At 36.7% G+C, this 72,089-nt stretch overlaps 4 protein-coding genes and 1 pseudogene across 4 annotated transcripts; 4 read left to right on the forward strand and 1 right to left on the reverse strand.

Moving 5' to 3' along the window:
* Nucleotides 1-8,665: 8,665 nt before the first annotated feature.
* On the reverse strand, nucleotides 8,666-13,808 carry LOC113352297 (annotated as a pseudogene).
* A 5,463-nt stretch (nucleotides 13,809-19,271) lies between these two features.
* On the forward strand, nucleotides 19,272-19,947 carry LOC113352299. Its single transcript, XM_026596135.1, has 2 exons — nucleotides 19,272-19,378; nucleotides 19,466-19,947. The coding sequence occupies exons 1-2, from the start codon at nucleotides 19,309-19,311 to the stop codon at nucleotides 19,945-19,947; spliced, it is 552 nt and encodes a 183-aa protein (XP_026451920.1). The 5' UTR covers nucleotides 19,272-19,308.
* A 16,864-nt stretch (nucleotides 19,948-36,811) lies between these two features.
* On the forward strand, nucleotides 36,812-38,939 carry LOC113354158 (cytochrome P450 71A1-like). Its single transcript, XM_026597582.1, has 2 exons — nucleotides 36,812-38,032; nucleotides 38,124-38,939. Exons 1-2 carry the CDS (start codon nucleotides 37,013-37,015, stop codon nucleotides 38,769-38,771), a joined length of 1,668 nt encoding a protein of 555 aa, XP_026453367.1. The 5' UTR covers nucleotides 36,812-37,012; the 3' UTR covers nucleotides 38,772-38,939.
* Nucleotides 38,940-39,532: 593 nt separating this feature from the next.
* Nucleotides 39,533-41,513, forward strand: LOC113354159 (ABC transporter G family member 6-like). The gene has a single exon (XM_026597583.1). The coding sequence runs from the start codon at nucleotides 39,561-39,563 to the stop codon at nucleotides 41,511-41,513; it is 1,953 nt and encodes a 650-aa protein (XP_026453368.1). The 5' UTR covers nucleotides 39,533-39,560.
* A 2,034-nt stretch (nucleotides 41,514-43,547) lies between these two features.
* Nucleotides 43,548-44,878, forward strand: LOC113354160 (dehydrodolichyl diphosphate synthase 2-like). Its single transcript, XM_026597584.1, has 3 exons — nucleotides 43,548-44,042; nucleotides 44,132-44,199; nucleotides 44,290-44,878. Exons 1-3 carry the CDS (start codon nucleotides 43,731-43,733, stop codon nucleotides 44,771-44,773), a joined length of 864 nt encoding a protein of 287 aa, XP_026453369.1. The 5' UTR covers nucleotides 43,548-43,730; the 3' UTR covers nucleotides 44,774-44,878.
* Nucleotides 44,879-72,089: the final 27,211 nt, after the last annotated feature.

The raw sequence follows: 72,089 nt of genomic DNA on the forward strand, positions 1-72,089 counted from the left end.
GGGTTGCAGCAACTCTTGGTTGTGGGTGAGATCATCTAAGGTAATCAAGCGCGTAGTATCCTGCTGGGATCAGAGGCGTAGGAGTACAACTGTACCTTGGATCGGTGGGATACTGATTGGGTTTCAACTATAGTCCAGTCCGAAGTTAGTTTGCAATAGGCTAGTGTCTGTAGCGGCTTAATACAGTATGTATTCAATCTGGACTAGGTCCCGGGGTTTTTCTGCATTTGCGGTTTCCTCGTTAACAAAATTTCTGGTGTCTGTGTTATTTCTTTTCCGCATTATATTTTATATAATTGAAATAATACAGGTTGTGCGTTCGTGATCATGAATTGTAAATCCAACCTTTGGTTGTTGATTGATATTGATTGATCCTTGGACATTGGTCTTTGGTACCGTCCAAGTTATTCCTTGTATTTGATAAAGACTCGCTATTATTTTAGCTTGAGTAAAAATCAAATCAAGAGAGAGATATTAACTCCTTGAGATACTTTTATCTAGATTGAGTCTGACTGTATAGTTGATTCTCTAGTAAAGTATTTAGGAGTTAGTCCATACATATTTCTAATCGAATTATTGGGTGGTGTTGTTAGACCCCCTCTTTTTTAATTGGTATCAGATCAGGCAAACACGTTAAAGACCTAATAAGTCTGTGTTTGTAGCGATCTGATTATGGACGAGTCTATCTCTAATAACGTACTAGTTCAGAAATTACCATATGATTCTAAAAGCTTGGATTCACCTGAGAGAACTGTCACATCTAAGTCAATATCTAAATATTTTCTTGATGTAAAAACTGTTGATTGGGAAACTTTTCTAGAAGAACAGTTGGATGAACTTTCTGATGAAGGTGATTCAGATATGATAGAGATGTTGATGAGGAAGTCTCAGAGTATGTTAAATTTTTGGATTCATGAAAAATGAAGAAGATTACAACTTCTCATGTCTCACCTCTTCTGATTCCTCTCTGTCGAGAAAACAAGAAATTGAGAAGATGTTACACAGGTGTTTATTTTTCGAATCGTTCTTGCGAATCGATCCTCAAGGATTCTGAGGAAAACCTACGTATGAAGTCACTTGAATGTGATAATATTTATCAAAAGTACTTTTTGTTGGAAGAGAAATTTGCAGAGTCTGAAGCAAGGTTTAAATCCCAGCAAACAAGTTTTGACGACAGAGAAAGCGCTCGAGAAAAACGCCTTGAGGCTGATTTAGATGTTGCTCTTGATAAAATCAAGATGTTGGAAGATGACTTGAAAAAGTTCAATACTAGTTCAAGAAAATTAACCACTATGCTAGGAGCAAGTAAAAATCACCGTGATACACGAGGATTGGGCTATAAGGGAATAAATGCTCTAAGTACTAGCAAAGAGGTAAAATTTGTCAAGGCTAGTGATTCTTCTCAACAAAAGGTTTCCACTGATGGAAAAAGTGAAATACCTTCTCCGGCAATTAAGGTTCAAAAGACCAAAGTATATCAACCTCCAAAACCAGCACACATGAATCCGGGTAAGAACATTCCTTATATTTGTCATTATTGTGGAAACAAAGGTCACCTGGAAAGGAGATGTCGTTTTCGTATAAGGAATGAAAAACTTCATGATATTCTTGTTTGGGTGTCAAAGGAAGTTGTTAAACCGGGATCATATGTTAAGGCTAACACTCTTGACATTACGGGTTGTAAACGTCCAACCTTTAGGCAAAGGAATCAGTGCTATGATAGACCTAGATTTGCCTGTAAAAGTCGTACGAATCCTTTTCATAATCGTAATGGTTATCAAAAGGATAATTTCGTAAAGACGGAGACAAGATCCGATGCTCCCAATTGGAGAAAGACTAACTTGCAAAAGAATAGTCAATCCAATTATCTTCCAAGAATTCTAGAAGAGAGTGATGGGAAGAAGGTTCCGACTGTTCCTAAACGCGCTCAGAAGTGGATACCGAAGAAAGACAATGATGTTTTGAGTGTGAAAAGGAATGATCTTCCAGAAAACTCCATGAATATGGAAAAGGAAGTATCCATGATGTTGGAACTTAACAAGTTTTTTGGAAAAATGGAATTGGATGTGAAAGGTTCTAAAAGTGATCTCTTTCATGATAATCCAAAGGTCACTTGTGGTGAGCAAGACTTTGTTCACCCCAACGCAACTTGATTGTGTTGGAAGTGCATCCTCACCAAGGAATGCTCTGCTTTGTATACGGTGAGGGAAGCACAAGAATTGGGGCACACAGATTATGTTCGGTAAGGCGGTAGAATTCGATTGGATTCATCTAAAAAGGTATGTCTATAAACTTGAGCAAGATTTGTACTTTTAGACTTATAATAATCTTGCTTATCATTCATTTCTACCTAACTTGATCTGTGTTTAAGGTTCTTAAATGTTTAGGTTTGAAAATAATAGTTCGGGATGTTTGGACTACATGGTACACATACCAAGTATGCATAACAGCATTCAAAATCAAAATCCAGGGGTTTAAGTTCGCAAACCCGTATGCATACTTGACGTCGATATTCGGTAAACTTGTTTTGGCTCTAACTTCTTCGTCCGAACTCGGATTTACCTCATTCTTTTTGCGTTCTCTTCCTTATTAAATTTACTTCAAAATGGAGATGATAATTGTTGGATTTGGATGAGTTAATATTGGTCTTTATCATGTCTCTTGTTTTTTAGTGTTTGCTCCGTTTCGTTGCACTTGTTCTATTCTCTTGGACTTGGGCACTGAGATTCTTGGAGAAATCCTATTCTAAGATATTTTGTGGCTGTTACAAGAGTGATGTTAGTGAATCACAAAGAAGGAAGTTCGATAATGGGTAGTAATTCACATTGCTATATATTCTTGAGTGTTCAGAATCATCTCATGTGAACTATGGTGCATAGTCGTCAATGACTTTGTATGTTCTTCTTTGTTAAGGAAATCTTTTTAGACGCTTTTGGTAACCACTCTTGGTATAAATCCGTGCGAAAAAGATTGATTCTACCTTGTAAGGGCAAAGATTGTTATTGCAATATTAATCTTTATGATTTTGTGATATTGCAATTGTTTATGGGATATGTATTGTTTGCGTCCGTGAACTTGAAGGTCCCATATGCTGTCAAAAGTAAAGTCATTCATAAATTGGTATTCGTATGGATGAAAGGACAAATGGACTTTTGACAAATACAAAAGTTATGCCTATGCAGTCATTTATTTGACGGAAAATAGGGTAAAATCTTTTGTGTGACAAGGATAAAGTCTATTGTGTCGTTATGCAAATAGTGATGGAAAAATAGAATATATCCTTGTATGTATTCCACAGTAATGATCATCACTGATCTATATCTTATGTATTACTGTGAGGCTCCGTAATGTGTCTTATGTCGAGCACGTTACAACTAAGTTGATTACTTTGTGATTAACTTTGTTGGTTGTTCCATAAGGTACTTTAAGTCGAGCATTTTTGAACTAAATTAATCATCTTGCTTGGTTATTTAGTTATTTGCTCCAAAAGTCTTCTTTTGTCGAGCAAAACAATTGACAATTAAATTGATTACTTCTGTGATTAGTTTGGTTGTGTTTTCCAATTAGATTAATTATATGTTCTCTTGTAATTATTCTAGTTGAGTTTTCATATATTCCACAAGTTCTTGTGCTGAGTATATGAACGGCTATACTAATCATGTTCTATTGGTTAATGTAGTCGTATATTTCGTAAGGTTTTCCTTATGGTGAGTATGTGAACGATTAAGTTAGTCATCTCCGTATGATTACCTTAGTCGTAGCTCTGTAAGTTTACTTATGTTGAGCACTTTCAATTAAATTGATCACTTTTGTGGTTTGATTTAGTTGCGTTTTCAATTGAATTAATCATGGGTTTACTTGTGATTAATTTGGTTGAGCTTTGGATATAGAAAAACATTCATATGGTTTTTGGTGTCCAATTAAAAAATATTTTTTTTCGAAATTAAGGTCGCTCTTGTTGTTCTTTCAGGAATGACATCTAATGGGGGAGAGTTCTTTTGAACTTGTTCTTAATGGTAATATTTTGCGGGGTGTGCGGCTGTGGAATTTTATAGGGGTTATCTTGTATCTTAAAACTCCTTGATGAATGCATTTAGCCCCGACTTTATGATTGCATCTAAATTAAGTTGGTATTTATTTTTCTTTTAGTCGATGAAATGTCTCTTGTGGAAATTTCATTATGATCCCGTTCTTGTACCTTTGCCAATTTTATTGACAAAAAGGGGGAGAAATAATGTAGTTCACACTACAAATACATATGATTTTCGGATCATTGTGTAAGGGGGAGTGGTTTCCATGATCGAGATGGAGTATTGACTAAGGGGGAGTGATACATATCACAGTAGTATTATTGTTAAAGTCGTGATACAATTGGACTTTGATATTACATAATAATACTATGACACTGTATAATAATGATCGAGAATCTCGATTTCTCTCATTGTTATAGCTACGGATCTTCAACAACGGTGATGCTAAACTTACAACCTTTGGGATCATTGGAGTACTTGGAAGGACGAAAATTTCAGGGAACGTTGAAGATTAGACTATGGAATAGGAGCCACTAAAGTTTATCTTTTTTTGTATTCCATATGTATTAATAGTTTTGTCACTAAAATTGACAAAGGGGGAGATTGTTAGAGCATAGCTCGGTCGACCTCGCATGCGTTGCTATCTCAAGCATGTTTGTCAATGTTAGTGATCAAAACTATAAGTCTTGACTTCTAGCCTACATAGCTAAGTCTCGGACTAGGATAGAAAAGTGTAGTTGAGCTCAAGGACTTCATGGCGATTCATCATACAATGACGAAGATCTATACAAGGAACCGTGGAATTCATCAACAAAAAGGTATGTGGAGACTTGAACTTATCTATCACTCAAAAGTCTATCTATTCTATCTCCTACGTCTTATGATACAAAAGTCGTATGCTATATAGACTAGATCATACACATTTGACATTTCGAGCTAAGCATTCATTGCTTATATTTTATCTCGAAATCGTGTGTTGGTAAAGCATTTCGCTTTGATCAAGTTTATCTTCACCTAGTGACGAAAGTCATGAAAAGTTTCAATCACCTTGAGAATTTCTCTGACGTGAATCGGTCTGTGAATAACGGCTACATAGTGTCCTCTGAGAATATCTCAATGATTGAAATGAGAGTTTAGATTACATAACCATGTATTCCTTGAACCGAAGTTTTCAAACTTTGTTGATCAAGAGAAATCGGGAGGATTGTGGAATTGGCTTGCCAAGTCCGTGAACCCAGTTCGCAGACTCAGTTCGCGAACTGTCGGAAGTTCTCGACCAAGAATTTCTGCTGGATTTTCCAAAACTCGTTTGTGTGCTAAGTCCGCGAACTCAGTCCACGAACTCAGTCCGCGAACCCGGTCCACGAACTGGCGGAAGTTTTCTTTTCGAGAATTTCTGCTGAGTTTGGAAAACTCAACCGATTAACTCAAGTCCGCGAACTTGTTTGTGAACTGAAGAGGTTATGATCTAAGGATGTGCACTGAACATGAAACATTAAATTACTAAGGAATGCTTTATGAAAACCGTGGCTATAATGTTCATGAGCCGATTCAATTGATTCGAATCATCTTTGTTTCAATTGTGTCTTGTGTAGTTACATAAGATCTCATAGCAATTGAACAACTCCTTAACTAGTTCGTTTGAGTCAATTGAACTAGTTATGGTGAAGAAGAACAAGGTTAATATGAAATGCTCATATGGTTAACCTTTTGGGTTACTATGTTGAACCAACATACACATACACGTTTGGGCATGGTTTTCAAAAACCCAGTAAACGTCTACCCAAGTGTGTGTGACAAGCTAAGTTTTCGATCTAAAGGTTGAGAAATATTAGCTTGAATCTAAATCAGGTTAGCGACTTAAAGACTTCATTGGGATTGTGAAGCCAGACCGTACTACTTTATCGTAGTTGTGTGATCTGATCTTGCATCTTCTATCGTACGAGTACAATCGATTGATTGGCTTGAGATCGTGAGAGTTCTTCGATAGGCAAGATAAAGAAGTCACAAACATCTTCGTCTCACTCTTTGTGATTCCTCGACAAACCGCCCGTGTAGTCAGGAAGGATTGTAGAGAGGTGATTGATTAATCTAGGTTGTTCTTCGGGAATATAAGACCGGATTATCAATTGGTTCATGTTCACTTTGATTTTATATCTTAAGACGGAATAAAACTAGAGTTTATCTGTGGGAGACAGATTTATCTTTTGATAGACTTTTCTGTGTGAGACAGATCTATTTATTATCAAGTCTGTGATTTTGTCTTGCAAAAACTCTTGGTTGTGGGTGAGATCAGCTACGGGAATCAAGTGTGTAGTATCCTGCTGGGATCAGAGGCGTAGGAGTACAACTGTACCTTGGATCGGTGGGAGATTTAGTACAACTGTACCTTGGATCAGAGCCATAGAAGACTGATTGAGGTTCAACTATAGTCCAGTCCGAAGTTAGTTTGCAGTAGGATAGTGTCTGTAGCGGCTTAATACAGTGTGTATTCAATCTGGACTAGGTCCCGAGGTTTTTCCGCATTTGCAGTTTCCTCGTTAACAAAATTTCTGGTGTCTGTGTTATTTCTTTTCCGCTATATTTTATATAATTGAAATAATACAGGTTGTGCGTTCATGATCATCAATTGGAAATCCAACCTTTGGTTGTTGATTGATCCTTGGACATTGGTCTTTGGTACTGTCCAAGTTATTCCTTGTATTTGATAAAGACTCGCTATTGTTTTTATCTTGAGTAAAAATCAAATCATGAGAGAGATATTAACTCCTTGAGATACTTTTATCTAGATTGAGTCTGACTGTCTAGTTGATTCTCTAGTAAAGTATTTCGGAGTTAGTCCATACAGATTGCTAATCGAATTATTGGGTGTTGTTGTTAGACCCCAGCTTTTTCAATTAGCATCAACTGCAACTCTCAGCATCACTATATTATAGTTCCAAACCTAGACACATTCGGCTCATACCATCTGCATCACCATTACATTATCACCAATACATTCAGTCTTATTACCATCTCCATCTCATTCCTTACAAAAACACCTACTGTACAACCCTGCCAACTTCATCATCTCACAGACAACACCAACACCTGTAACTTCCTAAACATGCATCTAAAGCTCCATATTCATACATATACAACAACTCAACTTGAGTATCAATATAAAGAATAATAGCTTCACTAAAATTACAGAGGAAAACAATTACCTCAAGACAATCCTCTTCAAGACCAATTCAACCCAGAATCATCTCCTCTGCTTCTACTCACCCAAAGTCCTCAAGAATAAACCCTAATACCTTGTGAGTTTGCTATCACATCAATTACTGCTACTGAATCTCTAGAGTAATCTTCTCTTACCCTAGAATTGGTCATCACCATGAGCTTCATCTATTGAAACTGAACTTCACTTGTAAATCCACCCCCATCCATTCAATTACTCAAAACCCATGTCTAATCGTCCTTCTAGATCATCAATTCCATCTCCCAATTATTCTCTGAATTTTGAACGAAACCCTAATTCTTCAATTCATCTCCAAAACATCTTCAGAACTTCGATTAAACATCCACCCACTCTGTTCTTCATCACCAACCACCCAAATCCTCATTTAGTTAATCAATTCCTTCATAACTAGAACTCCAATCGAAACCCTAACTTTTTGTTTCTCTTTGATCCATCATTTCTTCTTCATCTAAAGTTAAACCAACTTCAGCACCATATGATTACCAAACTCCTAAGCTTACTCGAACAAGATTCAAGATTAAATTATCTAATCTAAGATCGACAGAGAGACAGAGAGGAGAAACATAGGGAAAAGAATAAAGGAGAAGAAAGAAGAAGAAGGAAGAAGAAAATGTCTTTCTTCGGTTTGGTGGTTGAAGTTTATCCATCAAGATTTACTTAGGCACCCAATGCTCTGGCTAAGGGAAGCCCAAATCGGTCTGAAACAAAATTACTATTTTTCCCTTCATACTAATCTGATGAAATCTTCTTCGTCCGATAACCGATTGACACACTCGCATAGTCTATTGCGTGTTACTTTTCGAGACCTAACTAGTGATACTAGTTTCTTATCTATATCGTTGTCAGATTAATTTCTATTGAATAACGTTCGTGTTACTCTAATCGAGTCATTAATGGCTAAAACGTCTCTTGACTGGTCTAGTAGCGTTGACGAGCTTGAGGGTCCTTACAAACTAGTAGCGAGACTTGCCCATCCAAAAGATACCTTCTTTAGTGCGAAACAAAAACAACAGTCTCTGGATTCACTGTCGCACTTTCCGATTTTGACATTAATGCCAACACCATGTATGAAACCCATTTCAGCTTCTGTGTAGCTTTCAAGCTCCCTGTAAGCCTTAAGTCTTACAACATGTTTACACGAGAGTATTATGTGTACCCGTAAACCATGGTCAAAGAAAAAAGATTTATTTGTTGTTGATTACATACAAGAAGAAATAATAAGATCGATGGATTCAATTAATACAAGCTATAACAGCATCTATTAATCAGTTTTCATCAATCGTACTTGGTATTACATAAGATTTTTTCATTATCAATCTACTGATTCATCTCAAGAAATACTATAGGTTGCTGTAAGTCTTGAGCAGCTTAAAATGTGTAAATCTGCCTAAGCTCAAGGCATTTTTTCTTGTCCATATTGCCAAGGATTGAACTCAGTCGGTTGCACATCAACCTCATCGGGGCAAATGTTTAAGCTATTCACTCTCGATCGATGTTCATTATACTTGCCATTGTATTTGTAAAATCGTGTTTCGCCATGAGGTGTAGTTATTACTTCGTCAGTCAAGTCGAACCATTTTGGAGTAAACTTATCGCAATTGGCTTCTCTCCTCTTCCTTTCCTTTCTCTGTCTAACCTCTAGGCTGTTTTTTTCATGGCTGACTTTTGATGTATCTCCCTTCTCAAGTGCATATCTATCAGGACTTAAACGGGAATCTGATGCCAACATTTGACAAGGTGCAGTGTCGAAGCTATTTACCTTATATGTGAAGTATGTGAACTGATATTTATCCTTCACCGGAAGGTCAGAAACTCTTCAGATCTGCATATAAAAAACATCGTGAAAATAAATTCGAAAGCATCAAACAAATCCGCCATCAAACATGTGAACAAATTTGTAAATGATTAAGAAAAGTAACGTTTAATATTAAATCTGACCTCTTTTAGTTCACTTCCTGGGATCGCTTTTCCATCCTCATTGCATGGTTGATAACTCATACACTCTGTCCATTTTTAGTCATAAGTATTTTGGGTTTCTTGGCCGCGTTGTAAACATACTCATCTACTCCGAAGCCAGCACCACTACACATAAATTATTTCTTAAAAAATGTAGGAATGATAGACAATGAAAGTAAAGGAATACTCATTGAATTTGATGACAACATTTGATCTATTCTCGGCCCGAGGAGTTTAGGTTCAGAATTAGTATCAAATCCTACTTACATCATGTTTGTTTGCAACTGATTCGGATTGGATCTGAGTCAATGCCTGACTCGTCGAGTCAGATTTAATTTCAATCAGATTTGACTCGTTATCTGACTCAGACCCAACTCATGACTCGGATTCATTTGAGTCAGGTAACGAAATATCTCTGACTCATAGGACCAAGTCACTCACTCACATATTTTTGAGTCAGTTGAGTCAGATCTGCCTCAAATTACAAATGTATTGAGTCAGATTCAGATGAGTCCGGTGATTTCAGTCACACCTAGACAACTCATATCTAAAAAAGAAAAACAAACGTGTAATTTATTTCTTCTGGAAGGCCGCACTTTTATTTATAATCGAGTGAAAAATAAACCATACCTAAACCAGCCAGATGGTTAAAATTTTAGCACAACATAGTCCCCAGTGGTCAAGTTCACCATCTTTATCTCGCCGCTTAAGGAAATCCACAATCGACCACATATAAGATTGCATACTTTCGCCTGAGGAGGGGTACACTCTGGGACAACGTCATCTCTTTTAAAGGTAATACGCGTCCTAGATAACAATTGAAAGAACAATAACCTTTGTGGCAATTTTAACAACGAATTTATTTAATGTCTAATTTCTAATTCTAATGGATTATAAAACATCGTTAATATGAAAAGAAAAGAAAAGAAAAGAAAGAGAGGTAAAATTATATATCATAATTCAATTCCATCTTTGATTGTACAGAAAATGGATTCGAGGAACAATCAAGCAGATCATGTTTTACCTTGTTCCAAGATTGATGTCAAGTGAATTTCCTAACAGTTTGGTTATTAAAGTGTTTGTAGAGTCCAATATAAAATGTTCATTCTCAGCATGTACAACATCTGTTGAGGGACGGTAACTCACCTAAACAGGAGCCAAATAACAAAAAGCATTGGCCACGGATAGAGAGATTTAGAGTAATCTGACGAGAAACACAGCGAAGGGATATCATGATCATCAGAATCTCACCTGCCCTCCAATATAAGTAATGCCATCGTAATTGGCCTTTCATAAGTCTCGCCCAATATGGGATTTAATGACTTAAATGTCCGCCGCATGGCATAGAAGGAGGACATTGACCATGATGCTACAATCAATTAATGACCATGCATGAATTTTTAATACTGCGAGGTTGCAAATATAGTCATGGAGAGCTAGAACACGTATTGTTTGGGAGAGAACACAACTGAAAGAGGAGAACACGAACTTGAATAGAAGACGTTCTATTGATATAATTTGTGTGTACAATTGATCTTTACAAGATACATATATATATACTAACTCTTCCTTGAACTCCAAGATAGGATGAATTCCAAAACTAGAACAATTTCCTAAAATACAAAAGACTTCCAAACCTAGAATAGTTTCCTAAAAATACAAAAGACTTCCTTAACAAGATATAAGTGTGTTAGGAAACACACACGTATTGTATGCCTTAACACCCTCCCGCAAGCGTAACGGGTGATCTTGAACCGTTATCTTGAACCTTAATAGAGAAAACCGATCTTTAGACAAAGCTTTTGTAAAAATGTCGGCAATTTGATCCTTAGAAGATATAAACCGAACATCAAGAAGTTTCAAAGAAACCTGATGACGCAAAAAATGATAATCAATCTCAATGTGTTTCGTCCTTGCATGAAATATAGGATTAACAATAAGATATGTGGCACCAAGATTATCACACCATAGAACTGGAGGTGATTGAGTAGAAACATGAAGTTCGGATAGAAGTGATTGAATCCACATAATTTCAGCAGTAGCAATAGCAAGACCTCTATATTCTGGTTCAGTACTAAAACGTGACACGGTTTTCTGTTTACGAGCACTCCAAGATATAATATTACCACCCAAGAATACACAACAACCACTGGTTGAACGTCGATCTTCAAGAGAACCAGCCCAATCGGAATCAGTATATGCGCTAAAGGATAACTGTAGAGAAGAAGACGGCCGAGGAAGAATACCAAACGTAGATGTTTCTTTAAGATAACGAAGTATACGCTTTACTAAGCCCCATAGAAACTCAGTGGGTGCATGCATATATTGAAAAACCTTATTAACATCATATGCTAGATCCGGACGAGTAAAAGTCAAATATTGTAAAGCTCCAACAATACTACGATATTCAGTAGCATCAGTCAACAAGGTACTGTGATCAGAAGACATGTCCCCAGAAGTACTAAGTGGAGTGTGAATAGGCTTAACACCATCCATTTTCGCACGAATAAGGAGATCATGAACATACCTTTGTTGAGAGAGAAACAAACCAGAGGATGTACGAACTGCTTCAGTGCCAAGAAAGTAAGACAAGAAGCCAAGATCTTTGATTGTGAATTCTTGTTGTAGACGATCAATGATAGACTTAATACTTGTAGAGTTAGAACCTATAACAATAATATCATCCACATAGACTAGTAAATAGATAGTACCAAGAGAGCCGTTATAGAGAAATAAGGACGAGTCACACTTCGAAGTGACAAAACCAATTTGCAACAAAAAGGTACTAAGCCTGTGATACCATGCACGAGGAGCTTGTTTGAGACCATAAAGAGAACGATCCAACTTGCAGAAATGCGTAGGAAAACGAGAATCTACGTAGCCCGGTGGCTGTTTCATATACACCTCTTCTTGAAGTTCTCCATGTAAAAAGGCATTTTGCACATCAAGTTGATGAATTGGCCAATTGGAAGACAAATCCAATGTAAGAATAAGACAAATAGTATATGGTTTAACAACCGGACTAAATGTTTCAGAATAGTCAATACCCTCTTGCTGATTATAGCCTTTTGCAACTAATCGTGATTTTCGACGTGCAATGTACCATCTGGATTGCGTTTAATATGAAACACCCATTACATCCAATAACGTTCATAGAAGAATTATATGGTACTAACGACCACGTACCATTCCGAAGTAGCACATTAATCTCATCATCGGAAGACATACGCCACTGGGGATCTTTATGAGCCTGTGAAATACAAGTAGGTTCGAGAAGAGAATCACATACCAATGCATATTTGGAATTTGGTTTAAAAACACCATCTTTAGACCTTGTCACCATTGGATGAGTGTCAGAGACAGAAGACGGAGACTGCAGACGAAGAACTGGGGAAGAAAAATCAGTGGCGGCTGAATCAGACATAATAATGGGAACTGTCACCGGCTGTGACGGCTCAGAAACATTATGGCTGACAGCTGATGATTGGTTTTGTTGGCTAATTATTGGTGCTGGCGGCTGTTGCGGCTGAGGATCATCATTACTGTCGGCTAATGATTGACGATGTTGGCTAATGATTGCTGGAGGTGGATGATGATTGCTGACGGCGGAGAACTGCTGGCGATTAATGATTGCTGACGGTTGATGATTACTGATAGTTGATGATTGCTGGCGGCTAATGATTACTGACGGCTGATGATGACTGGTGGCTAATGATTGGTCTTGGGAAGAAGACGGCACGGAAGCAGTAGACAGAAGAGAAGGCAGAGAAAGATTTACGGGAGAAGAAAAGGGAGTAGAAAAAGGTACCTGTGAAGTCGTCGACGCCGGAGAAGGATATGCTCTGATACCAATCTAGAACACGTATTGTTTGGGAGAGAACACAACTATAAGAGGAGAACACGAACTTGAGTAGAAGACGTTCTATTGATATAACTTGTGTGTACAATTGATCTTTACAAGATACATATATATATATACTAACTCTTCCTTTAACTCCAAGATAGGATGAATTCCAAAATTAGAACAATTTCCTAAAATACAAAAGACTTCCAAACCTAGTATAGTTTCCTAAAAATACAAAAAACTTCCTTAACAAGATATACGTATGTTAGGCAACACACGTATTGTATGCCTTAACATGGAGAAAAGATGATCAAAAAGCAATTACAAGCGTACACCAATTGCATATAAGTATCCTCATGTCCATTTGCTTGATCCAACAAATAAGAGTACTCCATCGACTGCAAAGGAGAATTGAAAACTTTTAACTGATAGGAAATAGCATTATATATACCGGTGATCCGAATCGGCGTCACTATAGTATAATACGATGGTACCAGTAGTCTGAGTTCTAAACTCGCTAGCATTAAAATAAATTCCCAATTACAAAAAAAAAATAATTATATATATAACAATAATAATAGCTAGTTCTAATCAAAATAAATAAATAAAATAAAATAGCAATAACTAGCATTCACCTCTGCCACTATCCGAAGTTAGCTTCTTGGTTCTAGATAAGAGATTAGGAGAATCCCTAAATACATAATATCCATTCCAATGTACTTCTTCACCATATTCCATAAACGGTCTTGTTCCTGCAAAGAAAACAACAAAGAACTGAATAAGAATAAAGAATAAATAAAGAGACGAAAACATGATTAATATCCGCGAAGTAGGTGGAGTGATATTAGTTTTGATGTCTGTAATCTGATCTTTGATCATCTTGGAACCGTCCCGATTTTAAATCGACAAAATAATCGAATTTTATGAAGCAAAAAAAAAAAAAAAAAAGAGAAAGAAGATCGCCCAATTTATACCTCTGGCTACAATCTTCCTTTAGTACCTTCTACTGCTGCTTCCGTTGTGTCTCCTTCTGGACTTATAACTTCCACTCCTCCATGACTGCACAAAGAAAAAAAAAGTTGAACTATTGTAACAAGAACTAATGAAACATCCTCTCACGAACTAAGAGAAACGGTAAAAAAGCCATCGGCATTAATTCTACTTGATAGTCTTTCTTTCCTGTTAATGGATTTGTTCATTGGGAGCTTTCCAATATTCCACAAGCCAGACTTGATTGAGAAAAACAATCCACTACCATTACCTCTCTTTTGAGGTCATACTATGAAACAAGCTCTTTTGAGATTAAACAAATTCCAAAAAGATTTAGAAGATATAGTCTTGTTCGATTAAGTTGACAATTAGCAAGTACTGACTATACTTAAAAAAAAAAAAAAAAAAAATCTAGAACCATTTTCTTTAGGCAGTTTAGGAGAGTTGGACGTGCACTGCACTTTAAGGGAATATGAGCAATTGCACTTGTCTTTAGCTGGGTAGAACGAGGCTAATATTTTATTTTCTGAGATGTCATGTCATATGCGTTCCATCGAAAAAAGAACAGTTGAATATGTATTTTCCAAGTGACATGAATTTCCAGCATGGGGCATTGGGGAATTTATCTGTTCCTCTCTTCAGTCTTTTTTGGCCAGTGGTTGTGTTAAGAGAGTTGGTGTGCGGTGCCATTAATTTGGGAGATATATACGTTATCTGCTTAAGTTGTTCATCGGATTTTACAGCATGATCAAAATTCAATGTGTGTTGTGTAACTCTCGATTCAGAACTGTAAGCCCAAACTGTTTACTAGCAGAACAAATGAAAAATAGAAACGAGAAAGAGAGACGGGAGAATATGGGAGATGGACTCCCTGGTCATTAAGCTCCTGTTCTTAAAGTTGTGCACCCACGTTACATAGGGTGGTCGGCTATTTATAGCCTAACCTGTATAGGTGCTGGTCTGACCTTTTCTGGGTATTGATCCGACAGCCAGGATCTACTAAGATTTGTTTGTCCTCTATATTGATTTTGGCTGCCTATTGGCGTCAATTTCGAAACTATTGAAATCCGATGATTAGTTTTATATTGATTTTGTGTGCTCAAGGTATTGTTGGTAGGGTTGAACATGGTTTCGGTTTTTCGCTGGAATCGGAGCGAACCAGACCAATTAGGAAGAAACCAAACCGAACCATTTACTAATGGATTGGTTATGGTGTAGAAAGTGGAAAACCGATAGTGTTGGTTTTGGTTTAGTTTGACCTCTAAAACCGAACCAAAAACCATTGGAAAACCGATTAATTTTTAAACTTAGTTTCTACCTTGATTAACAAGTATTAGATTCTACCCATTGATTTAGAGGATAAATAGAAACCCTAAATCTAATATTTCAGTATGATATTCTCCCTCTTTCTCCTTCTCTCAGTCGCCTCCCTTCTCCACCCCTAAGTACAGCAGTCACTGCTGCTACTCGACTTTCTTCTTCCCTTCTTCATTCTTTTTTGTTTATCACTAACTAAATTAAGATATATTATATATCTTCTTTTGATCTCTAGATTTAGAGTAAGCTTTAACTATTCTTGATATTTATTTATTTATTTTTTTTGTCTGTAAATTTGTGTAAACCAATACTATCGGCAGCTACGATTTTTTTATCTGTAAATTTGTGTATCTATTTTTTTGTTTGAGTCGTTTGACATAACTATTGGTTAACCAAAAACCACTGGGACAAACCGAAACCGGCTGGAATCATTTAGAAACCGAACCAATGGTTAATGGATTGGTTTGGTTTAGATTTTTAGAAACCGATAGTATTGATTTCAGTTTTGGTTTGGCTAGAAACCGAACCAAAACCGACCATGAACAGCCTAAATTGTTGGTGGTTTGCTAGAGATCGAGTGTAGCGCCCCAGTATTAGACTACTAACTAATCCAAGAATGAGGCATCAAGGATCTATAACAATTAATTAAATATTCAATCTAGTTCTCTTCAATCCAATCACTGAAGTGGAATGTGTTCAGGCGCTCAAAGGGTTAGGTTAGAACAAAGCCTCGGCACAGACCATTTCCAAGTCATGGTCATTCGCAAGTGTTGGTATTTCATGCGCAACGACATCATGAAGGTGGTCAGAGATTTCAATAACCGGGGAACGTTGAATCGGAGACTTAAGACTACTTTTCTCTCTCTCATCCCCAAGAAATAAATCGTAGAAGATCCCAAGGACTTCCGCCCTATAGGCCTCATGAGCGGCGTCTACAAGATGATTTCTAAAGTGTTAGCAGAAAGATTAAAATCTGCTCTTCCATGCATCATTTCAGATTAGCAATCTTCTTTCATGAAACATAGATAAAATCTGGAATGTGCTCTTTTGGCAAACGAATGCATTGACTCTCGAATCAAGAGTGGTATATCAGGGGTGATATGCAAGATAGATTTTGAGAAGGCTTTTGACCACGTCTCTTGGGATTTCGTTGACGATTTGCTGACTAAAATGGGTTTCAGAGAATTGTGGAGAAAGTGGATCCAAGTTTGTATCTCAGATACTCCTATCTCAGTGTTAATCAACGGCTCGGCTCACACAAAGTTCACCACTGGCAAGGGATTGACACAAGGTGACCCTGTCTCACCCTTTCTTTTTATTATTGTTGCTGAAGCCTTGCATCTGTTGCTGCAAACCGGGAAAGAACTGGATCATATAGGTGGTTTTGCGATGAGTCAAAATGGGATCGTGATTACTCATCTTCAGTTTGCCGAAGACACGTTAGTTTTTCTCGACGATTCTACGGATCAAATGAACTATCTGAGATATTATCTCCTCGGTTTTGAGATGTTATCCGACGTTCATATAAAATTCGCCAAATGCAGCATCTTTGGGGTGGCAGGAGCTTCTAATCTGGACACTATGGCTTCAAGTCGGAAAATCTTCCCACTTCTTATTTGGGTCTTCCTCTTGGTGATACTTCAATGGGAGCCAAGAATTGGGATTTGATTATCGAAAGATGTAAGAATAGACTTTGTTCCTGGAAACGTTATTGCCTCAACAAAGCAGGTAAGTTAACTCTAATTAAGAGTGTCTTGTCTAGTATTCCAATTTATATGCTCTCCCTCTTTATAGCCCCTCCCAAGGTTATTAAAGCAATTGAACAAGTTATCAGGGATTTTTTATGGGATTCTTCGGATACTAAGAAAGGTTATCACTATGTGGATTGGAAGAATTGTCGTAAACCTATGAAAGATGGAGGACTGGGTATCAAATCAGTCAAGAGTATGAACAAAGCTCTTATTTCAAAGTGGTGGTGGCGCTTTAACAAAGAAAAAAATGCCTTGTGGCGGAATGGTATAGTTTCTAAATATAACTCAACTCTTTCGGATAGAGAGACTAAAAATCCAAAATCAGGAAACGAGTGTGGAGTTTGGAAGAATATCTTTGCTCATTTGAAGACATTCAAACAGTGTTCAAGGTTTCGTTTAGGAGATGGGGCTACTATCAGATTCTGGGAAGATACTTGGCTCGGCGACCAACCATTGAATTCGGCTTTTCCTCACATCTATTCTATCACCTATACTAAGAAATGGACGGTGCAAAAATGTGTCGAATCATTACTTAATGGTGGATCGTGGAACTTTGGTCTTGACAGAAGGATCTCTCAAACCCAAATACAGGAAGTTTCTGCTCTTATTGTCTTATTTGAAAACTTATCAGTCGGTTCCGAACAAGACACTCTCGTTTGGTCAGTCGACAAAAGCGTCCTGTTCACAGTGTAATTATCTTATTCCTGGTTCGAAAAAGAGCACCAAATGGACCCTACTAATGTAAGTATTTGGTCGAGAGCTTGGCCTCATAAGATAGGTTTCTTTCTCTGGTAGGTTTATCATAAAAAGCTAGCCACCATGGACGTTCTCTATCGAAAAGCTAAGCTTCTAATCAATGGTTGCCTCTTGTGCTGTCAAGAGGGAGAATCCACCTCCCATCTTCTTTTCCACTGCACTTTTGCGAGGGACATCTGGTTGCATTTTCTGTCTTTTGTGAAGCTTGAATGGGTTATGCCCAACTGTATTGACACGATTATCAAAAGTTGGCGAGTGAAGAATCTACATTCTGTAGCTAGATGGCTATGGAAAGTGCTACCTGCAGCTATTACATGGACCATTTGGAATGTCAGAAACGACATCATTTTTAATAACGAGACAACGACCTTCACTAAAACCATAGAATTGTAAAGACACAGGCTTTCTACTGGTGCAAGAACCTGGATTCCGTAAAGGGCATCGGGCTAGACTATATTATGGCTAATTGGGGTAGGCTTTTCTTAACATAGGATCTGTTTGTTTTTTGGTTTGAAGTCTGGGTTGTTTTTGCTTTTCCTGTTGTTTTGTTGTAACTTTTATCTTTCTCTTGGGCATGACTTGGTTGTGTCTGTACTACCTCCCTTCTTTGGGTCTCTTTGTTCCTCTGTTCCTTGCTTGCTTTTGTAAGCTTCTTCAATAATATTCTGATTTTTGCCGAGTAAAAAAAAAACTATGATATTTCGTAAATGAGAATCTCTCAAATAATATGAAAATATTAATGTGTTATTTTACAAATTAACAAAACAATACATATATGAAGTGGTAATATCACTTGTTAAACAGCATCACCAGTCCATCAAGACATGCTTCAAAAAAAAAAAGAAAAAAAGATCATCAAGACACAAGAATCCACCATATACAGTCAAATGAGAACACATTAACGTCAATCAATACACTCACATCATCGACCAAGAGATGTGGTAAGTTCCTTGACTTCAATTTGATTTTTTTTTCCAAACATCACAGTAGAAAACATGATGCGTATTGGGTTGCAATTGCAAAAACAGATATATATATAATGGATTTCTAAAACAGAGAGGAACTGGACTTGAATTCCTTAGATATTTCCACATTAAATTGATCTATTCTATAATTTACAAGGACCGCGGTCCAACTATTGAATGTGAACGAGTGGGTAGCATGTTAAAGACGCGTTTTGGTGACAGTAATGAAATCTTGATGTACTGGAGCATAAAATCTAATGCGGACATCATTACCACTAATACAAATTGAGATTAGTTTAATAAAATACATAAATATTGATTAATTTTATCAGATACTCAACGGGAGATTAAGAATGCTTGGCTATAAATTGAATGCTGCGTTAGTCCTTTAAAGTATACGATCAAGTCAATTAAAGATAACTCAGTTTCAAGTCGATCCTGCAAGAGTGCAAGAACCATGGCTAGTACATCAATCACTACTTTGTACACTGGTTTCTTCTTCGTTTTACTGGTGATATTCGTTACAGGTAAGCAGTCACGCAATTCCTTTAACTTTCACTTAATTTGTTTTCTTTTGGCCTTTGCTAACACGTATGTATACACACTACGTGCAGAAATGGCATTTGGCCACCAAAAGCTCGAACCTGAGTCAATCCCGCTAAACAAAGGGAAATTACAGATCAAGGGGGACGGGAAGGAGAGGTTGAAGGCAAATGAACAAGTCAATGCAGTCGACAACAACGTAAAAGAGGATAGAAAAGGGAAGATGAAGGTAAACCCAGCAAATGTTGGATTACGTGGGAGGACAACCGGGTCTAATAACATAGGTCATGGGCTTGTAAAGCAGCGTAATTCACTCCGGGGAAGTGGAAGCTTGAAGCGTACGACCGGGAGAATAAGGGGAAAGCAGGAGGTGAATGTGGGCAATGGTCTAGCAACAGCAAAAGTGAATTTGCGGCCAAGATGGAATTTAAAGAAGGGAAACTTAAAGGTAACAGGGGGAGGCTTGGTGGGGGTTGGAAGAGGGCGTGCAGGAAAGAAAGTGGGCGCCAAAAAAGGGCTGAACTTGCAAAGGAAGAAAACACATACTACATAGGGGAAGGGTGAAGCAACAACAAATCACCCACCACCCATGAATTTTTGGTTTTTAATGCGATGAAATTACATTTTTTTCTTTTATTTGCTGCCATGTAAATTTTGGATTTGCTTTTTCATTTTTTTGTGATTGCTATTGAATTTATTGAATAAAAATTTATTGTTTGCCATCATTTTGGAAATTGGTTGTGTAGAATAATAAACCTCAGGTATTCCATTAATTAACTCCAGTTTATGTTTCACATAATGGTGGACCATGATCGTTTTCGATGTCGTCGCTTTAAATCTAAAATTTATTTTTCTTCAGATGAAGAATTTTCACCTGTCATGATGCAGGAAATTAAAATGCGATCACGAGCCAAAAATCACTCAATTCCGATGTGAGATGAAGGAAATATCGAAGAAACAAAATCGAAGACCAAGCCCAAGCCCAAGTAGTGGGGAGGGATATTTGGGCGGCATCTTTAAGAGGGTCGAAAAATTCAGATTTAAAAGCTTGGCTCGCTGCCAGCTCAACTCGGCTTGGCTTGGCTCGGCTCAGACAACTCAGCTCGGGGTGGAAATATTTTAAGGAGATTCTAGTAGGGTGGAAACATCCATCGGCTTGGCTTGGGTTTATTGCACTAATTCGGCTATACCCGACGGTTTGGCTTAATCAACGTGGCTTGGATCAAGAGAGCGACTCGGCTTCTTGCATGCGGCTCGGCTTCGCTAAACGACGTGGATATTCTGTTGGACGGCTTGATCTTCCGGCTTAGGCTATCGACCAGATTTTTTTTTTTGCTTTTTAAAAAGTTTGGTTGCTGCCGGACAATGAGCCCTCTTTTGCTGATTTCTTTTTTTATATTTGAAGTTTTTTTGTCATGGTTTGTGTACAAACTCTTTCACAACGGTTTTTCTTCTTCGAACTTTTCAGCAACGATTTTCTGTCAGTGTCTTTTTTATCAAGCTTTTGCAATAGTTTCTGGGGACCGTTCTTTTTTCTCCTGGTTTTTTTCGTAACTTTGAGGCGATTGTAACTTTAGCGCGGATTTCAAGCAAGCATCAGTCCTAACAAACTTTTTGGTAGTGTTTTTTGATATATAAACTGTGAACTCGAATATGTTGCCTACGCATCATCTTGGAAGCAATTTCTTTGAATTTTGGACATGAACATGCTGCGGATTGAACATCCTGACAATAATTTAACGATCTTTGCAGTGATATAGTTTTAGCGAGCTTCGATCTGTGGTGATCTCCGCGAGTGCATCCAAGATCTTTTTTCACGAATAAAATTCCAAAATTTTGTTAACTATTCTCATATGGGAAAACACGCTTCTCTTCCTCGTTTCCCCTTAAGTCAGCGTCAATGTTTGTACCCAAAATTACTTTCAGGCACATAACACGATTGATTTGATGATGATGATGTAAAATAGGGTTAATAACACGAAATAACCATAAATAAGAGAGACACAAATTTAACGCGGTTCTGCGAGTTTTGCCTACATCCACGGATGAATCCCCGTAAGGAGAGATCTTTTATTTATGTATTTGGTACAATTGATTTGGTCCCTTTTATGGTTTGCTGATGTATTTCTATGTATTTTCATATCTCTAGCCCCCCTTTTAGGGTTGAGATGCCCCCTCTATTTATACAGTTGCAATTGTGGGTTAAACCCTAATTTCGAAACAAACTTCATATGCAATTAACCTGGCCAGAAAGACATCTGGAATGTTCCAGAACTTTCTCCTCAATGGCTTGGTCAACAAGCAATCCAGAAACCTCTAAAACTTTCCTGGAGGATTTTGGTGTTGGATCTGGAAATGGACCAAATTGTCATGGACCAGCGGATTTGACTGGTTGACTTGAGTTTGACCGGCGGGTTGATTTTGGTAGGCATGCATTGATTTCTTGATGTTGGCCGCATGTTGACTACGGTAGTCGAGCTTTGACCGACAGGACTGGCTTGACTGGTTGACAGGCATAACGGGATGGCAGACTCGTTGGAAACATGGATGGAAAACTGAATTGTAGATTGAATGACAACATGAATGACAACATGGATGGCAATCTAGATGGCGAACTTGAATGACAGTTGAATGGTGGTCCAAACAACATTCTGCCATAATATATGGTAATTTTATCATGGTACAAACACCTCCAATTCATATGGTTACCAAATCAATATTATTTTAATTTTGAGATGCGAAAAAAATGCTATTTGTACTAACTAAGATTTGCACCAAATGGTTGGTCTATCATTTTGAAGCGGAAATGGATAAACACACCAATAGCGTTTAATTAGTCCAAGAAATTTTAGAATATGCGTGTTTTTTCCTTCTTCTTAGGTTAGATTAGAATATGATGAAACTAAAAACATTCATTTCACTTAAGCAGGTTTACTGCCCATAATCACTTCACCGCACACGTCAACACTTATAATAATTGAATTCTTTTTTCATAGTATAATAAAGATAAACATATCTTTGACGAGTTCGAAAAATACCTTAAAAGAAGAGTGTCTTTAACATGGTCATAAAGAGAATTAAATTGTGTCATACGAGGTATTCTAAACTGGGTACAAATTTGTGCACCCTTCTACTAAAATCAGAGTGCACATTTTATCCCTTTTTACTGGTGGAAAATCTTTAGGAAACCACCTTTTTCTTCTACCACACTTTCCTTTTACTTATTTATTAATCTCATTTATTTTATCTCGACATATCACATCATTTATTAATCAAGTCATGTCTCAAAGGGTTATTCAAAGTAGAACCCAATTCTCAATACAGAATGCAAACACTGTCAGGACCTTGGTATGCCAAGTTAGTTGTCAAATTTAGATGACAAAACACATTCTTGATTTAGTTTACTAATTAAAGTCGGTTTCAGACTAGATTAGGTTTAAGAAGTAGAGTATTAAATCAAATCTATTCTTGAAGAATAGATATTTAAGAATATATGAAGAGATATTGGATAACTCATTAAAGGTTAGTTACAAACTCTTGATTCTCGTGTTTACTCTACCTCTCTATCTATCGAAACAAGTGCTCACCATATGGAATAATTCATATGAAGGTAAACATATTGCATATATACACTCAAGGATATTTGATCCCATGACTTTTGTAAGATTGACCTTTATCACTAGAAAGGTCCTCATGTAGTAGTAAATGAGAATACGAATGCAACGAGCAAAAAGTCAGTCAATTCTGAGTTATCACGAAGAAGTTATGAGTGATTTTTTGAAGAAACACTTATAAGTGTGGCTAAGGTTGATTTCGTGAATATGAAATTGTACACGAACTTCTGGCAACAGTTCGCGAACTTAAACCGTGAATATGTGACTAAAATCCTATTTTGGTCAAGTATTTGGGTGTTTCCTAACCTAGATAAGGTATCTTTGATTTCAAGCAATCTAGTCTTAATCATTACCTATAAATAACGGTTTCATGTAACCACACAACCTATGTGTTCGGTTGCATAAGGTTGTTCTGCATATTTTTGTTCTTCACGAACAACAGTGAGGTTTCAAAAGACTTTACTTGGGGATCGTAAAGCACATGAAAGCTATCTTATGTGATAGTTATGGAACCTGTTCCTAGGTGTTTTTCATAAATCCTAGATTTTATAGAGCAAGATAACCCTAGTCTTTTATAGGTGATCTTATAAGGAAAAATCAATTAAGGTTACGGCTCTATAACCTAATTGTTGAAGAGTATCTTCTGAGGAGAATTGGTGTTCTACCAGAAGATTTTCAAGAGTATCTTCTAAAGAGAATTGGTGTTCTTCTAGAAGATTTAATAGAAGAATTATTAAAAATAGTTGGCGTTCTGCTAGGAGTCCTACAGGTGCGCGAATACAACTGCAGCAGGTATTACATCTAGTCCGAATAGGTAGTAGGTAATTGATGTAAAAACTTATGATCCGTGTGTGTTCAATATGGACTAGGTCCCGGGGTTTTTCTACAAGATTGTATTTTTCCTCGTTAACAAAATCCCCGATGTCTGTGTTATTTCTTTTCCGCATTATATTGTTTTATCTTTATAAATGAAATATCACAGGTTGTACGTATTTAAACCTAGATAGTATTAACTTAATTGTATGGAATCTACAAGACTATTTCTTTTTGAATTCATATCTTGAAATATAGATTACAAGACTTGGTCTTGTTGGAATTAGGTTTGTGAACAAGATAACCAAACACGAACAAATCGTTAGAAAGAAACACTATGAAAATGTAGATAAAATCGCTCAAATAGCGAAGATAAAAATCGCTCTAATAGCGAAGAAATTATTTAAATCAATGGAGTAAATCCGAAATCAGAAAACAAAATATGTCTATTATTACTAAAAATAATAAATCTTTGCTCAGATCTAACTCCTAAGAGTGTCCACAATGAATGAGTAAAAGATGGACCAAAACTAAATTTGGTTGAAAAACCAATCGCAATTGAATTGAGAAAAACTAAATATGGTGGTTTTTTTTTAGGGTTCTGGAATAAATTTTGTTAGAAATCCGGAAAAAAACTATATTTGGTCGAGCGGAGATTAAAAATACGTCTGACACCAGGCGTAAGTATAATAACCGTTTGAAGATGAGGCATAAATTTAAAATCCATCTAGTACATGCGTACGTTTAATCTCCACCCACCATCAAGCGAGAGTATAACCTCCGCCCCATGTGGGGTGAACATATTATTAACGTTTGTGTGGAGGAACTAAACATATACAACAAATGACGCAAACTTTTAATCTATGTCCGTCTTACGGGAAGTCACCATAGAAGTCGTTTGATATAGGGCGTAATTATTATGTTTGTCTGGTACCAGAAGTGGGTATTATCTACGTCCTATTCAGGCTATACAATACGTTCACCTTCCAGTGAGACGGAGACTATATGTTCACTCAGTTTCAGCCGTACATTAAACCTGCGCTTGACTATAATTTGCTCCACACCCGTTGCGTTTGAACACCCCCAAACCCAATTTTTCTTAGTTTTTAATTTGGTTTTGATTTTTAGTTTTCTTGTATGATTGTGGACTCTCTAAAATACTAGATTTGGGTAAACAAATAAGAAGTCGATGGGTTTTTCGTCTTTCTAGATTTTGATAAGGGGAGAGAGAGAAATACATAATCGACATATTTCCAAACTCAGTAATAATGTGAGATGATATCCCAAAAATTTAATTCCCTTTGCCTCCTTAGTTTTTTTTTTTTTTAAGTTTGACCAAGTTGATTGATAAGAGAGAACGATTCGAAAGAAGAGCGGGAAAATTCAAACAAACAAACCTATATCATTTCATATTTTTGTACGAACCATGTCTTTCAATATAATGGATTTACTGGTTGTTTCTTTTTTTTGTGGCTCGTCTGGATCAGACATTTTTGGATCTTATTACATATAAATCTAACTCATTACATTATATCTCTCTCAAAAGCTATTAATTAATTAAATAGTAGAGTTATAGAAAACTTTTGAATCCAGTCAGATATGTGCCCAACGAATTAGGTACAAAATGATACATGATGCAAATAATTTCGAGTCAGATGTATATGAGCCGAGTCATATCTCAAGGCATCAGAAAATGAAAAAACGAACGATCTAACATATGACTTGGGCCGACTAAGATTTAGATCTATAGTAAGACCAAATAAACTGTTAGAGCATTGCTCGGTCGAACTCACAAGTGTTGCTATCTCAAGCTTGTTCTCAAACTGTATCTTTATTTCTAGTTTACATTTAGTCAAGTCTCGGATTAGGATATAAGTGAGTAGTTGAGTACCAGACATCAATGTGTTCTACGTTTGAAGGCGAAGATCATCCGAAGTTTTTGGAGAACTTCATCAACAAAAGGTAAGTCAATACTGAACCACCTATTACTCAAATTTCCACCTTTCTATCTATGAGACAATTTTGCATGACTAAATAGGAAATTAAATGCATAACAGAAATTTCGAGTCAAGTTTATATTGTTAATCATTCTCGAAATTGTTGACTAATTAAGCTTAATAACATTTGTTCATACTTGATCAATATGGTTAGTTAAGAACAATTTATTGTTTATGACCTAAATTATGATTCAAGATTTAATCATTTGAAAATAGCCTGGAACAGTGATATGTGTCATTGATGTTATTCGTGAATGTTTCAAATTGATTATTAGAAAGATATAGAACTACTGTAAATTTGGATACAAGACAATATGCATACCAGTTCACATACTGATACAACTGTTATAGTTCCGCAGCCGCAGTACATGTATTCAGTACACATACCAGCGTAGCTATAGTTCGAAAACAAATTTTGGTATGCATACCCGATATGCACACCTTAAGAAGTCTGTTGACTCATGAACCAGGATGGTACGTATTCCTAGTATGCAAACCGGAGAAGATCTGTTGACTCCTGAACCAGGATGGTACGCATACAGTACACGTACCAGGTTCATCAGAATATTCCTATGAGATAATCAACATTTGAACAACTCTCTAAAAATATTATCTAGACATATTTGATCTTGACTCAAGATTATAGTCTTAAAGTGTCATATTAAAATGATTAAGCTTACAGTTCGTCTGGATAATTTTGGATATCCTTTCATGAACAATTAATTGTACACGGTTCGGTTACGGTTCATCCTAATCAGAATGTATATTCTATTAAGTTAATCTCAAGTCACATTTTCATCTAACGTGGATATTATTTTCTTGATTCCAAAGCTACCTTAGCTTAAATCTAAATCAATCTTGATCTTGATCTTTGAATCCCTGACACTATTTAGTGACCAAAAATACTTCACCTAGGGATTCTTGAATCCAGGTCCAACTATATTTATCTTAATAGTTCGTGTATCCTGATCTCGCTACTGATTGTTGAGCCATTAGCTCAAACATGCGAGATAGATAGAAATCACAAAGTTCTTCGTCTCAGACTTTGTGATTCCGCATGTATATTCCTTTATAGCGATTCTTCGTTGACACCGGAGTAGGAATTACTAGTGGTGAATAATAATCTAGGATACTCTTAGGGAGTCGTAAGAACCGTATTTTGAGGTTTGCTAGATTTTGTCTATTGTAATCTGAAAATGCAGGGGTCTAACAACCTCACCCAATATTTCGATTAGCAATCTGGATGAACAACCTCCAATATACTTTTATGAGAATCAACTAGACAGTTAGACTCGATCAATAGAAAAGTATATCAAAGAGTTCTTATATCTCTATCTCTTGATTTAAATCTTACTCAAGCAATCTGCGAGTCTCGATTAAATATAAGAGATATAAACTTGGACGGTACCAAAGAACAATGTCCAAGGATCAATCAATTTCCAATCAACAACCAAAGGTTGGATTTCACTATTGATTGATACAATGCACAACCTGTGATATTTCAATTATATAACAAAATATAATGCGGAATAGAAATAACACAGGCACCAAAAGTTTTGTTAACGAGGAAACCGCAAATGCAGAAAAAACCCAGGGACCTAGTCCAGATTGAACACCACACTGTATTAAGCCGCTACAGACACTAGCCTACTACAAACTAACTTCGGTCTGGACTGTAGTTGAACCCTAATCAATCTCACACTCATTCAAGGTACAGTTGCGCTCCTTACGTCTCTAATCCCAGCAGGATACTGCGCACTTGATTCCCTTAGCTGATCTCACCCACAACTAAGAGTTTCTACGACTCAAAATCGAAGACTTTAATAAAAAAATTTGTATCACACAGAAAATTCTACAAAGATAGATAAATCTGTCTCCCACAGATAAACCTAAAAGTTTTTTTCTGTCTTTTGATAAAAATCAAGGTGAACAAGAACCAATTGATAAACCGGACTGATATTCCCGAAAAACAGCCTTGTATTATCAATCACCTCACAATAATCTAAATCGTATGATAGCAAAACTAGATATTGCGGAATCACAAACGATGAGACGAAGATGTTTGTGATTTCTTTTTATCTTGCCCTATCAGAGATATAATCTCAAGTCAATTATTCCAATTGAACTCGTACGATAGAAAATGGCAAGATCAGATCGCTCAACTACAAGAGAAGTAGTTTCGTCTGGCTTCACAATCCCAATGAAGTCTTTCAGTCGTTAATCAACAGGGTCTCGAGAAGAAACCTACGATTAAAGGAGAATCGACTCTAGCAAACCAACTAGTATCACACAGGAGGTGTGTAATAGGCACATTTTTGTGTCTTATATAATCTCAATTGTATATATTATTAGTGCTAGATTTTATATTTATTATGGCTTTTTATGTCCCTGTAGGTATTTTTGGAGAAATAAGCTTTTGCAGCGAAATTGGCTTGAAAAGTGGTTTTTGCGCTCGTGGGAGAAAATTACTATACGGACTCTCACTTTGTATAAGGGGTAACCTAATTACTAAGGGGTAACCCATTTCCAGGCATCTGCTAAAGGGAGACCAGCCACAGATAAGGGGGGGGTCACTTTCTTCCCAAATTCAAATAAAAAATTGGCGAGAAAATGTTCATCACATCTGCATGATTGTTGGGTGATGATTCGATCGAGTTCCAGAGCGATTCAATGGCTGAAATTGATTGGGTTTACTCCGTAGGCCTAAACAGGCCTGGTGAAGTCTTTGAATTGCACCCAAATTGGCTAGAAACCGAGTTGGAGCTAAACATGGAAAATATTTTTACACGGACCTTATTGAGCTTATTTTTAGAAGTTCTAGAGAGACTAAAGACCTAAAACTCTTTCCAAAGATACATATCTATGTAAGGAAGAGTTTGAGACAATTGGAAAAGCTCAGAAACGCGTGGAACGATTTAGAGAAGAGATTATTGCCGTAACTTCCAAGGAAGGAAAGAAGAGATTTCGAGGAGTTTTGGGGAGATTAAATCGCTATGTTGGCTATATATAAGTTGCTGGGAGTTCAAGGGAGGAGGTCGAACAATTTGGGGTAGTTTAGAACACCACAGAGTCGAGAAGTCGAAGTTGCAGGAAGTCGAGTTCTGCTGCTGCTGCTGAAGAACACGAAGAACATTAGACCCTTCAGAGAAGTCTTTTATTCAACAACATATATTTTCTATCGTTTCCGGTAACAGCACTATCGCAACAGTTCTCTGTAACAGTGGGTTCTGTAACAATTATAATTGTTACAAACACACTGCTTTGAGCAGTCTTTATACCTCTTCTTCAATAAAACACCTTTTTGAGCTATGGATTATTATTTTGAGCGTGTTTTCACCATGAAGAGCTAAACCCCTTAGCCGAGGCGACGGAGGAAGCCATTGTTCCATGAAAAGTGGTATATTTCTATTTTAATTAATTATTGCAATTTCTTTTATGATTATTTGCATGGAACCAATATTGGAAAATTGATTTTTATTGAATGATTGTGATCCGTTTTGATGGAGCATGCTTATTTTAAGACTTTTGATGTTTCATGCTTGATGTATACAATTGTTACTTCAAAAATCTACTAGAGGCAATAAATTAGAATCACTTTAAACGCAAAGAATTACATGAACATTGATTAGATTAAATCACTTAATTGGTCAATGGTGGAATCCTGAGTCTTGGTGCTTTTTATAATCTTGATAACAACAACTTCTTAAGTTTTCTATTGAGTTTGAATCTAAAATCGAATTTTCACAAGTCTGAGTGAACTATACTTTACTGCCACATTAATTTTTGGCGCCGCCGACGCGGACTTGTATTTAGATTTGTTTTAGGTTTCTTTTTATTTTTATTATTTTTATTATTTTTTGTTCTTTTTTACGTGTTTTGGTATTTTTTCGATTCTTTTCAGATTTGGAGAGAAGCTACAAGGGAAGAAAAAGTGTTATAAAAGGAAAGCATCGCCAAAGAAGGAAATAAAAGAGGAATCCGAAAGGAGTGAAGAAGAAGATTTTGTATATAGTTATTTTGTTTTATTTTTTTAAACTGTAAATAGGTTGTTATTTTTGTAATTTTTCTTTTCCTTTTTGGACATTTTTATTTTTGGACATTCTTGGACATTATTTTTAAACCCTAAGGAAGGGTCAAAATTAAATATCAACTGTTTGCAAGGAAGGACGACAATTACGATACTGTCTCGGCCCCTCGGGTTTGTACACTGACATCGGAGTCGGTGGCCTGAGTCGACTTCAACGGTTCATCGCCCGTATGGTATGGGAGGTAAGGCTCTATCCACCCACGAATCCTCTGTCAGTGGGTTTTATTTTGTGTGACAACTCACACCCCTACAATAGAATTTCGAACTGGTATTACAATAGCCAATACAACGAATATCAGACTGAGTTTCAAAATGGACGTTACTACTTTGACCATAGTGTGAATAATGGTTGGGAACATCAGCCTTTTGAAGGTTATGGTCCATACCATGGTGAGCCCAATTACTATCCACACGCCAACCGGTCATACGAGCAAAATTCCTCTATACTAGAGTCAACACGTAAGTTAGCTGAGTCGACACGTAAGTTAGCAGAAATGAATAACTTAGTTATGGACGAAAGCAATGCAACGAGTGAACTTTCTTTCCTAGATTCAATCAGGAAGTCATGTGAGTCGACTCAAAATATTTTGTTAGAGGCCCAGAACATAACTGCTCTTAATTTCCAATATAGTGTTTCCAATAGTACCTTTGAAAATGAAGATAGTTATTCACATAATCAAGATGACGAGGATAAAATTGGTAACACTACTTGTTTAGATGAGGTTCAACCATTTTCATGTTATTATAATGATGATTATGATGAGGATAGTGTTGATGAAGAATTTGAAATAAGTAGGCATAATGATCAGGAATTTGTTACTCCAATTGAGCTTAATAATGATAATGTTTCTAGTTCAAATCCAAATAATTTTAATAATTATTCACCTATTCAAAAGGACGAGGATTTGACTAGAGATACCCCCGTTTTAGACGATGTAGTATTTCCTTTTGATTACGAAGCTAATAATGGTTTAGAGGAACGAGTTTTTCCTGAGAATATTGTTTTAGAGTCTAGCGATTTAGAAACATTAGTCTTAGACAAAGAAAGTGAACTCGTAGAGATGAGTGGGGATGAACCATACTTAGAAGAATCAATTGACCATTTTCAGGAATCTAATGACCTTGAAATTAGGGAAGTTGTGACTAGTCTTTCTAGAGACACTGGAAACTCTAAGTTTGGGGGTGATTATCATTCTCCATGTGCTTTAACTATTAGAAAGGTCCCTCACTTGGGACTTGACATATGTGCCTCAACCATTTTACAAGATTATCTTCATACACGTTTTCCTGAACCTAGTGATGTCCATAAGGAAGTTCAGTTGTTAGAAACCCATCCTCTGGTTGATGTGGTTTACCCAGGCTATGATATCCATATTGACTTTGTTTTCCCACCAAATATTTTTCGACCAATTGTGGGAACGTATAAGTTTCATATGTATCAATTATTAAGTTTTGAGACTAAACCTAATTACTTTAGGAGATTAGGGCCGACACATTTGTTTAAGGAAGACCACCACTCTCATTGTGGTCAGCTGTGTGAGTCAAAACTGCTTGACTTTAAGGATCCACAATTATTCAGGTTATTATTATGTTCTTCTAAGTTTTTACTTGAGTTTTTCCAGACTTTAATACCTGAACCGGACCGTAGCTTTGAGGAATTCCAGCGCATGAAAATATTTTATCTAGACCCTTTCATAGAGCCTGAACCTGAACCACAGCTAGATGTAGTTGTCTTAAACAGGAAACTAGACAAGGATGCACTTTATTTGTTAATTTTCTTGGCATGTTGCAAATTCCTTTTACTTGTGATAGCTCTATTTGGTTTTGATGACCCACAGATATTTCGGATATTACTTTATGATATGAGGTGATTAATCCTTTCATATGTCTGGCTGAAGACGTTAAACTTAGCACTTCTTGGGAGGTAACCCAATCTCATGCAACACGGTAATATCTTTCCTTATCTCTTTTGCTTCAAATGGTAACAATTTCTCCTTGTTCATGCTTTTAATTTTATCTTTAGAACATTGAGGACAATGTTAGATTTAAGTTTGGGGGTATGGGAGAAACTTTTTAGTTGTAATAAATAAACTCCAGAGCCTAGAAATTTATGCCTATTAAGGATTGCAACCAATCTAAGTGGATGGAAGCATTTTGGTTGTAGGAGTTGAGGAACCAATCTGATTAGATGGAAACATCTAAAGAGTCTATTCATAAGAGCACAGATCTCAGGTGTTAGAAATAACATGGTAGTTTCGCCATATCTCGTTGAGTCCTTTTCACTTTTGTTTTTATTTTTATTTTTAAATATTTTTCTAAGTGATTTGGTGGGGCTCACGATTCAAGTTGTTACCAATGCTAGGGTGAATTAGAGTGATTGAGATACTATTAAAAAAAAAGAGAGAGAGAGATGAAAAAAAAAGAGAAGAAATTGAGACCAGACCATTTGACCAAAAGGAATAAATTCAATAAAGTCGACCACTGGTACCCTTGTATATGCCAGTTGTGTTGACCTAGAGTTAGGTTATCGACCACTGGTACCCTTGTATATGCCAGTGTGTTGATATTAGTCAGACTAGTATCTCAATCCATTAGGATAGGTTCATTTTGGCGGAGTCCTTCAGACAGATATGGGAAACGCCGTTCACTTAGTAAACATCAAAACCATCTATGTTTTTCTTTATATCCATCTTCTTGATCTATCCATGTGATTAGTTTTGACTCCGAATATTGATGTCCATAGTGCGACTATCTGAGTAGAGCTCTGTCACTTTATATGAAATTTAGTATGCTTGAGTGCAAACAAGTGTACAACAATTGGAATTTTGCATCAGGGCACTTCCTCCTGTAGTCAATAAGTATGCCAACCAAGGAGATTCTTTAATACCTTCCAAGGTTCTGCCTAGATAGCTAGGGTCTGGAGTGTAAAGGTTTTGTGGGTATATCTCTTGTAAGCCCTCCCGAGACTATAACTCGGCCACTAGGGCCACCTAGGGGTTTAAAGGCTTGTTGCATACGCTAAATGCAATCGACGATGCCTGCGACAGTGAGTTAGGATTTTATTTTCTAGATTTGATTTGCTCGAGGACTAGCAAATAATAAGTTTGGGGGTATTTGATAGGCACATTTTTGTGTCTTATATAATCTCATATATTATTAGTGCTAGATTTTATATTTATTATGGCTTTTTATGTCCCTGTAGGTATTTTTGGAGAAATAAGATTTTGCGGCGAAATTGGCTCGAAAAGTGGTTTTTGCGCTCGTGGGAGAAAATTACTATACAGACTCTCACTTTGGATAAGGAGTAACCTAATTACTAAGGGGTAACCCATTTCCAGGCATCTGCTAAAGGGACACCAGCCACAGATAAGGGGGAGGTCACTTTCTTCCCAAATTCAAATAAAAAATTGGCGGGAAAATGTGCATCACATCTGCATGATTTTTGGGTGATGATTCGATCGATTTCCAGAGCGATTCAATGGCTGAAATTGATTGGATTTACTCCCTAGGCCTAAGCAGGCCTGGTGAAGTCTTTGAATTGCACCCAAATTGGCTAGAAACCGAGTTGGAGCTAAACAGGGAAAGTATTTTTACACGGACCTTATTGAGCTTATTTTTAGAAGTTCTAGAGAGACTAAAGACCTAAAACTCTTTCCAAAGATACATATCTATGTAAGGAAGAGTTTGAGACAATCGGGAAAGCTTAGAAACGCGTGGAACGATTTAGAGAAGAGATTATTGTCGTAACTGCCAAGGAAGGAAAAAAGAGATTTCAAGGAGTTTTGGGGAGATTAAATCGCTCTGTTGGCTATATATAAGTTGTTGGGAGTTCAAGGGAGGAGGTCGAACAGTTTGGGGTAATTTAGAACACCACAGAGTCGAGAAATCGAAGTTGCAGGAAGTCGAGTTCTGCTGCTGCTGTTGAAGAACACGAAGAACATTAGACCCTTCAGAGCAGTCTTTTATTCAACAACATATATTTTCTATCGTTTCCTGTAACAGCACCTATTGCAACAGTTCTCTGTAACAGTGGTTCTGTAACAATAAAACACCTTTTTGTTACAAACACACTGCTTTATACCTCTTCTTCAATAAAACACCTTTTTGAGCTATGGATTATTATTTTGAGCGTGTTTTCACCATGAAGAGATAAACCCCTTAGCCGAGGCGACGGAGGAAGCCATTGTTCCATGAAAAGTGGTATATTTTTATTTTAATTAATTCTTGCAATTTCTTTTATGATTATTTGCATGGAATCAATATTGGAAAATTGATTTTTATTGAATGATTGTGATCCGTTTTGATGGAGCATGCTTAGTTTAAGCAAGATCTAGAACCTTGTTATATTATTCTTCATTCCTTCAACATATTTGCGTTGGTTAAACAGCATAATGGATCTACTCTTCAAAGCACGTATCATTATTTTGTTACGACAAGATCTATTAATTTTGACTTCCAAATTGTTGATAATTGAATGAATCTGCGCATGATGCATAATTGATTCTTTCAAGCATGATTATTCTTTCAATTACTAGAACATCTCAGGAGAAAATTAAACCACAACAATAATCTAGGAATAGTGAAGAACTAGATTTAGAGAAATTGATAGAAGAAGATTTGTATTGTCGATGGAAACAAAACGGGTGAACCAGTAGAAACCTAGCTGGGTCAGCTGGTTCACGGGATGGACCGGACGGTTCGACTGGTTCGCTGGGTTTTTTTAGCATGTTAGTGGGTCAAGGATGAACCAACCCATTTTTTCTACTGGTTCACTGTTTATGGTTGAACCGTACGGTCCGGTCCGATTCTTAAAAAACTGGTAACAAAGCATTCAATATTCACCGTTAGATGAAAAACCTGATTTATCCAAGCTAATATCTTTCAACCGTTATATCGAAACTTAACTTGTCACACACAAATGAAATGTATTCATTTAGGTTTGAGTAACCGTACCTAAACGTGTACATTGGTTGGCTCACAAATGGTTGACCAATGGTTAGCCATATGAGTGCTTTCATATCTACCGTATTCATCTTTCTCATAACTAGTTCAAATGACTCATAAGAACTAGTTCAAGAGTTGTTCAATTGATTAGGTCTTTATTCATAGACACAATTGAAACAAAATCGGTTTGATTCATTTGAATCACTTCATGAACAATATACCCACGGTTTGCAAAGATTGCATTCCTTATAATTTATTGTTTTAAGTCCATGAACTACCGATTTAAGAAATAACCAGCTTGGGTACGCGTACGGGTATGAGTACCTTAGATACCGGATTTTGAGTTGGTTTTAGTTTCCACACTCAGCAGACTTTTTCGGGTGAAAAAGTTCCGCCAGTACGCTATGGGTACACGTACCTAAGGTGACTGGTTTGTGAGTTCGTAAACTCCAAACCCAGCAGAATTTCACGGACGTGAACTTCCGCCAGTATGCTTACGTGTACGCATACCCAACCTTTCTCCTTAACCAATACTGCTTGCACACATATGCACGCACTTGGTTTCCGGCACATGGATTTATACACAAATGTGCGAACTCACTAAATGCTTACATCCATAGGTGGTTACATATTCTCAACTCTATATTTCAATCATTGAAACATTCTTCTATAATGTTATAACAGTCGTTAGACATAAAGAATCGACTATCGTCATCAAAGCTATTTTCAAGATTGAAACGTCATCATGACTTTCGTCACGGGTAAAGATGAAGATGGTTAAAGAAAAAGCTTACCAACACGTATTTCGAGAAAAAGATAGGCGAGTAAACTCGGCTCGAAATAGCAAGTGTGTATGTATGAAAAATATCATACTTATACGACTGTTGTCTCAAGAGTAGGAGATAGAGTAGATAGACTTTCGAGTGACAAGATGAGTTCAAGTCTCCACATACCTTTTAGTCGGATGAAGTTCCACCGGTTCCTTGAGTAGTTCTTCGTCTTTGCAAGATAATAGCCATGGAGTCTGGAGCTCAACTATTCCTAACTATCCTAGACCGAGACTTAGTCATAAGTATACTAGAAATCAAGACATATAGTTTTGATCACTAATATTGACAAATATGCTTGATATAGCAACGCATGCGAGTTCGACTGAGCAATGCTCTAACACAATCAATTTCCTATCTCTCCTTGATCTTTGATCAAAACGGAAACCACATATATGCTTATTTATGGGAGGAGGATTAGTTTAAAGTCTTCAACTGAGTTAAGGTAAATCTTAGGTTGTAAAGGACGTCAGCTAATTAAGGGAATCAATTGCGCAGATTCTTGCGAGATTCAAGAAGCGTAAGGAGCGAGACTGTAATTGAATCACTTTGATGGTAGATTCGGTCTCAACTACAGTCCAACGTTTTGATAGTAGCTAGAGTCTGTAGCGGCTTAATGATGTTTGATGTTCAATCTGGACTAGGTCCAGGTTTTTTTCCGCATTTGCGGTTTCCTCGCTAACAAAATTTCTAGTGTTTGTATTATTTCTTTTTCCGCATTATAATGTTTATCTTTATTGATCTTGGATATTGATCTTTTGAATCGTCCAAGAACTCTCACAGTATAATCAGGTTCACGGACTTGTTTTCGAATACATATTGATTGTGAGAGTAAGAGATACAAACTCTTCATATAATTCCTGATTGAGATTCATTAAGTTGTAACTCTCGGAATTGTATTTGAGTTTAGTCCATACAAATTGCCTAAGAAAAAGTTGGTGGTGTATTTTAGTACCCCGCATTTTCACAAACAAAGTGTTATATTTATCGAAACAAGGTGTTATTTGGTCTGACTTGGGCCGAGTCAGACCAAATAAAAATAAGAGAATCGTTGAAATAACAGAATATCTCTTAAAATATTGCTACTACGGGAATCAGTAGCGTGCAACCCGTTAAGCGCCCATGTGATCCTCTGCAACTCACCAATTACATAGATCTACATCTAGTATATCTTTTTTTTGATGCTCAAATCATGCATCTTTCCTGGATTACACCTTGGTGTTTGCAATTTGCCTGAAAGTAAATGCACTCTGAAACTCTAAGTAATTTTTCATGTCAAGCTGTTGGGTTTCTCTCTATATAGTATTTGGCGATACAAATCGTTGAAGATAACAAAATGTCTCTAAGAGTATTGCTACAATGGGGATCAGCGTTAATGGAGCAACCAGGTGCAGCAACCTCACTACTAATAGTTCTGTTTATAATTCCTATTGGTCTCTTCTTTATCATGTTTGGATTTAAAACAAAAACAAAACTGCATTTACCTCCTTCACCTCCTAATAAGCTTCCAATTCTTGGTCATCTATTTCAAATAGGAAGACTCCCTCACGTAAATCTTCAACGTTTAGCTCGAAAACATGGTTCTCTCATGCTTTTATACTTGGGTAATATTCCATTACTTGTTGTATCTTCTGCTGAATTAGCTAAAGAAATCTTCCATACCCATGACCATGTCTTCGCTAGTAGACCTTTTATGTATGTTGCCAAGAAATTTTCCTATAACTACAAGGACTTTGCATTTACACCGTACGGCGAGTATTGGAAACAAATGCGAAAAATTTGCGTACTTCAACTTTTAAATGCAAAGAGAATACACTCGTTTCGATCAATAAGAACAGAAGAAGTAGCAGCCATGCTCGATAAGATCAGTAGTGGTAGTGGTGGTACTTCAAATCTTTCTTCTCCATCATCATCACCGGATGACAAGAGTTATGTGGCGGTAGATTTGACGGGAATCTTGATGTCGTTTACGTCGGATGTTATATGCAGAGTTGCGTTAGGGAGAAAATACTCTGATGAAGAAATGATTGGGAGGAAGTTCGGAGATATGGTCAGGGATATGTTTTGTTTGTTTTCTGTTGAGAATGTCGGAGACTTTATACCTTGGCTTTCATGGGTGAATAATTTCAATGGCTTATACAGAAAAGTGGACAAGACCTTCAAAGAATTTGATGGCTTTCTAGATGTTGTCGTCGAAGAACACATTCAAGGTCGTAAGAAAAGGGCATCTTTACTATCGACATCAAGTGATTGCACCACTGAAGAAGATTTTGTCGACGTGTTGCTTGGCATTCACGAATGTGGTGGATCAACCGGGGATTTACTTGAAAAAGATAACATCAAAGCCATCGTTCTGGTAATTCACAGGTTATATTCGACGTGCACGATATTCTTATTAGCTTCATTAGTTGAAATCCTTGTAATTGTGTAGTCTTCTTACTTTGCAGGATATTTTTATCGGTGCAACTGATTCATCGACTTCACTTCTAGAATGGGCAATGGCCGAGCATCTAAGGAACCCAAAGATTATGAAACAAGCTCAAGAAGAAGTAAGAGGGATAGTAAAAGGGAAACCAAATGTCACAGAAGATGATCTCGGCGAAATGCATTACTTGCATGCTGTGATTAAGGAAACTCTACGGGTCCATCCACCAGCTCCCTTACTCGTTCCACACCAGTCGATTGAATCCAGCAAACTGCAAGGTTATGATATTCCAGCCAATGCTATAATCTTAACCAATGCTTGGGCCATCGGAAGAGACCCCATTTCATGGAAAGAACCTGAGAACTTCGAACCACAGAGATTCATGAATTCTTCTATTGATTACAAAGGACAACATTTCGAGTTTATTCCGTTTGGAGTTGGAAGAAGGGGTTGCCCTGGAATACACTTTGCAGAATGCGTGATTGAACTGGCTCTAGCTAATCTTTTACATCGATTTGACTGGGTGTTGCCTAATGGTCTAAAAGAACATGAGCTAGATATGTCGGAAGCAGGCGTTGGTGTTATAACCACCAAGAAGACTCCATTAGTTATTGTTGCAATTGATCATCTTCAAACATCCCACCAATGGCATACTAGTGTATGCAAGTGAAAGATATGTAATATTCATGAACTGAATCCGATGGCTTTTGTTTTGTAAGTTTCTCATCTGAACCTCGCGCAGATGTTAACAGTAGGTAATTCGAAAAATATGTAATATTCATACTATCTTCTTTTAAATTACTGTGAAAATAAAATATTCAAAGTTGTATTGTGAAAATGCCCATTCCAAGCCACCTTTTATTTTATTGAAAGGATTCGAACTCCAACAGCCTTAATGTGTTGGGTTAAACGTGTTGTTGGAAAAATAGAAAACCCCCACCTTAAAAGGTCGTGGTAGTCTGTAGACTCGGTACCGTATGTTCAATCTAATTTATTAATAATCATTTGGATTTAAAACTCATCCATAAACTTCCACACCAAAGCTGTCAGACAATTCTTTCTAAGTTATCAGAAGCAACAGCTCGATCATTTCTGTTAATCGATGATGCCGTAAGCAAGTGTTACAGCAATGATTGGAGTAAAAATATAGAGAGAAGGAACAAGTCTATCACCGAATAAGTAGACGTGATTGAAGTAACGCTTACTTAGGACGTCACCTACTAACAGACGTGATCGCATCGTCTTGGATTAAAAAAAAAATAAGAGAAAATCTTAAATTTATTAGATTGAGATTTATGTCTCCAAATTAATTAAGGTGTTGAATATGTTGCTTCCAGAAGTTGAAGTGAAAACAATAGAAAGTGTTGCCACAATCTAAATATAGAACATGGAAGGAGGCAGTAAGGTTATTAATGATGAACTAAATTTCCAAGTAAGGTTTGAGTTGGGAGAGACATCGATGTCTTATGAGGATGATATTGAAGAACCTAACAACATGATGAAAACATCTATTACTCCATTTGTTCTCGCATTCAGTAATCTGAGTTACAGCCTTAATACAGGTACGAAAATGACGCTTCCTACTAGTATATTTAGCCGAAAATATACCAAAAAACTACACAAGTCCTCCAAGGAGAAAATCTTGTTGAATGATATCTCAGGTGAAGCTAGAGAAGGAGAAATTCTAGCTATTCTTGGTCCCAGTGGGTCGGGGAAGTCAACCTTGCTGGATGCCCTTGCGAATAGGATCTCTACGAAAAGCTTGAAAGGATCAGTAACAATGAACGGTGAAACACTAGAGGTAGGGGTTCTTAAAATGATATCCGCTTATGTCATGCAAGACGATTTGTTATTCCCTATGTTAACAGTTGAAGAGACACTAATGTTCTCGGCGGAGTTTAGATTGCCTCGTTCGTTCTCAAAAACCAAGAAAATGGCAAGAGTTCAAGCTGTGATCGATGAGCTTGGGTTGCGTAATGCAGCAAATACCTTAATAGGAGATGAAGGTCATAGAGGCATCTCTGGTGGCGAACGTCGTCGTGTTTCAATTGGAGTTGATATAATTCATGATCCCATTATGTTGTTTCTTGACGAGCCAATCTCAGGACTTGATTCATCGTGTGCTTACATGGTGGTGAAAGTCCTTCAACGAATTGCTCGGACTGGGAGGATAGTTATTATGTCCGTTCACCAACCTAGTTCCAGAGTTGTTGGTCTACTCGACCAAATGATCTTCCTCTCACAAGGGGAAACCGTCTACTACGGTTCACCCACTCATCTCTCACTTTTCTTGTCGGACTTTGGACATCCTATCCCTGAGAATGAAGATAGAGCCGAATTCATGCTAGATTTATACAGCGGACTTGAAAGCATACCTGGTGGGACAAAAAGTATCGTCGAATTCAACAAACTGCGACAGAAATTAGTAAACAACCAGCAATTCAATTCAGACTATTCTAATGGGTTGCGTGTAAGCATAAAACAAGCAATTATATCAAGGGGAAAACTCAATGACAGTATTAATGTTATCGACGTTGCTCAAACATCTACCATCTCGAAATTTGCAAATCCATTCTGGGTTGAGATCGTTATATTGGTGAAACGATCATTAACAAACTCAAAGCGAGTTCCCAAAGTGTTTATGCTTCAAATTGGTGGTGTTGTGTTCATAGGTTGTATCTTAGCCAGTGTGTATTGGCAGCTTGATAAAACAGGAAGAGGTATTGAAGAACGGATAGGGTTCTTCGCTTTTATAGTGACCACCATCTTCTTTTGCTCCACAGATGTGCTAGCCGTATTCCTCCAAGAAAGGTACATCTTTATGAGAGAAACAACTTATAACTCATACCGTCGTTCATCTTATGTTCTGTATCACTCAATTCTAGTTATACCCTCGTTATTCATATTTTCTATTTTACTAGCATCATTGACGTTCTTGCCAGTAGGTCTAGATGGTGGATTTTCAAGTTTCTTATTCTATTTCTTTGCGATATTCGCATCATTTTGGTCGGCTAACTCGTTAGTTAGTTTGGTCTCAGGATTGGTTTCTCAAGTTACGTTGGGTTACATTGTAGTTATGCCTCTAATTGGCTCATTCCTTCACTTGAGTGGTTTCTTTATAAACAGAGATAGAATTCCATCATATTGGATATGGTTCCATTATATTTCTGCTGTAAAATATCCATATCAGGCCATCCTGTTAAACGAATTCGACAAGCCAAATATGTGTCTGCTAGAAGGTGTTGCTCCAGATAGGTCTTGCTTACTGTTTGGATTGGATATAGTGAGAAAGGAAGACGCTACCGACTTAAGCAAATGGAGTTGCTTTTGGATCACTTTAGCGATGGGCGTTTTCTACAGAATTCTCTTGTATATTTCTTTACTGTTTGGCAGCAGGAACAAGAGGAAGTAGTTCTACTAGACAAACTAGTTTTTCACATGTCTTGTTGCAGTGACAGTTTTTCAGTTGTTATGTAATATTTTCCTCAACATTTTTTTTTTCTTCTTTTTGCTAAATTAAAAATTTTCATTTAAAACTTGGGTTAGTCAAATATGCGAAGCGGTCAGAGGGTGGAATCTTCGGTTGAAAATGAATTTGGACTTCTGACCCAACAATAAGAGCCAGTTCTTTCCAATTTGGCTAATCCAAGTTGGTTTTTAATGAGATTTCACGTCAATATTGTTTAAAGGGCGTGCACAAAAACATACTCTTATGATCCCATGGAAACTTGTAATTTTGTATGCATCATAGAACTTCATCTGCATAAACTTTCATACCAAAGTAAAAGAGAGAACATTTATTAGGAGTTTTGGTTTCAATTTTAAAAAAAATGATTTCCTTTATAATTATTTATAGTTTTTTTTTTTTGCCACAATGTGTTCCAGCTTGAGATTAAAATGGAAAATGAAAAAAAAGCAAAAAAAAGAAAAAAATGTAGCCAAGGGTTAAGGCACATACGAAGGCAACGCATATGCTTGTATTCTAAATTCAGTACGCCTTACTTACGGTGGTGTTTATTCTGAAATTTATGTGTTTGGATTAATTTAAGAGCTAAATTGCTCTTTCCCCGAAGTTCCCATTCATCAAAAATGAATCTTTTTTAGCATTTTTCGTGGGTGTCCTCCAAGATTCCTCGTTACGCATCCGTTATACACATAATACAGCACGTGTGTCTTCCTGTTCTCCTTGGTACTAGCATAAAATACAAATGAACTATTTTGTACTAATGGGTCCTACCGTCCTAGGTTTCCGTTCACTATAGTGTTTGGGTCTCAAATTTGTCTTTAGTGCATGTGGGTATCATGAAAATGAGAAACCAACTGCAGCTTGACATGATTAATAAGGTTTTTCAATAATTAATTTGAGTTCCATTAAAATAAAAAGAGAGCATCCTACTCCAGGCAGGCAAAGACAAGGCCTTAAACAACAGAAAAATATACTCTGAAATGTCGTCGTGCAGCGTGCTGTAACGTGTAAGCTAGTAAACATGCATGATTTTGAGCATCAAAATGAAGCTAGTAGGTCCATGTAACATGCGTGGTTGAGTTGCAGAGGGACCCACATTGTGCGCTTAACAGTCTGTAGATAAACACTTGATTATAGTTTTTGGAATCGGTCGCGCTAGGCGCATCGCGCCTTCCACGCCACTTACTCGCGGTCTGAATTGTCAATGTTACGTGTCACAAAACTTTGGATACGCTGGCTACACGTAGGTTTGAGGAGAGGGGAAAAGTTTGAAGGATAAAGATTTTATTTCTGAAACAGTTGCGAGAGTTAATAGATCTTACAAATCCAAAACAGTTTAAAGAAAGTTGTTCTTGGTGATGATGATTGATGAAATACTTTTTTTTTTATCATGAATTTACAACAGTACAATGAAGGAGACAGATGATGATGATGATGATTCAAAAACAGATAGGTTCTGATCTTCACCAAATAATCTAACATTTTCTCCTTCTGAATGTTATCTGTTTATAAACCCAAATCAGAAGATTACAAATTGTGAAAAATCGAGATGATTCTATCAGTGGGATATTTAAAAGGCATCCGAAATCACTGGAATGAACTAAATTCTTACAGCTGCCGGAAGAGATAATAGAGTCCGAGCAATTCTTAATCCTTAAGACCATAATTCTAAATATGGATCTGCTTCGTGTGTTTTTTCCAGTGATTTTTAAAGAAACTCAATGATAACAACATCCTTCAACCGAGTAGGTTTAAGATAGCGTTGATGATGTTAATTATAATTACTGGATTGATTCTGAGTGAGAAGACGAAGAAAATGAAGAAGGAGAAAGAGAGAATAAAAGTCAAAGAATTTTCACTTGGGCTGTTCTCTTTCCTAGATTAGTGACGTGTGATACTATAACTCCACGTCTATTAGCCACGTTTATTTGCCACCTCGGAACGCGTGGAAGCAGCGGGGATTGAGCGCGTTTTCGGGGATTGAGCGCGTTTTCTAGCATTATGCGAGGAAAACTTCTTAAACAGCTAGCGCTGGACAAGTTTCTCAAAATCTCGCCAGAGTTTTAGTGTTCTCTATGTGAGAGTAGTAAAGGTATTGTAGCAGAAGTATTGATTTCACAATTCTTCTATTTTTCTCTTGTTTCCAAGATCTGCATATCAGAGATGGAGAAGGTGGTGGACATGGAGCAGCAACAGGCTAAAGAGATGGGTAAATTTGTTGTTTTTGATGCTAAGGATATCTGGCCTGCTCATGAGGATTTGCCTGCAGGTCTAATTCGTGAACGTATTCCAAAACACGTTGCATTTATCATGGATGGAAGCCGAAGGTGGGCTATTAAGAGAGGATTGGAGCCTACTCTAGGTCATAATGCATCATCTCATAGTGTAAAACTTCTTGCTCAGTTATGTTGTAATTGGGGTATTAAGGTCATGACAGTATTTGCATTCTCTACTGGGAACTGGGTTCGACCTCAAGTCAGTCATCTATTTCCCTCGCTCTAAACATAAATTTTACCACTAGTTTGGTTTCTCTACTTGCTGATGAATATTATGTGTTTTTTCAGGTTGAGGTTGACTTCTTAATGGACACATTCGAGCTAGTTTCCTTGAGAGACGTCGAGGTTTTCATGAGGTAATCAAATGCATGATTTGGAAATGGTGAAATAATTCATGCATGATACAATGTTTTAACATGACTAACCATTATAAGTGCACGACGCAGGAATGAGGTTCGAATATCTATAATAGGGGACACCACAAAGCTACCAACTGGACTACAACAAGCGCTGTCAAAGGCAACAGAAATAACGAAGAACTACGCGAAACTTCATTTGATCGTGGGAATCAACTACGGCGGTAGAGAAGACATATTACAAGCATGTCAAAGTATCTCTCGCAAAGTAAAAGATAATCTCATCAAACCAGAAGACATCAACGAAAACCTATTTAATCAAGAGCTTGATACAAAGTGTACTGAATTCCCTTACCCTGATCTACTAGTCAGAACTAGTGGCGAACATAGGATCAGTAACTTCTTAATGTGGCAATTAGCTTACTCCGAAATTTATTTTGAGGATTGTCTCTGGCCTGACTTTGGCGAGAAAGAATTTGTCAAGGCATTACGATCCTTTCAAGATAGACGGAGACGATACGGAGGACAAGATGAAGACAATTTGGGAGTGGAAAGTCGTAATCAATCTAACTGATTACCGGAAACCGAGTGTTTTTGAACGTTTGTGTGTGCTTATTTTAGCATTTCCTAATATACAAAATCATGGCTTGTAATTTATTTATTTTTATTATTTTTATTCTCAATTCTTGTGTTTGCTTGTTCGGGAGAGTTACTCCCCAAAGTCATGCATCCAACTCCCTCACGTCCTTCTTCAAGTGAAAGAGGACTTGGTAGGGTTATTCTATCTGTCCGCCTGCATGTCTGTCATGTAGATGTTATAGAGAGCTTGATGTTATAGACATAGTAAGAAAGCAAGATGCAGCCGATTTAAGCAAATGGAGTTGCTTGTGGATCACTTTAGCATTAGGCGTTTTCTACAGAGTTCTCTTTTACATCTCTTTATTATGTGGCAGCAGGAACAAGAGAAAGTAGTTCTCTTAAAAGTTAATCTACGACATGTCTTGTGGACTGAGAGTTTTTCATTTGTCATGTAATATTCTCTAGATCGTCGATAATTTCATGGGGTTTATTTGGTGCTGATGTTCGATTCCCCGCTTACAAATTAATTTCTTCCCTTGGGGTCAGAGAGGGAGACAATGTAGAGCTCGCCCAAATAAATTTTGCACCCCCTATTAAAAGCCCGAGTGAGTTTTTGCACCTCTATTAAAAGCCCAATTGAGTTGAGCTTGTTTCTAAGTTTCCTGTTTGCATACTATTCGGTAACCTTCCCTATAACAAACACAAAAAATGAAAACAAACGTGCCAGTATCAACGTACTGCCATGATTATTTTTTTTTTGAAAGTTAATATATTTAAACAGATACAAAACAGAAAAAAGTTACATGAGGCCATTATCTCAGTGTAAGGAATTGAAATATGAGAATTTTTCAGCAGGGTGTTCTCCTTAGGTGTGATTACATTTGAAACTAGAGAGATAACATCAAAAGCTAAAGCAGAAAGAAGAAATTGTGGCATTAATCTCCATTGTTGTTTGTAATGGCCTTGCTTCCTTGCCTCATTTGCCAAAGCATCTGCTACATTATTGCTATTTCTATGATCGAAAATAAAACCCAAAAAGTACTTACAAGTCTGTAGAACTCTTTGAGCTTCAATTACTGTGACCTTGTTTCTCTAGTGAATTGTGTTGTTGTGACCTCGAGCAAAGTCTATAACTCTTTGCAATCTCCCTCTACCTTGCTTTGCAGATCATGATTGTTTCCCACTTTGCTGCTTCAAGCAAAGCTAGAGCTTCTGCCTCCTCAAGGTTGGCGGCATTGATGGTCCCAGATCCATGTTGGATAGTTTTTCCCGCTGAAGAATGAAAAATTAGACCATATCCAGCATTTTCATTCGCATCAATCCAAGAGGCATCAAAATTAAGCTTGAATGGATTCAAAGAAGGGGGCAACCAAGTGTTATTATTGTTTGAGATCCTAACAGTATTATTTACAGAGCTTGTGACTAGACTATTAGTAGGACTAAGTCCAGCATTAGTAGGAGTAGCACTCAGAGAAGAGTGAGACCAAAATTTTAAGTGTCTAAGAACATCCAAAGAAAGATGAACACTAGAAGTAGATTTTGAAAAAGCAGGGGTCTAACAACCACACCTAATATTTCCCTTAACAATCTGTATGGACTAACTCCAGTATACTTTCAAAAGAATCAACTAGACAGTCAAACTCAATCTTAAGAAAAGTATATCAAAGAGTTATATCTCTGTTTCTTAATGTAATCAACAAATCAAACAGATAGAAATACGTGATCCTGATTAATATAAGAAACAACTTGGACGGTATCAAAAAACAATATCCAAGTGTCAATCAATTCAATCAACAACCAAAGGTTGGATTCACAATTGATTGAACTCACAACCTGTGATATTTCAATTATATAAATAAATATAATGCGGAAAAAAAATAACACAGTCACCAGAAGTTTTGTTAACGAGGAAACCACAAATGCAGAAAAACCCCGGGACCTAGTCCATATTTGAACACCACACTGTATTAAGCGGCCACAGACACTAGCCTACTCCAAGTTAACTTCGGACTGGAATGTAGTTGAGACCTAACCAATATCGCACTGATCAAGGTACATTCGTGTTCCTTACGCTTCTAGAACCACACCGGATTCTGCGCACTTGATTCTCTTAACTGATCTCACCCACAACTAAGACTTGCTACGGCCCAAAGTCGAAGACTTGATAAACCAATCTATCTCACATAGAAAAGTCTATTGAATAAATAAATTTGTCTTCCACAGATATACCTATGAGTTATGTTCCGAATTTTGATAAATCAAGGTGAACATGAACCAAATGATATACCGACTTATATTCCCGAAGAACAGCCTAGAAATATCAATCACCTCACAATAGTCTTAATCGTATGTTAGCGAAAAAAGATAACGTGGAATCACAAACGATGAGACAAAGATGTTTGTGACTACTTTTTATCTTGCCTATCGGAGATTAAATCTCGAGCAAATCTTAGAGAAGATAGTACTCAATCACGATAGAAAACAGCAAGATCAGAACACGCAACTATAAAGAAAATAGTTGGGTCTGGCTTCACAATCCCAATAAGTCTTCAAGTCGTTAACCTACAGGATTTTAGAAAAACCTAAGGTCAAAGGAGAATAGACTCTAGTCGCAACTAGTATCACATAAGAGGTGTGGGGATCAAGTTTCCCAGTTGCTAGAGTTCTCCCTTATATAGTCTTCAAATCAGGGTTTGAAATTAATGTAACCTTGGTAACAAAGCATTCAATATTCATTGTTAGATGAAAACCTGATTAAACTCAAGCTAATATCTTTCAACCGTTAAATCGACTTAGTTTGTTACACACAAAATGAAAAGTGACTTCTTTTAGATATGAGTAACCGTACCTAAACGTGTAAACCTTTGTTGGCTCAATAATAGTTAACCGAAGTTATCCGTATGAACACTTTCATATCAACCTTATTCATCTTAACCATAACTAGTTCAAATGACTCAAATTAAACTAGTTCTAGAGTTGTTCAATTGTTTATATTCTCATAGAAGTATACAAGACACAATTGAAGCAAAATCGATTTTGATTCATTTGAATAAATTCATGGACATTATATCCATGGTTTGCAAAAGATTGCATTCCTTATTATGAAAATATATTAGTTCATGAACAAACCGATTTTATAACATAACCCACTCAAGTATGCAAACGGACACAAATACCTAAGTGGCAGAACTAAGTTTGGGTTCGCTAGTACGCGAACGGGTACGCATACCACCAAACTCAGTAAAGTCCCGAAACTTGAACCTCACGCCAGTACGCGTACTGGTATGCGTACTTAGTTCACGGACCTCTACTAAACCAATCAATACGCATATGGGTATGCATACCATGGTTCCCGGACTTGGAATAACTTGAAACAGTTAGCATACAAGTACACATACTGTGTTATACCCAATCATGGTTATTTGTTCTAAACTCCCATTTCAATCATTGAAACATTCTCGGAAGACGACAATAGCTGTCTCACACAAACTATTAGCTTCAAAGCAATTTTCAAGTGATCGAATGATCAATACGAAACATTCTGATTCTACATCAAATGATTGTCTCACACAAATCATGTAAGATGTTACCAGGCGATTTTCACATGATCATCTTTTGACTTTCTTAAAGAATATAAGATGAACTTGGTTAAAGCGAAAGCTTACTAACACATATTTTGAGAAATATGTCAGCAAGTTAAACTCAGCTCGAAATATCAAATTTGTATAACCGAAGTCTATATAGCTATACGACTTTTGTCTCAAATAGGAGATAGAGTAGATAAACTTTTGAGTGATAGATGAGTTCAAGTGTCCACATACCTTTTGTTGATGAAGTTCCACAAGCTCCCCTTAGTAGTTCTTCGTCTTCAATCGATGAACGTCGTGAAGTCTAATGCTAAACTACACTTTTTATCCTAATCCGAGACTTAGCTATAAGTAGACTAGAAATCAAGACTTATAGTTATGACAACTAAACTTGACAACAAGCTTGAGATAGCAACGCTTGCGAGTTCGACCGAGCAGTGTTCTAACAATCTCCCCCTTTTTCAATTTTAGTGACAAAACTATCAATACATATGGAATAAAACATAAATAAACTTTGTAGCTCTCAATCCAAATGCTTGATTTCCTTGGTTTTTCAACATTACTCGAAATCTCCGTCACTTCCAAGTACTCCAGTGATTCTGATTGTGTTCAACTCAGCATCATAGTTATTGAAGATCCGTATCTATAACAACGAGAAAACAGTAGCTCTTAATCATTGTTATACAGTGTCATAGTATTATTACATAGCATCAAAGTCCAGTTGTATCACAACTTTGACAACAATACTATGGTGATATGTATCACTCCCCCTTAGTCAATACTTCATCTCACATGAAAACCAATCCCCTTAAATAATGATCTGTAAACGTATGTATTTGTAGTGTGAACTACACATTAATTCTCCCCCTTTTTGCCAATATAAATTGGAAAAGGTACGAAAACTAGTGGGATCATAATGAAATTCTCATAGAGATACTTCGTGATTAAAAGAGAAAATATCAACTTTGTTTAGATGCAATCATACAGCCGAAACTAAATGCATTCATCAAGGAGTTAATAAAGATGCAATCATATAGCCTACCATATGTATTTTTAATGTGAACTACACATTAATTCTCCCCCTTTTTTGTCAATATTTCTTTAAAGTCTCCAACATAATCGATCGTCTTTCTGCTTTTTACTAGTATGTCGTCTACATAAACTTCTAACGTCGTGTACCCATTTTGCAAATATCTTCTCCATCATTTGTTGATACGTCGCCCCCGCATTATTTAATCCGAATGGCATTCTCGTATAATAGTATAATCTTTGAGGTGCAAAGAAAGATGTATGCTCTTGATCTTCCTCCGCCAGAGCTCTCTGATTGTATCCTGAATAGTCATCCATGAGTGATAGCCTTTCGCATCCTGTCACTGCTTCCACCATTTATGGTATATCTGGAAGGTGAAAACTGTCTTTTGGACAAGTTTTTCTCAAGTCACTGAAGTCAATGCAAATGTGTATCCCCTTGTTCTTCTTTGGCACCACCACCATGTTTGCAATCCATACTGGGTATTTTTCCGTTCTAATTATTCCTGATTCAATCATCTTATGTAGCTCTACTTTTATCTGGTGATGATATGTTGTTGCTATTTTCCTTATCCTCTGTTTGAATGTCTTCACATTGGGGTCGATGTCCAACTTGTGACACACGATGGATGGGTATATGCCTGGCATTTCCTCCATACTCCATGCGAAGTCATCATGATATTCGCGCAACGGGTTTATTAACCTTTCTTCTTCCTCTGCATCCATCTTGGTTCCTATTTTCACCATCCTCGGTTCTTCTTTTGTCCCTATATTTATATCTTATGTTGGCTCTGCTGTTGTAAAATTCTCCTTCTGTTCTCCTAATAGCGATGGTTTTTTTATTTCGCGTATTGGCTCTCCTTATTTCTCAGAGATTTCCCTTGGTCATCCACCAATGATCCTCACAAAATTCGCATTTGTTCTGCTTTAAATAAACTTCTATGCGAATTTCCTTCTAATAAAGCTACAAGAGATGAGATCCATTCTCAAATTGATCCAAGTTTTCATACCGCTCTAGATGTCTTGGTAAGTACCTTTTGTATATGTTCTTTTGATTATAATATCTTAATTATTTATCCTTATTTTCTTTCTTCCTTAGGAATCTCATCGTTGAATGATTTTGGCTGAAGGGCAATTTAAATCTAGTTGCTCTCAACTAGAACTTTCACACCAGAACTCTCTTTTAGAAAAGGAAGTTGGTAAACTGAAAGGAGAACTCCAAGTTGCAATCCTTGATTCTGAAGGTCTTCGCAACCAGAACCAAAAACTTAGAGGTATTTTTCTTTTTACTTATTGCTTCTTGTAGTATATTTCTTCTCTTATCCACACTTTTTAAACTTTCCATGCATCTATTAAGATTTAAACCAGAAGCGAGTTGCGGAGAGATTCACCTTCCAATTTCTTGCTGAAGATATTCGTGCGAATAATGAGACGTTGCAGATTCAATTAAATGAATTAAATAACCAACATTCATATTCGCTTGACCATATTAACAATCTAACTCATGAAAATAGTCATCTTAATCAAGATATTGAAGTATTAAATGCTCAGATTTCCCATATGTCTAAGTTGTTATATAGTGTTGATTTAAGACATCAAACCTTATCAGAAGAGAACCATACTCTTTCTATGGAGAAACACTCCTTTTTAAAGAAAGAAGCAATGTTTTCGCATCAGTACTTAATTCTCCAGAAAATAAATGATGATCAAGAACAAGCTCTTCGTTCACTAGAAGTTCAGCACGAAGCATCATTTAAGGAATTAAACACCCAGAATGGAAAAATCATCAAAAGTAAAATAAACTTGAATGTGAAGATGAACCAGCTTCAAGAACAATATGATCAACTGAAGCATTCTCATGATGACCTTATGAAAAAGTATAATTCCCTCTCTGCTGATAAAAAGAAGATTCGATCGCGTCTCAATGATTTAATTGGCGACGATTTCGATAAAGCTATGGAAAGTATGAAGAATAACACTCCTGCCTTTTCTAAATTCTGCGAAGGTAGTCAGCTAGAGTTGACTGCCTTAAATTTCTAATCCTTTCATTTATTTCTTCGAATTTTGCTTCCAAATTATGATTCCATATTAATCTTTGCAGAATCTGAAAAGTCAAATCAATTCACTATTTCCAAGTTGAGATCTGACTTAGCTAAAGTCCGCAAGGATCTTACGAACCTGGAAATTTCTTATACGAATCTTGAGGTTTCTCTTACTGCTTCTCGAGACCGAGCGCGAAGAAGATTCGCATATCTTCAAAATTTCGCAGAAATCAATGCCAGAAATGTTGAGAAAGAAGTTATTCGCAAGGCTCATGTTAATGCTCAGACTTTAGTTAATCAAATCCTTTTGAGCAACTCTCTTTCTCCAGTAACTGTCCCTCCCCTAATATAAGCGAAGACGAGAAGTATCCAGAGCCAGATAGTGACTATGAATTTGTAAGCGATGATGAAAAAGATCATGAAGATGATATTGATGCTTCTTTTTTAGAGGATCAACTTGAAAAGAACAAATCTGGCAATGTTGATTCTGTTGAAAAGGCTAATGCTGAAGTTAAGGAACCAAATCCAAGTCACAAGATTGATGTTGAAAAGTCTTTGATTGAAAAAGATGTACCTTCCAACAATGCTTAGTCTTCTCACTCCTTAATTATCTGAATTCCCCTTTTATATTTTTATACATTTTGAACTTGTTTCTTAATCAAGAAAGATAATATCTTTTTATCTTAACTCCCCTATTTTCCTCTTATTATATGTCTTGTAAGAAACAAGTATACGAATTTTATGGATCCTGCTATCTTTCGTGAATTCCCTGCAAAACAACATTAGTTTATATATAGCTTTTCTCATGAGGTCTTATGTTGCCTTCCTAAGTAAAGGTCTTATCTTGCCTTAATTTATCTTTTATTTCTGTGCGACGAGATCGCAGGCGGTCATTGCACCTAAATGTAAAGACCCTTTGATCTCGCCTTATCATATTCTTGTATTATTGCCTCTTCAGATTTTTCTCATGCGTAAATATGACAAGCCTTAATACTCCCGTGAGTAAAAAGCCTCATGACATTTACGTCTTTTGACACAATTCAGCTCCCTAATGTATGCTTCCGTCCTTGTATTCCCCCTGGTTGCCCCTTCAAGGAAGATTACCTACCGGGTTAAGGTTGGCTCCTCCCATCCGGTAATACAACAACCAGTTGATTTCACAGCCTCTTATCCCTCCACCGATAAGGTTTATGGTTACGAGACCGCACCCTAAGTGGGGTATCTTCGGACCGAGTGCATCATAGTCAGGACTTGTCAAGAGTGGCAAGGTACGCTCCAGACGCCTCGGGCACTCTTGACTCAACCGTGTACCTCGGCGCCCTGATCGAGTTTCTGCACTCCTTAGGAAAGATCTTATTACCCTAATCTTTCAATTCAGGTGTCTTTCCTGGATGGGCATTTTCGTTTTTCTCACCCCAAATCTCCATGATTTAAGTTCCAGAGTCGATGTAGCTTTCCCTTGAGTCATGCTTACTAGGTTTTCCCCGATTATGACGTGCGATAGGTCTTACTTTTTGCCTCTTGCATTTATGCGAACTAGGTTGCACGCCACATTCGGATGCCTAGCCTCCTTAATTAAAGTTTTTATTTTTGTTGCCTTCTATTAAGGCCTTATTTCAAGATCTTACATTTTCCTTTTTCTGATGAAAGAATTTCTTGAGAATGAACAAAATCTTCAAACTTGTTTATTGAATTGAATATTACAATTATGTTCAAAAAATATGAACTCGCATTCTTGTCTTCGCATTCTTTTCACCTGTGCTATTCATATCGTATGTACTCATGGATAATATTTCTTCAAATATAACCTATTCGAGGGAAGATCTAATTTTCGTCCTTCATCTCTTCCTTCAAGATCCCCCAACTCATAAGCTCCATTTCTAACTATTCTTTTTATTATATATGGTCCGTCCCACCTCTTTTCTAACTTCTCATCTCCTTCTTTCTGATAAACCGGTATTTCTCGCAACACTAATTCTCCTGGTTGAAATTCTCTTATCTTAACCCGTTTATTGTATTCTCGAGCTAATCTTCTTTGATAATTTTCCATATGTTGTAGAGCGATCTCTCTAGCTTCTTCCAGATCATCCAATTTTGTTAAAATTAAATTCGCACTTAGATTCTTCTCCCAAGCTTCTTTCTTTGTAGTAGGGATAATGACTTCTGTTGGTAACACTGCTTCTACCCCATATGTTAAACAGAAAGGTGACATTCCTGTTGCTTCCCTCCTTGTTGTTCTGTATGCCCATACTACATTATGTACTTGCTCGCACCACCCTTTATTGTGTCCTTCCAACTTCTTCTTTAATGTGTATGTGATCGTTTTGTTGGTTGCTTCCACTTGTCCATTACTCTGCGGATACAGAGGGGTAGACTTTCCACTTTGAATTTTGAACGCATTGAGTAGCATCTCTATATTGTCGCCCTCAAATTGTTTTCCATTATCAGATACTAACTGTGCCAGGATGCCAAATCTGCATATGATATTCTCAAAAATAAATGTGAATATGTCTTTATCACGAATATGTTGAACTGCTTTTACTTCTGCCCACTTTGTGAAATAATCTGTTGAGACAATTAAATATCTTCTTTGTCATGTTCCTGGTATAAACGGACAAACAATGTCAATTCCCCATTTTCCGAATGGCCATGCGTTTGCTGACGTGTTTAGCATTGCTCCCGGTGCGTGTATCTTCTTCCCATGACGTTGGCACTCTTCGCATCGTCTTGATACTTGTTTTGTATCTTCGTGCATGTAAATCCCATAATATCCTTGTATATTTGATTTGTATGCGAGTGATCTTCCTCCACTATGGTTTCCAGCATCCCCATAATGTAATGCCTTTAAGATTTCCATTCCTTCTTTTCGCGTGAGACATCTAAGCGAAGGTCCGAGAAATGATCTTCTATACAGAATACCATCCCTTAATTCATAATTCGTCGCACGACTTTTTAACTTGTGTTCTTCTAATCTTTTTCTTGGTAGATATCCCTTGTCTAGATATAGAAAAAGCTCAGTTCTCCAATCTTTGTCTTCGTTCATTTGTTCTCCTTCCTTGTATTCTACTATCATCACATCTGCTTCTGTTTAGTCTTCTTTCTTTATAGATGGAAAATAAAGCGTTTGTATCTTTATATGTCGTGCAACTGGATCTATCAACATGGAGGGTATGAGAGCCAATGCATCTGCGAGCCTATTATCTTTTCTGCCTATGTGTCTCCAGCTTATTTTTGGAATTCGCTCTGCTAATTCCATGACCAATTTCTTGTATTTCTGTAAAGATGGTTCATTTGTACAATATTTACTTTATATCTGTCGAATTACCAACTGGGAGTCACTAGTTACTCGCGCTTCCTTTATCTCCATTTAAATTGCTAACTTCAATGCATGTACAACTGCCTCATACTCGGTTTCATTATTTGTGGATGCGAACTCCAACCTGAGTGAGTAAGCCATTCGCGCTCCTGTTGGTGAAATAAAGACAATACCAATGTCATTTCCTTCTCCATTAGACGATCCATCTACTAGTATATCCCATTTGTTTGAATTTCGACCTGTCAATAAATATTTAAGATTCCCATGTTCCTCATCCACGTCCATCATATCTTCTACATACTCATCTTCCTCCAATGAAAATTCTGCCAGGAACTCTATGATGATTTGTGACTTTGGTGAAGATAATACTTCGAAACCGATTTCAAAATTTCCCAATTGTGCATTCCATCTTTCAATTCTCCCTGATATTTTTGAATTTTGCATCGCAGGCTCAATTGGTACCTTTGTTAATACCTTAATCTTATGAGCCTGAAAATAAATGCGAAGTTTAAATGACGCATACACGAGTGCGAGAATTAGTTTTTCAATCTTTGAATAATTTTTCTCTGCGGAATTGTACGTTTTGCTTATATAATATATGGGTTTTTCTACCCCTTGATCCGAACGTAACAGGACCATGCTTAGTGCATATGGTGTTGATGTCAAATATAACAACAATTCTTCTCCTGACTTTGCCTTTTGCATAATGGATAAATTCATTAAGTAATTTTTTATGCTTTGTAATGCCTTGTCACATTCCTCTGTCCACTAAAATTTTGCTCCTTTCTTTAATATGTTGAAGAAATGTTTACACTTATCCGAAGATCGTGAGATAAATATACCCATCGAAGCTATTAATTCATTTAACTTTTGAACATCCTTCACCGTTGCTGAGAGTGGCATATCTCTAATCGCTTGTACCTTGTCCGGATCAACTTCTATTCCCTTCTTAGAGACTATATAACCCAAAAATTTTCCTGATGATACTCCAAAAACACATTTTTCTGGATTCACCTTGATGTTGAACTTTCACATCTGCTCAAAGATTTCTCTCAAATCATCAACATGATCTTCCGCCTCTTTGCTCTTTACTAACATGTCATCGACATAGACCTTTAATGTTGTATGTATCCATTTTTCAAACACCTTTTCTACCATTCGCTGATACGTCGCACCCGCATTCTTCAATCCAAACGGCATTTTCGTATAGCAGTATAATTCTCGGGATGCGAAAAAAGCGGTATGTTCTTGATATTCTTCAGCCAAAGGAATTTGATTATAACCTTTATACCCATATAGCAATGAGATTCTACCATTTCCTGATGCCGATTCTACCATTTTTGGAATTTCTGGTAAAGGATAACTGTCTTTCGGACATGCTTTATTTAAATCACTGAAATCTATGCAAATTCTTAACCCCTTATTTTTCTTTGGCACCACCACCATGTTTGCTATCCATTCTGGATATTTTGCTGGTCTTATAATCCCTTCCTCTAACATATTTTGTAACTTTGTTTCTATTTGAGGATAATATGTTGTTGCGATCTTCTTTATTCTTTGTTTAAATGGCTTTGCATTCTTTTTAATGTCCAATTTATGGAATGCAACAGATGGATCTATTCCTGGAATTTCTTCCATACTCCATGCGAAGATATTACTATATTCGCGCAAGATATTTGTTATTTTTTCTTCTTCTTCTTTATCCATCTTAGTTCCTATTTTCAGTATTTTTGGTTCTTCTTTTGTACCAACATTTACTTCTTTTGTTGGTTCCGCTGCAGTTGGTGTTGATTCCTTAATATCTTGAATCGGTTCACCTTCCTTCTCTGGTATCTCGCTTGGTATTCCTTTTTCTTCCTTCGCTCTAATCATGTATATCCGAAATTCTTCTTCTTTCCTTAAATCCTTTGCTTTTCTCCAGCGATCCTTTCGCTTCTTTGCACGTCCTTCATAATTTTTTACATATACTTGATTGCATATCTTCACACTTGTAACATCTCCTCTAATTTCGTCTATTCCACTTGGAATTGGGAATCTAATGCATTGATGTAGTGTGGACGCTATGGCTTTTATCGCGTGCACCCATGGTCTCCCCAATAACATGTTATATGGTGATTCGATATCAACCACACATAATGTTGTCTTCACTTCTATTTCTCCCAGCAGTACTCGCATTGTAATCTCTCCTTTTGGTTTTGTGACTGTTTTATTAAATCCATGTATATTGTAAGCTGGACATATCATATCCTCCCATGGCTCTGAATGCACGATAAAATAGGATATCAACAGCACTTACGGTATCCACCAACGTTTTATTAATCGCCTACTCTTCTGAGTTTTCCGACCTTTCACCAGTTTTGCTTCGCTCAGCCGTTATTGTAATCACCAATGGATTTGTTCGCTTTAAATTTTCTTCCGGAATTTCATCTGCCACAAACGTTATCTTCGTTTTTTCCCACTCCTTTAAAAGAGATTATTTTTCCACTGTTGTCACCATCTTTCCTGTATAATATCGTTTATGTATTCTTCCTGTGATTCCTTCTTTAAAATCCGCATCAAATAGTGGTGTTTTAGTTATAGAATTACACTGTATGCCTCTACCTCTTCCTTGTATCGTCATGATTTTTATTTTTCCTATAGATCTTATAGATTCTTCGTTTTTCATCTTTATCTTCTCCAAAATCTTCAGATCCAATTTTCCAAGATTCTACAAACTTATTAATAGGATTTATCACTCCAAGTTGTTTCTAGTGCCAAAATGTAGTTTCAGGAAATCCTACAACCACATCTATTCAATATTAAGTAACATTCTAGGAAATCATGGTGAAAATCATTTGTTTATTCATCAAAATCTTAAGGCTGAATACAAGACAATACAAAGACTTTTCTTGGTATCCAAATAAAATTTCTCTCTCCTAATTTCTTGTCTAATACTCCCTCTCCCTCATCATACAGTTTCTTTCCCTTTATATAGGATAATACATAGTGGATGACAACTAATAGATCCCCTATTTTCGGAATCATTGTGTGTTACAATCGTTCATATACATTCGTTCAACTTCGCATACTTTATACTTCGCACAGATCATCACACTTTACTTGTGACTTTGCTGACATCATTAAATACGTCATCCTAATTTTATTACGTGCGATGATCTTCGCTTACATTAGATGACCTTTACTTCGCATACATAATGAATGTGCGATATTTCACTCATATACTTCATGTTTCTTCAGTTTTCATCATCCAGACTTTTGATGGCTTAAGAATTTCCCATTTCTAAAAGACCTAATGTTTTACTAAAAGACCTTTGATGGCTTAATGGTAGCGGTTCTGAGCAACAAGTTAAAGAATCTGGAGGTGGTGATGGTGAGACATGAACTAAGGGCGCTGATGGTGACGCTATTGAAGAAGAAGTAGTCAAAGCTGGTCCCATTCATCAACTTCCTTCTCGGGAATGATCTTTTTTTTTCATTGTCTCATTTTAAACATTTCGTATCTTTCAACGTTTCAAGCTTGGGGACATAACATCCTGATCTTGATTTTGCTTCAATGTATCATTTTTTGCTTCCATCTGTCTTAACATTCTCATGTAACTTGATTAGTCATAGTTAGTTAAAATATATCTTACCCGCAAAGTTATCTTTATTTTGAAAGCAAAACACTAGGTATTTTCTTATAGTTAGTTAAAATATATCTTACCCGCGAAGTTATCTTTATTTTGAAAGCAAAACACTAGGTATTTTCTTAACATATCCCTGCCCCTATTGTATATATAATTTGAGTACAAATTGCTGGCTTCACATTGAAAGTTAGGCCAAAAGCTTGAATTCTAGAGCTTCTGCCCCCGACCAATAGGAATTGAGGATTTCCGACTTATTTGCCAACTTTTCGTGCACACCAAAGACTAGGGGTGAAGATTACTCACCGCTCACGTAAAGAACATATCCTTCTTCCTTCCCTCCGCCCACTCTCCTAAATCTCTATGAAACCCTACTAAAACTCTGATGAAGAAAAATTGTCAAAAAAACGTCGAGATGTACAACATGTTAAACACCATCATTGATAATAGATGAGGCCTGTCATAATCGATTTTCGTTCTTCCATTCCATATCCTAAAACCCTAATAACCTATTCTTCGATTTAAGGTAACAATTAACATTTTATACACATAAGCACTAGATTATCTTTGAGCAAGTTTTGATCTGTTAAAATCTAATATATTTTCTCAGTTTCGGTATACTGGATCTCTTTCTTTCTCATCGTATTTTTTTTTATTCGATGATATTGACTCATTGTTTAATTGGTTTGTAGCAGGCACTAAGAAGTTCCGCCCTATATGTTATTATGGATTGTTTGATGAATCAGTTAACTATGCACTTAGAATTATAAGTTTGCTGCGCTAACGGGCTTGGTAAAATCGCATTATATTCTCTTCCATATTTTTCCTTTTGTCCTTTGGATTTTGATTTTGTAGTCTTTTCTCTGATTGCAGAGGTAAGTTCCTAAGCGATTTAAACTTAATAAATAAATTGTAATCCAATTGCATTGCATGTTCACTTAATGGATGAATAATAAATCTCTTCTTTGAGATACTATCCATTATCTGGATTTCATCTTTAGATGAGAAGGGACTAACTGAATTGTAAACAACATAGGCAACTTCAATTTAGTGACCTGAGGATACCATCACAGTTACTCACATGCATAAGGTACCAGAATTGAAATTTTGTAGTTAAACTAGGAGCGCAATATGGTGTTTATGAAATGATTAAAAGAAAAGTAATGTTAGAAGATTGTGTAATTACAAAAGAATGATTTTAGGTATGTTGTAATTTTAGTAATTTATCTTACATTAGTTTTTAGTTATGAAAATGATGCCTTTGTAACTGTGATGAATTTTTATGGTTTGAGTTTCATTTTATTTTAGCTTACCCACTAATTTCCTTAATGGATGTAGGCCTCTTGAAATCATGCTTAATCTTAGGCATTTGGAGTGCAAATGGCCCGAAAGTTGCAGAATAATAGTTATGGGGAGGTGTTATCCAGTATGGATGTGATACGTTAATTGCAAATTTATTTGGCATCACTGGAGGAGTAGCAAGAGGAGAATATTCTATCCAAGCAGATGTTAAAGCTTAAGAGATTTGCACCTCTTGGGAAGGCCTCATTAGATATCCAGATTGACACCCTATCAACATCATCAAAGTGGGAAATTGTTATCATTTATAATTCTGCCAGAAATTCCTTACTTTGTCCTTTTTTGTATTCTAAAATGGTAAGATTCATTAAGTCAGTACAAAGGTATCGTAGTCTTTTATTCCTATCATTTTATAAGTAACATTGCAATATGTTGATGTGGAAATCACTGACATATGGAATAACAAGGCCGGTTGGTGCCATGGGTGAACAATAAAATCTAGCTGGCTGTGGATGTGTGTATAGAGACCGTTTTTTCTCATTTCCTGCTATTTCACTGCGCTTCAGATGAATGTTGAAGAAAGTGACTATCAAATAAGAAATCTATATGTGTTTTTTAGCTAGAGTAACATATTTGGGTTTTTTTAGCTAGAGTTCTTCTTCTCGGATTAGACCACAACCAAAAGAAGATACCTGGGAGATCCACACTCGAAAGGGAAACCATAAAAGAAGAGAAGAACAAGTTGTTTAATGAATCGAAAAAACTTAATTATCTCACTATTTTTTCCTCTCCGTCTTTATCTTAGCAATAAGCATGCTTACTGATGTTATTTTTGTGTTTCTGTTGTGCAAGAGAGGGTCGATGTGATTGTTTAGTTGTGATGACGATGATAATAGATCCAGCAAAAAAAGTTATACAGTGAAGATTTTAGGTAATGTAAATTCACTAAGGATGTTCATTCATGTTTTTGTTTGCTCCCTCTTTTAATTTTCTTCAAAGTAATTCAAAGCCCTAACTCTTTCTTATCTTATTCTTATTTTTCTTGCCAACTCGATACATCCAAAAGTCCCCATAGGTTATTCTCTATCTATCTCTCTTTATCTATGAATCAAACCAAAAAAAAGAAAAAAAACTTCGAATTTATGATTTGAATTTTAATCATGGTCCATATTGGCATGACAACTAAAGAAGATACTAAACAGAGCCAAATCAACAATATCATCATCAAATCGGGATGATCTATATGTACCTACATATAAAGTAAAGGGACGATATAGAAAAGATTTAATTGTACCTACATATAAATTCTAAAATGTGCCAACTCTTTTTCAAGTAAGAAGAGATGAGAATACGCAATACAGAAGAAACATAAACCTATTATATGAAAACAATTTATACCTATAGCATCTCCATAATCCGAAGATATTGCAGGTTTATGCATTACTTTATGCATTGTAATCATTTTCATGCAATTGTAGGTTAAGAACGCATAAAATTGCCGAGTGAGCTTACTGACTAACTCCATCCGAGCATGCTGAAGATATCTTACTGAACTTGAAAAGGTAAGAAGTCTTTGAGCCTGTGTTATCCACTGATACCATGAATATAGTATAAATCATATATAGCTTTCTACTTAGGTTGACTTTAGACAATAAATCAAAATAAGATTAAGAAATCAGATGGAACAACTAGCATCTCTTCAGCATCAATTGATGTATGAGTATGCTTCCAGAGTGCCTGGCTGGTAATAACTTGGTCAAAATCTAAGCTCTCAACTGGTGATTGGACCCTTGCGTTTTTGCTTTATGTTTGTAGTATTTAGACGAGAAAATTCAATTGGATGTTTATGGGAAGTAAAGAATGTGTTATTGCATCTGGTGACGTAGTGATGGATTGCTCCTGACCGAATAAAACATTCCATGCACACAGTTAAGGTTAGGACATACAAATTTTGGTTATATTCTTGATCATGATATAACTTATGCTACTGAGTTTTAACAACTGATAAATTAATTCCAGACCTAATTTATAGTTCTCAAACTGAAAAATGAAATTTCAATAGATTAGCTATGCATTTGGAGTAAGCATTGGTCGGTGACACTATTAGAAAGATGAGATATAAACTGATAAATAATTACATTGGTTTTTTAATTCCCTTTACGATTTGACGTTCTGGAATCTTTCTTACAATTGTTTGTCTGGATTTGTGTGTGGAGAAGAGAAAATTGAAGTTTTCCAGAAGGTTTTACCAGGAAGCCAAATTTATGCGTGGAAATGGCTCTTAGGGGAGGTTGTCAATTGAAGTTTCGGTTGGCTAGCTACAGTGGAAGATTTATTTGAAGAGCATAGAGAGTGATTGCATTTTTTGGGCCTCTGGATCTGTAATGTAGTACGTTGGTGTTGTTGCACTCTTTTGTTTTTCTCCTGCCAGGCATCACATTTAAAACATATAAAGTCGATGTATTGACTGATAAAACAGCTAATCTTGGGTAATTTTAGGCAGAGATTTTGGTGTTGTAACTTCTGAACTTAATTGTAACCCATAGATGAGCTTTTCACTGTAAAAATAACTACTAGAGCTAGAGATAGTTTGATAATTAACTATAGTACTACAATTCAATCATTCAAAAATTCAAGTTCATTATTGTGTTGGAATCTCCCATTTGCGGATGATTCTCTTGAAATACTTTACCCTACATTAGTTGAAGTAAGCAACCGCATAACTACTATCACATTTTCAGACATGATTTCTTCCCACTGAGAAATGAGTCAGGTATCTGCACTGCCAAACGTGTAAAAGTATATTGGCGGTTGTTTTATCAAATCAAAGTCATTGAACCACTCGGGACAAAAAGAAGAAAATTAGCACCCATTTGGTAAGGATTTGAGAGAGAATGAAGTAAGTTAATCAGTAGTAGTCATTCTATTCGCTATAGAATCGTTTTGAATTAATACATAACTTATAACAGTTTGATACACTATGTGCATGAAGTCAGGATAACGATTCTAGAGATTAAATTTAAATTTGATATTCTTTCAATAAAAGTCAGCAGTTTAATTGATGTTTCTGGAATTCGTTTAGGTGTTCTCTGTAACATATTAAAATGCCCATGCAAAGCACGGGCCAAGCACCTAGTGTGAATTAGTAAATATACTTGCCTTTGTTTTGACTTTAAAATAAATAGGTATGCGAAGGAAGTATTCAAAAGAATAACAAAAATAAAAAGTATATACTTGCCTCTTATTCTTTTGCGAAGTTCGGAAGCATACCTACGTGTCTTCGCGGATTTATTACTTTGATTATTATGATTCTCACCTGTACTTCGATGCATTTTGCCTTTTCATGTGATGTTCGTCCGCCGCTAACTCGTTATTTCCTGCAATATTAACTTTCTTTTATTGCAACGATGTATTTTATAAAATGATATGCCTTTTACTTGATTTCATAATTTGCATCTTGCTAAGTGTTATATTTATTGTTTGTTTTTATGTTGTATTGCCTTTTTTGCCCCGTTGTATTATATTGCCTCACATCTCTCAATTTTCTTCCTGCAATTGTGAACTGTCACTATGAGGTCTTATTGTGCCTCCTAGTTAAGGTCTTATTATCTTCTACAAGTTGCTTGGGGTCTAACATTGACGATATAGTCCTTACCATGCCCGGTTTCTTCCACTCATTTGCCTATTGTCTTCGGTCTTCCTTGTGCTTCTACTAGTTATCTAGAGGTCTTATTTTGCCTCCTAATTAAGGTCTTATTGAGCCTTACCCCATTGTCCAGGGTATTTTTCGACGAATCTCAGGCGCTCTTTATTCTTGTGAATTAAAGATCCATCAACCTGGCCTTAACACACTCATTGAGGTCTTATTATGTGATAATATCACAGTCCTACTTATTCCCATGAATAATATCCACATTACATTTCCGTATTTGGTTACTCAGCTCCCTAATCTGGAGGGTGTCATCCCTTTATATCCCCCCTGATTACCCCCTTTCTCTTGGGATTGGTATCAGTTGTTTTCCTGACTTCTTATTCCTTCACCGATATGCTCATGGTTACGAAGTCACACCCTAGGTGGGGTTTCTTTGGTACCGAGTGCAGAAATCATACTAGGACATCTACTATCTCCACTGGTTACGTTTTTATACCCTTTACCGAAGTCCATCATAAAGGGACCCTCAGCGGATAGGTCTTATCATTTTCCCTAGCTATCTCTCTGAGGGTAGTTCATGACGTGCGTTAGGTCTTATTGTTTCCTCTTGCATTGTGTGCGAACTAGGTTGCACGCCGTGAGTTCTAAACCTTCCAAAGTAAAGGTTTTGCAGTTTCCCTGGAAACCGTTTTATTTCGTGGGTCTTATCAGCCTCCTAATGCGAGGTCTTACTTACCTATTCATGAGGTCTTATTTTGCCCGAATATTTACTTCGTGATTCATTCAAAAGATATTTCATTATATTTCTTCTATTCATGAATACAAATTTTTCTCTTTTATTTTATTTTATTCGCAAGTAAACTTCGTGGCTATGGGTAATACTTCTTAATATAGATCGGATTCCACGGATGGTCCAATCTTCGATCTTGTCTTTCGAATTCACCATATATAGTATTTCCTTCACTATTTGTGTCCTTGCTTTGGAAATCTGCGAGTTCGTAAGCTCCATTTCCCACCACTCTCTTCACGATATATGGGACTTCCCAAGTGGGTTCCAATTTTCCTCCTGGTCCCTTCTGATAAGGTGGTATCTCTGTAACACCAACTCTCCTGGAACAAATCTTCGCTCCTTCACCCTCTTGTTTTATTCTCGATACAACCTTTGGTGATAATTCGTCATATGATGTAGCGCAGTCTCTCTGTTCTCCTTCAAGTTGTCCAACTTCGCGGAGGATCATATCTGAGTTTTGGTCCTTTCTCCATGCCTCTTTCTTGGTTGTGGGAATGATGATCTCGATTGGTAACACTGCCTCTACTCCATACGTCAAATAGAAGGGGGACATTCCCGTTGTATCTCGTCTTGTCGTCCTATATGACCATAGTACATTTGGTATTTGTTCACACCAACCTTTATGGTGTCCTTCTAACTTCTTCTTTAATGTGGTTGCTATTTTTTTGTCTGTCGCTTCCGCTTGCCCATCATTCTGTGGATATAGAGGAGTTGACTTCCCGGATTGTATCTTGAATGCATTAAACAACATCTTCACGTTTTCTCCCTCGAACTGCTTCCCATTATCAGAAACAATTTGCACCGGAATCCCAAACCTACATATTATGTGCTCGAGAATAAAATCATATACATCACCATCCCGGGTATGCTGCAATAGTTTAGCCTCCACCCACTTCGTGAAGTAGTCTGTGGATACTATCAAATATCTTCGCTGCTTACTCCACGTAACAAATGGCCCCACGATACCTATCCCCACATGACGAACGACCAGACATTTAGTATAGAGTTTAGATTCATGGATGGTGCGTGTATCCATCTGCCGAACCTTTGGCATGCTCCACATCTCGTGGCAACATTTCTGGCATCATTATGCATGTCTGGCCAAAAGTATCCTTGTGTTTTAGTTTTATGAGCCAAAGATATGGTGCCACTATGATTGCTTGCATCACCATAATGTATCACATTCATGATTTCTATTACTTCCTTTTGTGATAAACATCTCAATAATGGGCCAAAAATGATCTTCGATACAAGATTCCTTCTCGCAATTCATAAATTCGTGGCTTTGCCTTTAACCTTATGTGCTTCAAATCTGTCACGAGGTAAATCTCCTTTCTCTAGATATCTATAAATGGAAGTTCGAAAATCATCCTCACTTAGTCCTATCATTGCTTCAGCATTTTCTACTAGCATGATCTCTTCATTTTCTAGTTCATTGCTTACCGACGGTTGCATTAACGTTCAATTCGGATATGCTTGGTTGAAGAGTCAATAATCATTGAAGCTATGAAATCCAAGGCGTCAGCATGTCTGTTATTATCTCTACTTACATGCCTCCATATTATATTTGTTATGTGCGAAGAATATTCTTTCACGAGTTGCAGATATTTGTTCATTGTAACGTCATTTTCCTGGTACCTTCCTTCAATTTTCCTAACCACCGATTGCGAATCACTGGTTATCCTCACTTCGTCTAGCTTCATTTCGATAGGTATCCTTAATGCATGTATCACACCCTCGTATTCAGTTTCATTGTTGGTTGCTTTATATTCCAATCGAAAGCAGAAAACCATTCTAGCCCCTCCTGGCGAAGTGAATATGATTCCCATACCTCCACCTGAGCTATCTGAAGACCTGTCAACGAATATCTCTCATCTCTTTGGATGATTCTCTTGGAGTAAGTCCTTGGGATCTAAACGTTCTTCTTCGATATCCATCATTTCTTCTACTCCTTCGTCCTCTTCTGATGGAAATTCAGCTAGGAACTCTGCCACTATATGCAATTTCTTTGAAGTTTGAACTTCGTATTTCATCCCATACTGGTCAATCCTAGTGTTTCATCTTTCAATTCTCCCTACCCTCTTCGTGTTCTTCAAAGCCGATTCTATTGGGACTCTCGTTAGCACTTTGATTTTATGAGTATGGAAATAAGTTCGCAGCTTCTCTGATGCATATACCAAGGCTAATATTAGTTTCTCAATTTTCGGATAGTTTATCTCGGCAGAATTGAAGGTCTTGCTGACATAAAATATCGGCTTTTCTACTCCTTCATCAATGCAAAGTAACACTGCACTAAGTGCATTTGATGTAGCTGGGAGACAAATCAAAAGTTTTTTGCCAGGTTCTGGTTTTTGGAGAATAGACAGATTAATGAGGTATTCTTTTATCACTAGTACAAAATGACCCTTTAGCCACGCCAAATTGGCGTGTCCATAGGGTTTTAGACACGCCATTTTGGTTTGGACTTGGCGTGGTTTCTGCTCGCGTGGTTTTAGGTATGATGGCGTGTCTTAATGTTATTTTATATCCATGCCTACCTTGCGTGTCTATTGTTGCATGAAATAGACACGCCAAAACCCATAGGAGTTGCCATAGAGTGTCCCAAAAACTTAAGTACCGATACCCTATAACACTCAATTTATTGTTTTAGTGTGTCCATTGGTACCCTATAGACACACAAGTTTATTTTTGGCGTGGCCATTGTCTCTCTATAGACACACAAGTTTTTTTTTGGCGTGGCCATTGGTTATTCTATGGACACGCAATTGTATTTTGGCGTGGCTATTAGTTATCCTATAGACACGCAAAAACAAAAATGGTGTGGCTGTTGGTTACCTATAGACACAAAAGTTTTTTTTTTTGGCGTGGCTATAGGTTATCCTATGGACACGCAATTGTTTTTTGGAGTGGCTATTGATTATGCTATGGACACGCAAAAGAAAATGGTGTGGCTATTGGTTACCTATAAACACGCAATTTAAGTCGAATCGTTGGATCTCATTTAAGATGATGTAATATTGACCGTCAAATTATATGCATCCTTCACCGTCCACATGTAATGTTGTGAGCCGTTGATTGGATATCCTATAGATACGCCCCATATAGCGTGGCTCTATGTGCTATTTAGCCACGCCAATTTACAATTACCTTGATCCACGTGGCCGTATTAGGAATCGTTGGATCTCATTTAAGATGATGCAATATTGACCGTTCAATTATATGCATCCTTCACCGTCCACATGTAACGTTGTGAGCCGCTCACTGATTTCCTATAGACACGCCCCAAAGAGCGTGGCTATATGTGATATTTAGCCACGCCAATTTACAATTACCTTGATCCACGTGGCCGTATTAGGAATCGTTCGATCTCATTTTAGATGATGCAATATTGACCGTTAAATTATATGCATCCTACGCCGTCCACATGTAACGTTGTGAGCCGTTCATTGAAGAACCTATAGACACGCCATATAGCGTGGCTATATGTGATATTTTTCCATGCCAATTTACAATTACCTTCATCCACGTGGATGTATTAGGTACCATTGGATCTCGTTTAAGATGAAGCAATATTTACCGTTCAGATGTAACGTTGACCGTCCACATGTAACGTTGGGAGCCGTTCATCGGAGAACCTATAGACACGCCATATAGCGTGGCTTTATATGATATTTAGCCATGCCAATTTATATCTGCTTAATGTGTCTTTATGTTATGTTTAGCCACGCCAATTAATCTCGAAGCGTGTATATTACGCGTGTGACGCCTCTAAGTCGTTCAGATATGGCGCATCTAAACCATCCACCTGGCACTATCCAAATTCTCTTATATACTTTATAAATTGTGGTTAAATCTGAAATTCATATATGCCAAAAATTCATATTATTATTAATAACACGGTAAAAAATGTTGAGCTTTGGTCTAACAGTTTGCAAAAAAAAATATTAAAGAGCATTTATCCAAAAATCATCAGTTTTTCTTCAACTTTTTTGATGGTGGTGTCTCTGCATGCAATGGATCAGGTTGTGACATTCTCGACACGCCAAACCTTGTCTTCCTCTGTTTCCCATCTGAAAGTTGGTATGCCTTCTGCACAGTTGGTGCATATAACCTTGTTTGCGCCTTTTTAGTCTTCTGAGAAAGCTTTTCAGAGGCTACATGCATGACTCCCCGAATGTGAATTGACTTCTAGGTGATCCTCATTCAGTTTATCACTGTCCAATTTCTTCTCAAAATCTAAAACTGCTTCTGGTTGCTTATGAGGTTTTCCATGTTGTGGAGTTTCCTACAGCAAGAGATTAAATGTATTATATATATATATATATATTCTAAATCCAAGGCGAATTCGTCTGTCATATGAATTATTCGTCTGTCATATGAATTCTCAACAAGAGACAGACAAAAGTCATTTTTCCAACAATGTGATAAAGCCAACTTCACTAAAGGCCGCGCCATTTTTCACAGCTGACGCCCATAATAAAATCTGTAACTAAATATAAATTTTCTAATTTACACTGGCATTCATGTTCCATTAGGTGTTAATATATTTCTATCTCGTACTTATTCTTTAATCAAACTGAATACATGATTGATTTACGTAAAAAAATTTATATATTTGATTAACAAAGAAAAAGAGCTAAGAAACTAACCTTGTCATCAGAGATGGAACAATTATCTTTCGGCCATGCCACAAAACCATCTTTAGCTTCCCCTAATAACTTAAACTCACCACTTGGTTCCGTTAACACGAATGATGGATCTATGACCTCCAGAATATTGGCAACATAACAGTGTTCAGGAAGCTCTTGTCGATGTATTTTCTGGTTAGGCACCTTAGAAAAAATACTGCCTATAGCAACGACGTTTCCCCTAGATCCATACCAAAAGCCGTATTTTGCTTTCTGCGGAGATACGACATATGAACATCGTATAAAAAGAAGATGCTAGGATTAGTAATATAGATTTACGAAGAAAAAAAATAATAAAAAAAAATACTCCAGTAGATGTCTTAGCCATAGGTTCTACCACAGATGTGCACGACTTCTCTAGAGATATTGAAGGATTTGGTTGGGAATTACTGGTAGAGTTCTGCATAAGATTAGGAGATTGCTTCTTAGACCATGAATCCGAAGACACTGATGAATTGAATAGGTAACAAATATACAAGGTTCTCCAAAATATACCCTAGCATCCGGGATTCATATAGTTGATATCATATTTCAGACATATGGTTTAAGATCATGTAACTGGTTTAAGACAACAGACTTACTAATTTTAGTTTTAATCCCGAATATCCTCCTCGTCCTGTCTGATGTGGGAACTTGGATTGTGATATTTCCTTTGTTCCCTTCTCCGAATTTTTCTTGCAGAGGAAATAAAAATAATTTCATTAGTATGCTGGGATAGACAATAAGAACGAAACAAAAATTAGAAAAGGCAATGTGTATTCCATACCATAAATATAGGCGATTCTAGTACATACTTAAGGTATTCGTCCCAGTCTTCTTGGTCCATTACCGTTTCGTACTTTCTGGGGAAAGTTTTTAATTTGTCAAGTCTTTCCAGGAAGGGTTTTACATGATTATTGTATAATTTCCTTCTGAAGTCCCGCAGCTGAACAACAAGACGCTTCACGACCGCTTGCTTATATTCATGGGGCACCTCATAATGAAACTGCAATAATAACTAATTTATGTTCATCACAGACTCACAGTTCGACAACAAAAACGACGAATTGATAACCGCATATGCATACCAGAATTTCCTCCCACATATTTTGTTTTGTTGTTGCAGGGACTTCTTTCCAACATAAATGTTTTATGCCAACCATATCACGGGCCAAATAGCCTAGGTAACTACTGAATTCAATTTTATGGCCACCATCAGAATCCACCTCATCATCCCATTGGTCCTCCTCTGGGGGCACGTTGTAATCATCTTCTGCCATGACAAAAGCTGTGTAGGTACGTGCATCTCAGTTAGGAATTTGAGCTTATTTTGGAAAATATTAGCTAAACCTAACAGGATAGGCTACATGTGTTACACCTCTTTTCTATTATATGAAAAAAAATTAAACATGAACTCATTGATGCATGTAACTTGAGGCTAAAACATCACTGTAACACACAAAATATCCTCATGAATATTGTGTTATCCACAAGCGAAAGGTACCGGTTAAACGGTCTTATATAACTTTTTGTTACAAAATCCAAGAGTACTAAAGCACCACATAATGATTATCCATTTTTAGTTGGAAGATGATAGTCAAATTGGCCAACTAGCAACATGGTATCATTAAAAGTGGCAACTTAAAATGCAGACGTTACAGGCTCGCCAAGTAACAGAGACTCAGATGATTAAATCTTGAGAAGCCTTATATATATATATATGATTGACACAACATTGTCCATCAAAGTAGAGTTATATCTAAATCAAACCCAAACAATAACAAAAACCCGAGAAAACAATTAGCATCGTTAAGTTTTGTAAAACCTAACTAACTAGTAAAGCCTAACTAAGTAACATGAAAGAAACATCCTTACCTAAGTCTTATAATAGTTCATGCATGTAACTTAAGCCTAAAACAGTATTTTTGTAACAAAATAAAATCACCTCTCGTCGTCATTAACTTGTTCTTTGATACAGCCGAATAAAAACCCTAGTCATGCTTTAACTAGTAAACCTATAAGATTTAACATCTGATTCCATGAGATCGAACAAAAAATCTAACATCAGTTTAATATTCATTCGATAATGGGTTGTATAAATAATACCAACAACAAAGATCGGGTCTGAAAAGGTAGGTTCCTTGTAAAGATTAGAGATAGTAAAAATAGAATAAAAACCCTAATCATGCTTTAACTAGTAAACATATAAGAAGTAATAGAATAAAAACCCTAATCATGCTTTAACTAGTAAACCTATAAGATCTAACATATGATTCCATGAGATCGAATAAAAAATCTAACATCAATTTAATATTCGGTTGTAGAAATAACACCAACAACAAAGATCGAGTCTGAAGAGGTAGGTTCCTTGTAAAGATTAGAGATAGTAGCAGAATTGTCATTTCAAAGAGAGAATGAATCGAGTAATAAAAACTGAAAAAGTAGATCGAACTCATCTTTCTTTTTCTTTTTGGAGTTTAACCAAACCATCAGGCGGGAATTGATTTTCCTTTTGAAATCATCCCGCCCAGTAAAATTCATTTTCATCGCACGCCAAACAAAAGATTTTTGGTTTTTTTCTTTTTTTATTTCCAATTTTTTGATGTATGACCAATATGGTTAGTTTCCTTTATTTATGAGAGAATATATCGTAGACAGTTATGATAAAATTGTTTCCCAAAATTTTCGAAATTTAGTTTCCTATCTCTAACCAACTCGAGAAAAGGCCATAGAAAAAAATTATTTTCCTATTTCGAATAATATTTTCCTTAAAATTTTTAACCTGGGTTGTATCCTGTATTATTCTTGGTTTAGGGAGGAAACGTATGAATTATTAGTGACACCTATGTAGGAAACGTATTCTTCTTATCATACAGTTTTTTTTTAATAGGAAAGATTAAATATATTGATAAGCAAGCTTACATATTGTTTTTATCCTGTTGAATCAGAAGATTGATCCATACAGGCAGATTATTAAACCAACAAAAGCAAATTGTTTGAGTTCTTGCATACTTTGCTATAGAGTCTGCAATATGATTTGCATCCCTATGGGCATAAGTGCAAACCCAAGAATCAAAATAACTTAATATAACTAATGCATCATGGATTAAATTATATATTGTCCATTTAATTGTTGTAGCCTTCCCATTCACAGCTGCTATAACATTTTGACAAACTCCTTCCAAGTGAATTTTTCGCCATCCCTTACTGTGAGCCCATTGTACTGCTTCTAGGAGAGAATGCGCTTCAGCTTGCTCTGGATCAATGGCTAGAGATGCACCTCCTCGCAGTCCATGGTTGTTTCCT

The sequence above is a fragment of the Papaver somniferum genome, chromosome 2, assembly GCF_003573695.1.
Source record: "Papaver somniferum cultivar HN1 chromosome 2, ASM357369v1, whole genome shotgun sequence".
Classification (NCBI taxonomy): Eukaryota; Viridiplantae; Streptophyta; class Magnoliopsida; order Ranunculales; family Papaveraceae; genus Papaver; species Papaver somniferum.

Coding starts and splice junctions, on each gene's coding strand:
- LOC113352299 (XM_026596135.1), top strand. CDS start 19,309: ATGGCTAGTACATCAATCACTACTTTGTACACTGGTTTCTTCTTCGTT. Junction 19,379..19,465: donor ACTGGTGATATTCGTTACAG/GTAAGCAGTCAC, acceptor CACTACGTGCAG/AAATGGCATTTGGCCACCAA.
- LOC113354158 (XM_026597582.1), top strand. CDS start 37,013: ATGTCTCTAAGAGTATTGCTACAATGGGGATCAGCGTTAATGGAGCAA. Junction 38,033..38,123: donor ACATCAAAGCCATCGTTCTG/GTAATTCACAGG, acceptor CTTACTTTGCAG/GATATTTTTATCGGTGCAAC.
- LOC113354159 (XM_026597583.1), top strand. CDS start 39,561: ATGTCTTATGAGGATGATATTGAAGAACCTAACAACATGATGAAAACA.
- LOC113354160 (XM_026597584.1), top strand. CDS start 43,731: ATGGAGAAGGTGGTGGACATGGAGCAGCAACAGGCTAAAGAGATGGGT. Junction 44,043..44,131: donor GGAACTGGGTTCGACCTCAA/GTCAGTCATCTA, acceptor GTGTTTTTTCAG/GTTGAGGTTGACTTCTTAAT. Junction 44,200..44,289: donor GACGTCGAGGTTTTCATGAG/GTAATCAAATGC, acceptor TGCACGACGCAG/GAATGAGGTTCGAATATCTA.